The 70,872-nt window shown below is 41.0% G+C and overlaps 5 protein-coding genes across 8 annotated transcripts; 4 read left to right on the plus strand and 1 right to left on the minus strand.

Moving 5' to 3' along the window:
• Nucleotides 1-1,664: 1,664 nt before the first annotated feature.
• LOC307263024 (uncharacterized protein) lies at nt 1,665-8,117 on the minus strand. 2 transcript variants are annotated; one of them, XM_080044043.1, is made up of 6 exons: nt 8,038-8,117; nt 6,928-7,111; nt 6,097-6,200; nt 3,233-5,998; nt 2,250-2,461; nt 1,665-2,149 (listed from the first exon to the last, which is right to left on the minus strand). In XM_080044043.1, the coding sequence occupies exons 2-6, from the start codon at nt 7,109-7,111 to the stop codon at nt 2,062-2,064; spliced, it is 3,354 nt and encodes a 1,117-aa protein (XP_079900169.1). In that variant the 5' UTR covers nt 8,038-8,117; the 3' UTR covers nt 1,665-2,061. The 2 variants fall into 2 exon arrangements, with proteins under 2 accessions (XP_079900169.1, XP_079900170.1); XM_080044044.1 differs by lacking the exon at nt 8,038-8,117 and adding an exon at nt 7,720-7,787.
• Nucleotides 8,118-9,479: 1,362 nt separating this feature from the next.
• Nucleotides 9,480-13,214, plus strand: phb (prohibitin). The gene is made up of 7 exons (XM_080044053.1): nt 9,480-9,538; nt 10,101-10,197; nt 10,624-10,785; nt 11,323-11,465; nt 11,562-11,678; nt 11,772-11,867; nt 12,424-13,214. Exons 2-7 carry the CDS (start codon nt 10,113-10,115, stop codon nt 12,634-12,636), a joined length of 816 nt encoding a protein of 271 aa, XP_079900179.1. The 5' UTR covers nt 9,480-9,538; nt 10,101-10,112; the 3' UTR covers nt 12,637-13,214.
• A 988-nt stretch (nt 13,215-14,202) lies between these two features.
• On the plus strand, nt 14,203-35,202 carry znf652 (zinc finger protein 652). Of its 2 annotated transcripts, none has more exons than XM_080044048.1 (6): nt 14,203-14,293; nt 20,277-21,840; nt 25,527-25,674; nt 25,884-25,999; nt 28,490-28,634; nt 32,260-35,202. In XM_080044048.1, the coding sequence occupies exons 2-6, from the start codon at nt 20,803-20,805 to the stop codon at nt 32,880-32,882; spliced, it is 2,070 nt and encodes a 689-aa protein (XP_079900174.1). In that variant the 5' UTR covers nt 14,203-14,293; nt 20,277-20,802; the 3' UTR covers nt 32,883-35,202. The 2 variants fall into 2 exon arrangements, with proteins under 2 accessions (XP_079900174.1, XP_079900173.1); XM_080044047.1 differs by having other exon boundaries at nt 14,271-14,472.
• A 2,304-nt stretch (nt 35,203-37,506) lies between these two features.
• On the plus strand, nt 37,507-40,189 carry phospho1 (phosphoethanolamine/phosphocholine phosphatase 1). 2 transcript variants are annotated; one of them, XM_080043542.1, is made up of 3 exons: nt 37,507-37,626; nt 37,884-37,975; nt 38,417-40,189. In XM_080043542.1, exon 3 carries the CDS (start codon nt 38,549-38,551, stop codon nt 39,419-39,421), a length of 873 nt encoding a protein of 290 aa, XP_079899668.1. In that variant the 5' UTR covers nt 37,507-37,626; nt 37,884-37,975; nt 38,417-38,548; the 3' UTR covers nt 39,422-40,189. The 2 variants fall into 2 exon arrangements, with proteins under 2 accessions (XP_079899668.1, XP_079899669.1); XM_080043543.1 differs by having other exon boundaries at nt 37,513-37,626; nt 38,598-40,189.
• A 1,365-nt stretch (nt 40,190-41,554) lies between these two features.
• eftud2 (elongation factor Tu GTP binding domain containing 2) lies at nt 41,555-56,327 on the plus strand. The gene is made up of 28 exons (XM_080043125.1): nt 41,555-41,679; nt 42,412-42,527; nt 42,620-42,782; nt 43,268-43,346; nt 43,524-43,599; nt 44,089-44,154; nt 44,250-44,285; nt 44,461-44,551; nt 44,641-44,723; nt 44,887-45,053; nt 45,468-45,592; nt 45,693-45,756; nt 45,881-45,971; nt 46,118-46,253; nt 46,794-46,921; nt 47,262-47,455; nt 47,557-47,668; nt 47,760-47,900; nt 48,087-48,188; nt 48,445-48,527; nt 48,857-48,943; nt 50,044-50,170; nt 51,189-51,276; nt 51,422-51,540; nt 51,869-51,963; nt 52,585-52,738; nt 55,395-55,502; nt 55,736-56,327. The coding sequence occupies exons 2-28, from the start codon at nt 42,423-42,425 to the stop codon at nt 55,829-55,831; spliced, it is 2,916 nt and encodes a 971-aa protein (XP_079899251.1). The 5' UTR covers nt 41,555-41,679; nt 42,412-42,422; the 3' UTR covers nt 55,832-56,327.
• The last annotated feature ends 14,545 nt before the right edge of the window (nt 56,328-70,872 follow it).

Below are 70,872 nucleotides of genomic sequence, written 5' to 3' on the forward strand. Positions count from 1 at the left end.
TCCAGCCTGCCCCAGACACAACATTTCCGCTTTACAGCTGATCTCAGTTCACTCAAGGAATATTAGAGACGTTCCTCTTTTTCCTGTGCTGCATTCGCAAAAGCCAGTTTGGCCAACGCAACAGTCGCAGACTCGCAACAGCCAGCCAAAACGCCTCTCCATATCGCCCCTTCACTCTCTCTCTCTCTCTCCATAAACATTCATGGCAAATAAAACATCTGGAATTTGAAATCGCATGCATTCATCTGCATGTGGAAAACAGATTAGAATCTTTTTTTTCTTTCAACATTTTCCCCTCAGTTCTTTTGAACTTAGTTGCCCTTGAGATGAACTCAATCAGTTAGAAGGGGGGCGGGTGGGGGGTGCAGTCTGAGCACTTCTACTATGGTGAAGCTGCAATGTATGTCATCTTGAAATGGTTTGACAGTCATTCCAGACACTCGCTTATGCAAGAGCACTTAGCAACTCAGAGATGCACAGGAGAAAAAGTAAAACAGTGTCTCAAAGTACAAATAGTCTAGACAAAAAAAAAAAAAATCGCAACATTTGCAGTTTTAGATTTGATATTACTTATTAACACTCGTAGTTGTAGGGTCTGAAAAATGCACAAAGACAACGAGCCAAGTATTTCCAATAGAAAGTCTTCAGTTTGTCCTGTCTTGTAGAGCTGAAGTCCCTCACTGCCACCCACCGTTCAGCTTTTGAGGTGAATTTCTTATGTTTCATATGGTTTCTCAGGTCATTCCAAACAGCCGTTTTCTTCTTGTAAGAAACCACTACATTTTGCATTCACTTACACACATGAGATCATTCTGTTTCACTGCAAAAAAACTTTCACACCCACTTTCCTTCGCACCATCCATGTTTAATGTACGTAAGATTTAGTATTCCGAGTCAAAAAGAGCTAGGCTCTGCTCTGTCTCAGTTCACTCATACACATCCAGAGCCCAAACAACCACATCTGCCTGCAGCTATTGTTTGCTTAGCAGTCTATTTTTTAAGGTTACAGAGATGCTACGAAAGTACAACCTGGCTGGGCTTGTCATGTACAGTACTAGGATGCATGTTACGTCACCCAGAAACTAAGGCATGTCTTTATGTACAGTTCGCCCACTCCTGCCAAGGTAGATTAGTAGTCGTGGAGTGGTGTGAGGGAGGGAGGGAGGAGAGGAAAATTTACCAACTGAAGCCAATCCACTGCCCCCCTGTCCTCACTGTCAGCATGGCCAGCTGATACATTCATGATATTCCCTAACCATCCATTCAGATAACAATAACCACCTCAGTCATCAATACAGGGCATACCCAACAGGTTGATTTTCAAGCCAGTTCTCCTCTACTCTGTCCTTCCTTGTATTGTATTTTTTTTCCCTGGTTTCAGACACTCTTGTCGTCTCGACTTTGTTTTTTAAACCCTTTGAATTGATGCTGCTTCTGTGCTTGAATCTGGGTTTACTGCGTGGTGCCATGATGTCCACATGGCCTCTAGAGCTTGTAATGCTTCAGTGTGTAATGTTACCATATGCCTTACATGTTTTCCAGGACTAATAAAAAAAAAGCATAACAAAAACGTCAAGGGATGTGCCTTTTTTATTTCTGTGCCCATTTTTAAAAGGAATACAGATCTTTAAATTTTTTACACTTTCATTGATAATATTATACCATCTTCCCTTTTTTCCTAAACTGGACGTAACTATTAACTACACTGGAAGGTACAAAATATATATACAGTACTATGCACAATGTACAGAATTAAGCTGGAACAGTGAGAAAATGTTCAGGAATTCTATGTGAAAAAATTTAACACAATGGGTGTTAACATTTAAAATGTGCACACAGTTTGTAAAATGATACCTGGAATCATATACAGTATATCTATCTTTTATAAAAGCAACCGGGAAGCCAGTTATACAATTGAAAATCCGAAATAGCTGCAATGAAAGCTTTGACTCTATTATTTGAACATAAAGATTTCAAGTTTTTGCATTCATCCTACCCCCCTGACACACAACACAAAAAAAACATTTAAAATACAAATTGACATAAAAACTCCTTTGTTCCCTAAGACTTGGCTGGTGACTCCTCGATCCCATGGGAAGTCAAGACCTCAGACAAGCGAGTCAAGTAAGAGGAATCTGGGTAACCGTTCCTGGGAGAGACAAAAAGACGACTGTTCATCGACAGATACATGGACTTGTTTGACCTTTATCTGCTACAGCTGTTAAGACATTCTCACTGGCCTCACTCACCCTGATTTGCCTCCTGTTAGGCTGGTCTTGTGTGGGATGCCGTCCCACATGACCCGGCAGGCCCCTGTGTCTTGGTCCAGCACGGTGAAGGTGAGTCCCTGCCTGAAGGCTTTCTTCAGCCGGGGCAGCAGCCTGCTCGTCTTCTCACAGTCAGGAAGGAACGCTTCGAACAAGCCTCCTTTAAACGGTTTCCCTGGAGATGGGTGACCCTCCTGATAAGACAGGAAGCGAAGATCACAGTTGTTGACAAAGTCTCTAGATATTAGCATACCTCAAGTCTTGTTATTAAAGCTCTGTGATACTGTTGCAAGGGCACACGGTTCCTGAACAGAGTGGATGAAATCACAATAGGCCATTGTGGAGGGTTTTAAGTTAAGCTAAATGCTTGAATACACTAAAATGTGTACCTGTACATGGTGACTGCTGTGTAATAAACGCATTTCACAGAAAAATACAAATGTCTGTGTGTTAATACCAGGTAAAACATTAGAAAAAATTTGATCTTGATATTCAACTGAAACTGGTTTAGCATAATCAATTAAAGGTGGAGTCAGCGATTCTGGAGAATGCTTGTTGTCAAAATCAGTGATTATCTCCTCACAATCCCATACCTGCACGCTGAAAAAAAATCCATTGTTAATACACAGCCTAGGATCTGTAAATGGGCATGTTGCTAGTTACGATGGGCCCCCATTTACAGAGCCTAGGCCGTGTATTAAGAGAAAACAGATTTTTTTTTCCAGCTCACACACAGTACAGACAGGTAGCCGATCGTGATGAGATGTGAGACTGATTTCGAAAAAGTTATTTTGTCAACAAGCGTGCTACAGAATTGCTGACTCCACCTTTAAAAAGAAACAAATTGAGCAGCGATAGTTTTGCCCATATCATTTGTTGTCTCTTTCAGGATGAAAGCACAATAGGCGTGAAAGGCGTCTATCATGTCGTTTTCATAGTGACTATGTTTAAAATTAGGCCCTCACCCCTTGGATACCATCAGGAATGCTGTAAGTGATCTTGATAGCTGAATCTTTGTGTCCTGGTACTTTGATGTGTAGATGAGAGCAGGTAAATTTGCCCTGGATCCCCCGTGGCGTAGGATCTGTCTCGTGGCACACTCTGCAGTGGGCGTGTACAGTGTCCAAACACTTTGAGCACAATGTAGCCCCACACTTAGTTCTCGTCATTCCCTTCTCACTCTCCCCGCACACACAGATCCATCCCTGGCCTCCCTTCCCTGGCATGGCCTCCTCTGGAGGGTCCTGTCTCTGTTGTACACTGTCCGTTTGGGTGGTCGGTGAATGTATGGTTCTCTCTTTCGTCAGGTCTTTATCAGTACGGGTTGTTGTTGACGTGATGCCGTTCACATGACTCGCGCTCCCATCATGTTCTGTTTTAGAGGGGTTGAGGAACATCTCGGCATTCTGTTCAGTTATCTCCACCGTACCTACAATTTTCACTTTCTCCTTAATCACAGGGTCTGTCCTCGCTAACGATGGGCTAATTGGTCCATTTGCAAACTCTGCCTCATGGAAGTCACTTCTGTGGTTGGTTCTTTTTTCTTGAATACCACCAGTCCAATCAGGTCTACCTGTTTGGCTCTCTAGCATCAACTGAGATTGAGAGTGAGAATGCAGGCTAGTACTTTGGTCCTCATTTCTTTGCAAAGACCTGGATGGATTCCTGTTTGAGGTAGAGAGGGGGCTGGATATATCCTGTTGTTCAGGTATTGTAGATGAAAATATCTCCCGCAGTGTAGCACCTACTTGAGAGCACAGCTCTCTCGGGCCGAAAAGATATAAACTCTTCTTTGAAGTGTGGAAGGTAACCTTTTTGAACCGGCTACGCACTTCATCACAACAAGCCTGTAAATTTTCATCTGCTCTGTCAGTAATACCCAGCTCCGACAAGCGCAGCTCCTGCACAGAGAAGTCAATGTTGACCGAATCAACCAACTTCTGTAAAGCTAGCTGGCATGAAGCCACTTTGGTTGAGTTTGCCCCTCTAATGGTAATAGACAGATCTTTACTTTCTGTTATGGAGCTTTCTTTTATCTGAACATCAGAAGTGAGGTCGTCCACCCGGGTGCGATATGCTTCTTTTATGTGTTGCCACATCCAATAGGAAACTATAATCTCTGCTTGATAGACTTCTCGCTTGTCTTTCTCTGCTTGGTTACTGAAGCTAGAGGACCTGACTCGGACTGCGGACCTTCCAGAATCGTCTTGACTCTTCTGAACCATGACTTGGGCCTTCTTCTGAGGCGTTCCTGAGAAGCTACTGGCTCGTCTCAAGGTGGATCCAGATCCAGTAGGTGGAAGTAGTGGAGTACTTCCTAACAAACTGGACTGAGTTGTGCTAACTGGGGACGTTACGCTCTTGGGTCGAGTGTCAAGTAAATGTGGGCTCAAGGAGATTTTATTCTGCAATGAAGCAGTTGAAGGCAAAGCATCTCCACTCTTAAACAAGATGTCCCCTCCAGTGTTTTGGGCTAACGCTCTAGAGACGCCAGCTAAATCTGCTGTTTCCGTCAACACATCACGGCCTAACATTGGCCCACGGCGGGTTGGTCTACTGGGAGACGAGGGCCCCCGTAAGGTGAAGTCAGTTGGTCGATCGCCCAAAGGAGCCAGCCCTGAATCCTTAAACCGGGCGGCTAGCTTATACCTTCTTGCTCCCTCACCTCTCTTCTCGTCCTCCTCTGACCTCAGCAGCTGACCTACGCCATCAGCTAGATAATCTACAGTAGTGAGGGGCACTCTCTGCTCCTCAGTATGTGTTGACGATCCTGCATCATACGAGGGAAAACTAAGTAGACTGGCTACATCCTCTTTTTTACTCCTCACTTCACCGTGGTCAAAGAGAAGGAACTGCTTGGCTTCGGACACGTCACTACTGCTGCCGATAATGTAGATATTTTTTTCGTCTTCGTTCAGAAGAAGCTTGGGAAGTCTGACGCTTAAGTTCTCCATCGCCCTTTGCAGTCCCACCCCGGGCAACAGGATATTTTTAGGGAGCTGGGCTCGACGGATCTTGGTCTCATTCTCTTGGTAAAGCCTACTGATTGCCTCGCTGGCAAATTTCAGGCGCTCCTGATCATGACCAATGACATCCTCCCCCCCTCCTGAAGAAACCTGCAAATACAGGGTAGTTAACCCCTGATTTGTCAAATCCACCACATCCACAGCATACTGACTAAGGATGTGTTGGTATTCTGTCCGGCAGTGTTTCTTCAGATACTGAAACATGTCTGAATCCACAATTAGGGAAAAGTCCTCCTCCGACGTTGCAGGATGCCCAGGAAGCTGCAGAGCTGCCCCCTCTGCCTGACCAGTATCTTCCCAGCCATAGCCACCAGGTGTCAGGTCTCTATATGAACTTGAGTTGTACTCATCAGAAGGCCTGACCACTTGCACGTTCTCTCTTTGTTCTTTTTTCTTATTGGGTTTCCTGCTCAGATCTTCAGACTCCTGAGAATGAGGCCTCGGTGCTATCTGAGCCGGCCTGGAGTCGCTGTGGCCAGATTGACCTGAGTCCTTGTTTTCCCCTGATTGGGGGCCTTCAGGATGGCCAAGTAGTTGTGCCAAGGCAGCCTGGACTATGGAATAAGCACCCTGCAATTCGCACGCTTTCTCAGTAGAATCGTAGTTTATCCGGACATCAGGGTGGCGATTATGAAGGCTTGTCAATGCCATCCTCCCCCCGGGAAGCTGGCTGTAGTTGACAATTGCTGATAAGCTTATAATGACCTATGATGATGGGAAGAAGAGAGAAAACACACAGTCAATGATTTTACCGCATATTCAGTATTTTTTGACGTATTCTTGAAGCCTATAGAGAAATATACCTTATCTGGGTCCAAACTTTCACAATGCTCGGTTACAGTGACTTTATACTTCTTCCCATCCACTTCCAGATTGTGTCGGCTGCGTTGAATAACTCTCTGAGCCACTGTGAAAAAGGGATCAACAAAGGGATTTTCAGTTTGTGAAGCATCCTGACTAAGCTCTCTTACCATTGGCTACTCCTTTGACTTGCATGGCAACCAGTGTTGGGGAGTGGTAGACTATAATGTAATTAAATGAGTACTTTAACTACATTTTGCTGTGAAGGAACTCCCAGGCAAATCATTTGTGAGGCAGACACTGGTAGTACTGCAAGTTGTGATTGATTAACTTATTTTTTTGTTCATGTATGACCCGCAAAGTACAAATAGCCCATTTTTTGTTTAAGCAATAAACTTAGTGGCATTTTTGTTGGCATGTGACTTTTTGAAACATATTTTGTTTGATTGCCTAGTAGTTTGTTAACCAAACTAGATGTCTCCCTATGCTGGCTTTGCTGTACTTCAACTTCATACAGTGTGAAGTAATAGGTTATTTCGCAAACCTATGCTTTCAAAGTAGCTTTCCCAACACTGGTGGCAACATTCCTGTCAGGTGTAAAGCACTGGTGACAGCCCAAATAGTGCAATACTAATTTTCCTAACTGATTTAATAGTCTGTAGTGAAAGTTAATGAAGCATTTGCATTTGTATTGTGAGACCTGAGTGTTAATGTAATTATATATAATAATGTAGCTCGTAGTATTTCCACATCAGCATGTCTCTGTAATAGAATCAATCAAATCCCTTTTCACTTCAGATGCACAGACATGCACACACGCTGACCCCACTGACCTCCACTGTCCTCAAAGGTGATGAGGGCAGACACGGGCGTTTCCTTGACAATGTTGACAGAATCTATTTCCCCTCCTCCATTCCTGGCTCTCAGGAAGTGAATAAATAGCTTGTCTTTCAGCTTTCCTTCCTCAGTGTCGGTGGGCAGACCGCTCACCCTCACAGTCCGGCCCGGCTCTGCCATCTGCTGGGAGGAACACAGTGAAGAAGAACTGAAATGCCATGAATTCTGCAGGATGGGTGAGAGTGGACATCAACAGGGACAACAAAATGAAGCCAAAGCACAACCCCTCTTAATGAAGCTGTTAATGTTATAGTACCAGGCCACCATTCATAGACCCCACCCTTGCAAATAAGAAGAGACACATATTTTATCATATAACGCCACCTATTGGGGGTTACTATGACACTACATCAACATGACTCAAAAAACTTTCATTTCAGGCGCCATCACAAATTAAACTTTTTTGTTGTTGAAATAAGTATTAAGTATCAATTATGTATTAAGGCTTCTTTTCCAGTTAATTTAAGCTGCATGGTTCTTATAAACATTAACAGGCTGACACATTATATTGAATTATCTTGGGTAAAAAATAAATAAATAAACAATTGATATTATTTTTAAAGGCAACCTTTCAGCTCACATCAACAAATATGAACAATATTGTGACAGATTAAGTCAGTTTTTTTCCTCCTTTCAGTTTGCAGCTATAGTGTTTACTGTTGTTTCTTTATTCACTAGACTAAATGTTGTATTCACACACACACACACACACACACACACACACACACCTTAGCCACTAGTAGTCGAGCTACTATAATGAAGTTGAATTCTAAACTCTTCTGGTATCATCTGCAGCTGCACCCTACAAGAAAAGCGGAAAATGTTGAGTGTGTTAAGCTGCAGGATGTCCAAAACGATATTAAGAAGCGAGAGGGGAAAGCCACATTGCAGGGCAGAGTATCAAGGAAGTGAAAGAATCAGACAGAGACAAATCTAAACTGACGATCTTTCTATCGCACTATCGACGGATCCGCTGCTTGCGCCCGACGCAGTTACTATGTCACACCAAATATAATGATTATTTGTGATTCGCATTGATTACTGACCTTACAAACAGTTTCACGACCGTTTTATAGCAATCCTTCAAAGGTCGTCACACTTTTCAAGCCGTTGAAGAAAAGCGAAACTACAAACTACTGTGATTTGTCATGTCCGCGCAAGGGGGCGACCAAGTGCTGTCAATTCCTTTTTATATACTATCTATGGATGCGCCTGCCATCGCATATAAAGAGGATTCCAGCTCATTCCTCTCACAGTTTAGTCCTACACACTGGTTCATACATCTGGAGGTGAACGGTAACTGCAAAAACTATATTCACTCAAGTAGGCAACATTAATATAGGCTAAGTTTGTGGGATAGTTTATTGTACATTATACTTCTACTCTATTACAGTTAAAATATAAATATTGTTATTGTTATTATATTTTTCAGATTAAGAGTTTGGGCAACATAAAATACATATCATTATAAAATGCTATTTATGCTATGTTCTACTTCTTTCCTCCTGCTGTGACCCCTTAAAAAGCAACGTCTCCATGGGGCTCAGCATTTTTTTAAATGTCTTTGAATTGTTAGTATTTACACCAAATACCCTTTTCTCCTCTCAACGTCTGAAATGGTCTGGTCAAAAGTAGAGAAAATATCAAATATTACACAAAAAAGATAATGGCAAATAATTACATTACTTAACTGTAGAAGTACTTTAGACTAGCTCGACATAAACCACCAGCTAAAGCGTATCATGCTATTACACATTGTTGCAGTTGTATAACAAACTAATAATGTCATGTTATAATGTATTAGTCATGGGGGGGGGGGGGGGGGGCATTCTTCTACCTTAATATGTCTGTAATAGGCTATGTGTGTTAATGAAGGACTTTATATTTAATTCAACTTTATTTTTAAAGGTAATCTCAGAAAGAGAGAGTTCTGTTTTATTACTCATAATACAGTAGTTTTATGTAACATAAATCTGCTGCTGACCTTACCTGGCCATAGCAAAGCAAAAGGAACCCACTGATAGTAGTACATTTGACCTATTTTGACCTTATAATGCAGAATATGTATAATATGGCTTTTTATTTTCGTCACACAAACTGCATAGACAACGATGATCTCCAAGGTCACAGACATAATGCCAAACATAATATTGTGAAAATATGGGAAATATGGGACAAAAAAGCTTTATCAAAAAAGTCTGCATCCTCTTATTGTAATCAAAAGGTTTGAATTTGAACGTCACACTATACAAGGTTATGATGTCAGCATATAAAGAATTGACTGGGCAACTGAAAAGTTTACTAATCTATTCAATCAACAAATACATTATTGAATGATTCAAACACCTGAGGTCCACCAAGAATCTAAAGCCAGTAGGTGGCAGTAATACATAAAATGGCAACAACTCAGACAGGAGCCGTAGAAGAAGTATTTTGTCCAATCAGAGACTACCCTGCTGCGTGCATTGCGCATGCGCAGTAGGACAGATATTTCATGTGTTGTACTCGTCCGGTGGTGGAGGTCACAGATATCCTAACAAAACTGCGGTGAGTAATGAAATGCAGTGCGTCAGTGACTGAAAATATTGAACTGCAATGCCAAATGTGCCTATAGCGATAATAACACAGCGAAGTGGGGACGTTTTTTTAATTTGTTATCTATAAATGACGATATATCACAAGTGTTGAGTAAGGCGACCACGAGCAACCACTTTGCATTACCATCAGAGGGGTAACGTGCGCTCAGAAACCCGGCGTGACATAAGGCTCGGCCAACACAGGCTTAATTTTCGTTGTAATGTATCTCAAACTATGCATATATTTTGTTGTATGTCGATAACTCTAAAAAACAGTGTTCGGATTGGTCGCCGTAGGTTGCCTGCTGTCTCTCTCCTCAGCTAGCTGCTCAATAGCTAGTATTAGCTTAAGTTAGCTAACACCCACAGCCTTGGCATCTGTCAGCTCAAGGCCAACTATTACAGAAGGGGCAGGACATTAGACCGACTTTCCCAAAACTGTCGAAGACATTCAAATGTTTTGCACATGTTAATGTCGGTAGATGTTGTGTTCTAAACGTGTGAACCTTATGTCTTATTTTCTGTGAATGTAGATTGCTGTCATCATGGCCAAGCTGTTTGAGTCTATTGGCAAATTGGGGCTGGCCCTCGCCGTTGGTGGAGGTGTTGTGAACTCTGCGCTTTTCAATGGTGGGTGCTGCTTGTCAACTGAATAACTAACATCACTTGAATTGAGAGATAATGATGGTTATTTCCAATCTTGGCCAATTCAACTAGTTTTAACCCAACGAACAAATGATTGACATGTCCTTTTGATGTGAACTCTGCAACCCCCTGCAGAAGTCTGAGCAATAATGTGTGTCAATTGGACTACTCACAAACTTTATTTGTGATTATATTATTACAGTTTTAAGATGTGAAGGTCATTGGGTTGTTGCATCATCATTGTTGCAAGTAAATAAAACAGTGTTTCCATAAATGCTTTAATACCCAAAGTCCAATGCGACGTAGCTAAAGTTTATGGAGGATATTACTGGTGTTTTTAGCAATGTACATATATTTTAGTTTTAAAATTGTGATTTCATAATGCAAATTTTTCTCCCCTCTTTGCTACAGTCGACGCAGGGCACCGAGCTGTGATATTCGACAGATTCAGGGGAGTGCAAGATACAGTTGTTGGTGAAGGAACCCACTTCATTATTCCCTGGGTTCAGAAACCTATCATCTTTGACTGCCGCTCCCGTCCACGCAACGTGCCTGTCATCACAGGCAGCAAAGGTACATTGATTATCTACTGAAGTGCTGTTAGCCTATATATGCATTTTTTGGCATTTGCTGCAGTTTTCGACGCATGTCCTGGTTTATGGCTGTTAAACTAGAAAACTATAAACATGCAACAAGGCTCCTTTTAAAAGAAAAGGTGTCAATTTTGGTGGACAAAACGATGCAAGACAACGATAAGGACATTATTACCGTGAAAAATAAAAGCTTTGACATCAGACATCATGACACTTCTACCACATCGCTGGCTTATTCAGAATATGCTGATTAAAATGTAAAGAGGAATATTCATGTAAACGCTGTGCATGTTAACACCTTATTTAGAATATTGTCTTAACCAGTATGGACCTTAATCAGAATATTAAGGTCCGCATGTAAATTTGGTCAATGATAGATTTGTTAACGCCTGGTCTACAAGCTGTGCAAACTTTACCTGAGAATATAACTTGTACTCCCCGAAAGAGGTTTCAACTAATAAATGTGTTAACTTATTGGCTTAAAGAGAGAGTTACATTTCAACCATTCCCCACACAGATCTGCAGAATGTAAACATCACATTGCGTATCCTCTTCCGGCCGGTGACCGATCAGCTTCCGCGCATCTTCATGAGCATTGGTGAGGACTACGATGAGAGGGTGCTGCCATCCATCACCACAGAGGTCTTGAAGGCTGTAGTGGTGAGTACCAGACAAGAAAAGTAAAAACACATGAACAGGTGATTTTTTTTTATTATGACTGAGCTGAGAAATGGCATGCTTGTCTCTCTTTCACAGGCTCGGTTTGATGCCGGTGAGCTCATCACCCAGAGAGAGCTTGTGTCCCGGCAGGTCAGCGAGGACCTAACGGAAAGAGCAAACACCTTCGGCCTCATTTTGGATGACGTTTCACTGGTATGAAGCTGCTGGCAAAGTTTTTAACAATGTCAATGTTGTCTTTTCAGTTTGTTTTTATTTTGGATAAACAATTGTGTTGTGTTTCTGCAGACACACTTGACCTTTGGCAAGGAATTCACAGAGGCTGTTGAAATGAAGCAGGTGGCCCAGCAGGAAGCTGAGAGGGCTCGATTTGTTGTGGAAAAGGTATTTTGAACACACAGCTCATTCCTTTACCTCGATTACACTTGTGCATTCGGAAACCATGTATGTAGTCTGGGGGGGATTTTTCTTTGGTTTTTGTGTAATTTTCATAATGACATTTTGAATTTTCATTTAGTAGTGACATACAAATTACATTATCTTATTATTTCATTCCACAGGTCTGAGCTTAGTAAAAATAAAAGGGTAAACTATATTAATAAAAATAAAAAGGGTACAAAAATTTTAAAAAGTATGTGAGAACACACGATTGTCATTGGGAAAAAAAAATACCTTTCATGCACTTTGCATATATTACTATTTACAAATATTTCATAACATTGAATGAGTAGGAATGGGCATTAGGATAATTTCATTGATTGCACCACTTCATTTCTGAATTAAGTCCCTAACATCGCTGGGTAAGTGAGTTATCTGTAGAGCCATATATTAATAAAACTGCTCTCATTTCCTTTTTTATTTTAGCGCTGTCCCTTTCCTTGCGATATACTTTGATGTTTGTTTATTAAGGCAGTCCACAACATCTTTTTCTCCTCTCTAGGCAGAGCAACAGAAGCAGGCGGCCATCATCTCCGCAGAGGGAGATTCCCAGGCTGCCTTGCTCATCGCCAACTCCCTGCAGGAGGCCGGTGACGGTTTGGTAGAACTACGTAAACTGGAGGCGGCCGAGGATATTGCCTTCCAGCTCTCCCGCTCCCGCAACATCACCTACCTGCCCGCGGGTCAGGGCACGTTGCTGCAGTTGCCCCAGTGAGAACACCTCATGCCTGCCCCGCTCAGCTGTTAAAAAGGGCCATGGAAAAGGGGGGTATGGAGGATTCAATAAAGGACTTCCAACTTCACACACACATTCCTCCCACTCTTTCTCTAACCAATTCTGGACTTGGCTCTGCTGATAACCTGCAAAGTGGGAGACAAAGTGAGAGGTCTGCAATGAATACATTTATGAAGTCCACCCATGTGTGATGAAGTGGAGGGGTAACATATATATATATCGTACTTTGTTTTGAAAATAATTGACAATGCAGTAAATTCTCTAAAGATGTTGTCTTTGCTGCATTGTAACGGAGTCAAAGCGCCTGCATCTGATGACGGCAACGGTGATTTACCGTAAATATCAAGGGAAAATCGTGTGATTTCTTTTTTTAAAGAAGATGATGAATGCCATTAGTCTGTTATTGTTTTGCAGGAAAGCCTCATCAAATTGTGTAACTACGTATATTCAAATCAGTAACGATATGCTCTCCTTCTGACAACTGACTAGAGAGGGTTTATTAACGGAACAATTCTGTGTATTCTGACTTGTTGGAAGGATTAAATATCTGGAATATGTCTGCTTTCTAGTAAATTATTTCTTCATTAATAGAATTCCACCAATCAATAGCACTGTGCCTGTCGGATAGGAAATGATGATCCTTCATTCTTTATAAAGGCTTTAGTTTGTGAGGAGAAAGTGTAAGCCCCATGTCAGAGAAATCGCTCAATTTAACAATAAATGTGTATTTCTACCTCCCAGTTGTCACTCTTGATGTTCACGGTCTCAGAGGTAAATTTACACTATTTTCTAATAATCATTGTAATCATAAGTCACCACCAGAGCGTGCATCATAATTGATTCCCCTTAATGGAGAATGTAATGAAGTAGTGTAGCAGTCGGTTGCACTGTTCATTGTTTCCCAAACTGTTGCTTCATTATGTTTCAAAAGGGATTATATAGTGTTATCTCTTTGTAGCTTTGATTAAAGAGTGAAGGTGTTGTATTATTATAAACTGTGGCCATATTGGAATAAGTTAAAACCTCTGAAATTAATGAAGGGGTTAATAATTCATATTTATATTGTCTGATATAAAGTGCTAAATTAAATGTTATAGTTTAATGACATTTATCTAAGAAGAAAGCATGGTCGAGAATCAAGATGACTACATTTAAAACTTGTTTAAGTCGATCAATCATTCTCAATAAGCCTACCTTATCTTATAAGATATAAAATATTTATGAAATCTTCTCCATAAAAACGCAAAAATACTTGACTGAGACGCATTTTGCATCCATACAACCAAATGTTAGAGTAACACAACATTATGTGTCTATGCAGTATGCATTAAACTCATGTGTTTAATAATAAAGAGTGGGAGTTCATGGTAAAAATATTATAAATGTAGACTTTTTCCCTTGAGAGGATAAAACGGTCCACAGGGTCTTCTCATTATTATTTAATCAATAACGGGTTTCAGCGCGTGTGCGCGCGCTGTGCCTTGTCTGCTTTGGAGGGGAAACGTAAAGAATCCAGCGCCAGACACTGCCGCGCGCCTGCTCAGACAGCGGCCTGCTGGATGCCTGGGATGAGCGCGGGACGGCGGTGGTACGCGCGAGAGCTTGGCCGGGCCACGTAGCTGGGCTAAAGACACAGGTATCTACGGCATATATTATAATCTTCCACATTTTGCACCAAAAGAGCAGTGGCATTGCCCTCTCTTAATGCACATCCGCAAATGTAGAAGGAGAGCGAGCGAGAGAAGTGCGCGTGCAACCCTGAATCTGTGCAACTCTGATTGCACGAACGCAAGAGGGAGGTCGCTCTCGACGGAGGTAAGCCTGCAAAGCGATAACAAAAAATGTTTTTATAACTTTAATGTTGTGCATTTAAATGTATGACAAGCGCAGCAGCTGCTGGGTAAAGCACACGCAGGTCGCTGGGAGCCGGTGGCCGGAGCTCTCGTGAGAAATGTCCGCGAGCTCGGCTAGCTCTGACTTTGTGACAGAGTCGAGTTGAGTGGGTTTGTCAGTCCAGCAGCAGTCGCGGTTTTGTTAGGAAAGCGGCGCTTTTCATCTTGCAAGACAAGGAAAGACACGTTGATAACAAAGCGTGACATCGGGTCTAGCTTCACGTGGATCCGATAACTGTCACAATTCACCCTTCAAAGTGCACTATCGAAATGAATTGTAACGTAAATGCTAAATATCTGACGTTGATGCTAGCTTTGAGCTAACTAGCCCCAATCTGGGCTGTTTGGGGTTAAAAAAGTGAAAGTCCTGTATTTGTTGTTAGCTAATGCATGTTAGCAGACATTAGCTTTAATATGTCATAGCCTCTGCAGGGGGATGTAATTGTTCTTATGGTTGACTAAATCCTGACTGGAACCAAATATCTAATGGCTGCACCTTGAGCTAATGTAGCCAACTTAGCTTGTCATGTGTGCAGGTTAGTACCTATGGAGTATTGCTAGCTTGCTAAGTAGCCTAAGTTGGCCAGGCCTGCACTGTGTGACTGCTGCTTGCTGTACAATGTTTGCCTTTTTGTTTTTAACCCTTTATTTGCTTTCTTCAAGTGTTGTGGTTGAATAGATTTACCCAATGAACATATGGCTCTTTTAAAAACCATAAAGTAGATGTTGCAGTATGTCGTCATACTTCAACTTTTGTTAAAGATAATGTTGGATTCGCTCTGAAAAATTGTAAGCTTGTTGGACCCATCCATTAGCTTATATTTCCTTCTTTCCTTTCTTTTTACAGTCCGCATTTTTAAACAAAACAGTGACGTTTTCTTTGCATTTTGAAGTAGAGGTGTCCCAGTGTTAATAGATATCTGCAGACTGCTGTCAGGTTTGTCAAGTCAAGTCAACTTAATTGTCAATTCCTGCAATATTTGCCCGACATACAAAGGTATCGAAAATATGTTTCTCTCCAAACCACAGTGCAATAAGTACAAAGGATAAAAAATGTGATATATAGAATAAATACATTTTAAATAGTATAAAAAGTAAGGCAAAACCAGTGTCTTCTCTCTGTCCAGCGATGAGAATAAATAATAGGAGATCTTGGGCCTGAAATGATACTATCCCCCACTTCTCCGTGATAACTCAGATGATTTACACCAGACAGAAAACACAAAGGTACTGCTCCATGACCCGATTATGGGCTTTAGGGCCAAATACCTACAGAGGCACGGCGCACCCCCGCAGCGCGCCACACAGTGAGCTGGTTAAGGTCTTATGAGTTTGGACAGAGTGAGGAATGTGAACCCTCACACGGCCCTCTCCGCAAGCCGCAAAAGGGAAAGCTCATTAAAGTCTAGACTTGAGAAGGACTGGAGCATGGATTTGAGGAATCACTGCTGAGTAATAAGAGGTGAAGGTGACACATTTTGAATGGTTCACAAAGGGCTCATCTTCTTTACTGTCACAAGCCAAACACTTTGCAAAACACTTGCACTGTTTACTGCTGTTGGTAAAATTGTTGTAGTGCCACCACGTTTGCGTAAAGCTCCCATCCTGTGTCATTCAAATCTCAAGCCACAGTTGCATCTATCCGGTATGTGACTGTTTTTGTGGCTTACCCACTACAACAAGTTACAGTTGCTCTTTCTGTCTTTCAAGCCTGAGTATTAGTAATTCCTTGAATTATTCGAATGTACTGATAGAGAAATAAGTATGCATTTTTATTTTTATTTTGCATTTGGGGCAAAGTTCATCGTTTGAAAGCTGCCCAAACTCAAAGCTAAAAACTAAAAGCAGTTAAAAATCATTATTCCAAAAAGGGTGGGACCTCTTGATATGACAAGGTCATAGTCAGGACTGATTACCGGTGATATTGAGAAGTCTTTTGCTATACTCGATTCCCACATCAAAGGACTGCATTTTTTCACACTTGAGTGAAACTCAGAAATGACTCATCAATGATAACGGTACTATGCGGATGAAAGGATTTTACTCAATAACATAACCACACTGTTCGTTTATTCATTTGTTGTGCTGTTTTGACAGTTTTCAGCAATACATTTCACACTCTGTATATCATTTGCCAATCAAATAAATTCTTAGGACTTGCAAGTTAGCTCTTGCAAATCCTTTTAACCCTGTAAACATTTAATTTTAACATGCATGTGCTTAGATTGAAACCTGCATGTGCTTAGAATGAATCCTGCTAATTATATGTTAAATCAGTTTCAAGCAGTGATTTCTCATGTCATTTTTATTCCCCTGTCATCTAGACATAGGATAATCTATCAGGCTTTGTCTATAGACAGCCATGTGAGTTGAGTGTGTCTGTCAGTGCAGAGCTTGCCCTCCCCCTGTGGTCTTAAGAGCTCCAGTCCAATTCTAAGAAAGGATCACAGTCTGCATGCACAGGAAGACAGGTGTATCTGCAACTGCGTGATATTCAAATTCAACATAAATAGCTTTCACTTGTGCTTGCAAAACGCATTGAACATAGATTTGTGCAGGTTTGGCTTTAAAAAAAACTTTTAAGTTTATCTTTTTTCTTGCATGATTTCTTTTTTTCACAGTTTGCGTGCTGAAGTGATAGGTGGAAGAGGAAACTCAGTTGAACGTTCACCAGAAGAGATTATTTTATCATCCATAACTGGTCTGTTTTTTTTCTGGTCATTTTATTCTGATGCCAAAACACTTGAAACTTGAACATTTTAAATGCTGTTTTCTATGGCTAATATTCGTCCATTAAATGTGTGTTGTAATGAGACTACGTTTTTTTATATACACAAAAACAAAATGACAAATAAACTTGAACCTGAGAAAGTAATACATTTGACCAAAACTTCAGTTCAAAATTCCGATAACCGAATAATCGGCGGATGAAATTAATACACAAAATACTAAATATGTTTTATTGTTTTTTTAATTACTTCTTTGAACCCTTAAATATAGATATATAATTACTTTTTAAATTAAAATGTGCAGTAACTTTTTCTTTATTGTGTTTTAAGTGTTACAAATATGTCTAAAGTGAGATGGGGACATTTTTAAACTCGGGACATTAAAGCCACTACGAGTAAAATTGCCCGTTGGCGGCCCCTTTGGACAAAAGCGGTAGTATTTTTACGACGCCAGCTGTCGTGAAGCAAGCAATATAGTGCATGTCCGTGTGTTGAAAGTGTCAGGGGACTCTTTTCGGCTCCGTGAGAGTGGTTAGTGACACAGCATCAACTAATGCCAGTCAGTGCTACATACACACCTGATTGCAATGAGTTGATGCAGTGTCACCTCTCACGGAGCTGAAACATTCCGTGTCCTCACACAAAGCGAATGAACGAGAGACGGCAGTTAGTATGGATCACGATGAGGTAATGTGTTTATGTTGTTGTAAATAATGACTATTTCAGATGAATAATGGTCATCTGATGATGCTGGTGAGGCAAAGTAAACTTTGTTTTAGTAGGCTACCGCTCATTCATTTAGGAGTAAACACTGCAGTCTAGTTCGCTCCCGTGAAATTGTGTATACTTTGCTTGGAAACGCCCTCCCGCCCGCCTATCACTCCCTTTTAGCTTTTCTTGATTGCATTTTATTTTTTTTCTTTGATGGTTCAGCCCCGTTATCAGTCATTATGATGACAAATAACTGTCTCAAACAAGGCTCCCACTCCCCTTCCCTCACCTGGAGGGATAAGCTTCTCAAATCGCGTTAATGCGCCACACTGAAATCTGCGACCAATACGGATATGTGACCATAGAGCATGCACGCGTGAACCGAAAATCGGACTGGGTGTGCGACCAGACCAAACGCAGTAATAAAAACTATATAAAAACGTCTTTCTTTGCACTGATGGTCTCGTTAGCTGTTAAAGGTAATTTATGATTATGAGAGGAAACATGAGGCTGTTTAAAAGATATTTAAATGTTACTCGTAGCCGCTTAAAGCATTTTATGTTACTGCAAGTCATTAACACTCGAGAGATGACCAATGCCTCTGCAATTGGTTGCAGGGGGAACTGTCAATGTAGTGTAAATTAATACAATGTAATACAACACACCTGCTGCTGCTGCTGCTGTAAATAGGCTTTAGCCTTAATGCTATTCAATTAGGCTTCCTCCAGGGCAGCAATGTATTTCACTAAACACGATTTCTTGATTTTAAAAACATTATGACGAAAGACAAATACTGCCCTGGAAAAAGGAGGGGGGAAAACATGCTAGCTAATTGAGATCGCACTTGTCCAACAAAATCAGGCTTATCTTGTTCGCATTCATGTCACACGATCCTCTCCGCTGGCCTCTGCACACTCTGGCAAACCCTTCACGCTAATCATCATGACTTTAGATGAAAGAATAGAACAAAGTAGTCTTCATAGGTCAGGGTGGGGGGGGGGGGGGGTGAATAGGAAATTCCCTCTTGGCCTATTTGCTTTCTTTGTAGACATTGGAGCATCATGTGTTAGACCAGATGAGGCATAAGATATTTACGACACAAAGGAGATGGATGTTTCTAAAAAGGAAATGTGTTTTTATTTTTTTATTTCTTGCTTAGGGAGGTTTAACCGCCCTGGTGCACAGTCATTATGGGAAGGAGGGTGTATGGTTGTTCGAGGTCAACCAACTGTCATACAGGGACACACCGGCGTAGAAGTATGCAAAATCCACAAAGAAAAAATGCCATAAAAGCAAAATAAAAGTAAATTTAATTGTTATTAACAGCCCTTTCGCATCTTGCATACACACTGGAGGATTTTACTGCAGGTGCCAAACTGTGCAGGGCTGACAGGATTCATTGAAACGATGAAATACAGTTTCCTGTGGTTATTTTTTGCAAATACAAGCTTCTGGGCTGTGGTTACACTATGCTAACAGTCAATGGGATGTGTGCGCAAGTTGATGTGTGTAGATTATTTTCTTAAACGGCCAATCTATAGTTCCATCTGTGCTTTGCTGTCGAGAACCGGTGTAGGTTCTTGGTTTTTCAAAGTGCTTATAATAGATGATTAGGTTTGTTTAAAAAAAAAATACTTTTTATTTATTGTACAATATGTCACATATGAGATAAATGTAACCTAACTGATCAAGTGACGTTTTTGACCCAAGAAATTATTAATCGTCCAAAATGAAAGTTTCATATTGTAGGTGATGTACACTTATTGCAATACATATTCAGCTATCAACAAGCCTTTGAATTATGTAATTTATTTTTCTCTAAGCCTGTAAACAGTTTTATCTGATCCTCCATAATGACTACATTTAAAATCTTTTCTTTGCATGATAATAGGTCTGTGTGGAATAAAAGTGTCGTTTTGCATTTCCGTTTTATATGCTCAATGAACACATTGTATTATGGTGTGCTCACAGCACTCTAGAAGCAAACCATCTCAGCATTATTTTTTTCTTGTGAGTGAAGTGTTTCAGTATGGGCCTGGAAATATTTAGTAGCTACACTCAGCCTTTTGAAATTGAAAAGGATTCTCATTCATCTGTGAAGCCTGTGGTTTTGACTCCTACACATAACACTGAAACATTTGTGGGCAAAGGTGCCGCTCAGTGTTGAAAACGTGTCAATATGGCTTTAGTTTCAGTTCAGACTTTATTATGACACAATACAGAGGGAGACTACCTTTTTCTAATCTCATTTTATATTCCTCTCTTTTTATTCTCTCTGATCTCATAGGTGCCGTGCTGTAAATGGCTCTCCAAGCAATACCCAGAAATCCTTGCAGCAGCAGTTCCATGTCTGGCATTCAGCTCGTCTTTGGCTGCTCTGCAGTTTGAAGACGCTGGCACCCGGGCAGGACAGCAGCCTTCAGAAGAAACCTAACCTGGCAGCTGCGTTACTCCTCCCATCCTAACTCTGGAGGGATTTATCTTCAAATGTTGAGCATAGAAGACAGCGAGCCTTTGATTTTGCAGTCTTATTTTTGAAGTACATGGAACAAAACTTGGAAAAGATTGTATGTCTTTCCAACTTCCTTTCTTACCTTGGACATCATGGACGCCCTTGAATCCGGTTGACTTATCTGTCACCTTGTCCCCTCCTTCCTGTCTGTTCGGTAGGAGGAGGGTGGGGGATTAGGTGTGGCGTCCCCTGCCCCTCCTTGTAGAATAGGCTTGTCTACCTACATACGCACCACAGCAGTTACCCACTTTTTTTCATCGCCTTGTGCTACCCACAAACTTCACCCCTCAGTTCCCTGTTCATGAAATCTTGCAAGAGCCTCAAAGAGGAGGTCTTGGGGATGTCCCAGGAGGACGGACGCAGGGCAACAGTGTCCCAGTCGTATTTTCACAACAACCCCAACCCAGATCTGGACCTGACGGGCAAGCTTTACAAGAGGGAGGTCGGTGGCAAGCCTTATTCTGTATTGGTGGACAATAAAATGGCTGCCAAGGCATCCATGGGCGATCAGAACATTGGTCAGCTGCCCTCTCAACATGTGTCTCCTCAGCAGTATTTTAGAGAGGGGGGAGGAGGTGGAGGAGGAGGGCAAGATATGGGGACGGAGTTGTCCCAAGCCGGCAACGATGGCACCTCGGACGACACGGATGATGAAGATGAGGAGGAGGAGGAGGAAGAAGAAGAGGAAGAAGATGGGGAGGAAGAGGAAAATGAGGGCTTTAAACGTGAGCAAATAATCGTCGAGGTCAACCTGAACAACCAGACACTTCACGTTTCCAAGGGCGACAACAAATCTGGAACTACGGCGGAAGACTCGGAGAAAGCCGGCAGCGACGAGGAAGACGACGATGATGATGAGGAGGAGGAGGAGGAAATGGAGGACAGCCCAGAGGAAGAGGAGGAGGAGGAGGAGGAAGAAGAGGAGGAGGAGATTGAGAGTCGAAGAACGAGGTCTAAAAGGGCTCGCCGGGATGTGAGCAGCCCAAAAGCTCCAAGCCAGCCGCGAAGGAAAAGCTTACGGGCAACGCTGAGCTCCAGCACGTCCGGTATGACCACCAGGGGGCGACGGAGACGGTTGGAGCCTCCGAAGAGGAAGCGCAGGCCGGCCAGGTCGGCCCCGTCGTCCACCGCCACCCCCGGAGGCAGAGCGGAGGCCGAGGAGAAGGAGATGCTGACGTGTGAAAAGTGCCCGCGAGTGTTCAACACGCGCTGGTACCTGGAGAAGCACATGAACGTCACGCACAGGAGAATGCAGATCTGCGACAAGTGCGGCAAGAAGTTTGTCCTGGAGAGTGAGCTGGCCTTACATCAGCAGACCGACTGCGAGAAGAACATCCAGGTAAGGAAACCCGCCCTCCGGTCTCATGTCGTGTTTCTGTAATTGTTTGAAGAAATTCCCATTTTTATTTTGAATGGTAAAGAAGTGACATTTCAGGGTTTATTGTTTCATTTGATAATATCTTTATATCATGTATTAACTTCCTTTAGCTTAGATGTTTCTCTGCAAAGCATTTTGCACCCTCACAAAGTTCCTGTGGTGGCCAAAATGATTAGAACACTGAGGTTTGTGGTTGTTTTTGTTGAATTGGCCAATAAAATATCCATAAAACAAATTAAATATCTACAAAGTCCTGATAATGCTCTATAAACCATGAAATAGAGCCATCATAAGGAGATGTAGCTCATTTTCCTTATTTAAAAAAAAGCTAAGCCTATTTCAAACAAGCACTGTTAAGTACACTTTAGACTGCCATGATGCCACCAATTCACACGGAAAGGGGAGATGTAGAAAAAATAAACTTTCAGAAACACAAGTGAAGCATCTCAAAATTCTCAATCTTAAGGACCGAGGAAAGACCTCACGAGAGTGACGAGATCAACACTACAATGACTAATGGTGCATCAGTATCTTCAAGAACTGCGTCGGAAACTGGGAGGAGGACTTGTTGGCAGAATTGCAGCAAAGAAAACATTATTGAAAGAGAAAAATAGAGTGAAACGCCTGAAATTTGCAAAAGAACACAATAAATTGACAGAGGATTGGTATAAGTGTTGTGGACTGATGAGTCCAAGTTGGAAAAGTTTGGCCACAGGCGAAGAGTGTATATTCGACAGAGGGAGGGGGAGGGGTAAAAGAAATTGTCTCTCATGCCAACAGTTAAACATGGAGGGGGTAGTATTATGGTGTGGGCTGCCATTTCAGCCTAAGGAACAGGTGACTTAGTGAAAATTGATATAATTTGTATCATGGATAAGAAAGTTTACCACCACATTCTGGTGAGTACTATCTGGGAGTTGTCTTATTGGGCCTGGATTTATTTTTCAAGATGACAATGACCCTAAACATCCTTCTAACTATTGCCAGAACTACCTTCAACAGAAGAAATCTGCTGGAACATTGAAAATGATGGACTGGCCCCCTCTAAGTCCGGACCTCAACCAATCGAGCTAATGTGGGGCGAGTTGGAAAATAGACTGGACAGATGTATTGTACATTCAAAGGAAAGCCTTTGGCTTAAGTTGCAGAAGGCATGGGATAACATTAGTGTTAAAGTTCTCAGTAAATATGCCATAGAGATTTGCTGCTGTAAATTCTGCAGAAGGTGGATATACCAAATATTAAAGTTATAAGTAGATAAAAACAGTAGGACTTGCTTCATCTGATATTTGTTATGCTCCGAACAACCATCTGCATAGTTCATGAACATTATGAAATTATATTATATTTTGGAGGCAAAAGAAAGGTAAATATTTTCAGATCTGTCAGGTGTTCTAATAATTTTGGCCACCACTGTATATCCAAAATACTTAATTAATATAATTGATTATGTCTTACATGTCTAAATTGCAGGGTTTCCCGCTAATGCATTATACTGTGTGGATTCTCTCGTCATGAAAATTAGGTTCAAAATATTCAAACTGAATAGGGATCATGTAGTCCTAATGAAGCACACTCATTTTGATTGGTAATATTTAATACAAATATTTTATCAGAAAAAGTTTTTCTTCAATAGCTTCCTTGGTATGTGACCCAGTGTCTCCAAATCATTCCAGAAAACAGGCTCACACAGCTTGTAATTTTCCTCTCAAAGTGCACTATGCATTCTAGTTTAAAAGGTGCCACATTTTTTGTTCCCCAGCCCCTCCCCGCCACAGTTCCACACAATTCTGTGGGAAACACATTCTGTGGGAAACACAGAATTGTTGGTAATATTTAAGCTTGGAAACTTAAAATATAATAATAATAATAATAATAATAATAATAATAATAATAATAATAAAAAAAAAAAAAGCGGACTGGAGCATTTCTCACACAGACCTTCACAAACTGCTCAAACCTAGAAAAATCTATATTGTTATCTGCTGTCTTTGATGGTGTCACATGTAGGTTTCATTTGGTTTTACTTCCTCTAAACTAAAAAGGCGGTCCAACATATTAATACCCAGGGGTCATATTGCTGATTTGAGTAGCTTTATTTAGCCCCCATTTTGCTAAACTTAATTTGCATCTTTATTTAGTTTGAAGACAGCGTTTCACCTTCCCCCATCTGGTGACACCTGTTGAAACAATATCAAGTTGTGAAGACACAAGTTCCTTCATAATTAGTTTAACTTAATGGAGTTCAATCCTGTTTTTGCACTTTACCTGTAGAGGAGGCAACACTCAAATGAAATGCTCTTTCCTTTATACAATGTACTGTTTCAGATGTGTATTATTGACAAATGAAAGGGGTATATTTGTCATTCTGTTATAATACTCACTCTAATAATGTCTATTAAGAATACTGGATATATGAATGTACATTTATTTAATTTAACCTTCAAAAGTCTAGTCACTAAATTAAATATTATGTATAATTAATGACACACTTGGTGTCTTGCTAATATTTCATTAATACATGTATCCTTCCATTGGACTCATGTTTTATTAATAACCGTGAATGTGAAGAATTTTACACTAATCAGCAAAAAAAATCAGTGTGAATATAATTTTTTTTAAAGCTTGTATACCATCTTTCACTCTGTAAGTATTAGTTCAGCCACTTTTTATTTTATTTTTAATTTACTGGAGATGACCTGTATTGTATCACCGTGTAAAAACTTAAAAGTTAGGTTCAAAACAACCACCTGACCTGACAGGTCTAATAACTGGTTAGTCAATTGTGTGACTTTATCATAAAAACAAAGGATCACACTATAAAAAAAAATAACCAATTGGATAGCTGGGATTCAAAAATGAATATCACTCATGTGAGGTTATTTTTTACAATAGTGCCACAGTGTAAATCGGTCTTGAACCGGCTGATGTGTGATAAAAGTACGAGTCCTGTGGCAGCTCTGAAGAAGTTTCATGCCTGAGATTGCAGACAGTGTACACACAGCTGTTTCCGCTTCACCAGTTCTGTGGTCGTGGAAAAGAGAAAAAAAGGCTCACATGATGACTTGGCCTAGCATTCGCCCCAAAGGCATGTGGGAGATAGAAAAAAACAAAAGTGGAGGTCTCTTCGATAAGATTAGGGCAAAATAAAGGTCATCATCATATGAAATGCTTTGGTTTTGATGTTGTGGGTATGCCAGGACAATTGGATTTATTTTCCAGCCAGACAACTTCAAACGGAGCCAAAGTTACACAGGAATGGCTTCAAAACAACAATGACAAAGTGAGGTTCAACTTGGATCCAGTAGAGAATTTATGAAGCTTCGAAAATACAAATTAAATACGATTTAGAGGTCACATCAACCAGCTGAATTAGCATCAATCCAAATACATTTCACTTTGTTTTTCTTCTCTAAATAGCATTTGAGCTCTGTTCTGTATTGAAATTGAGCAGAGATGATCTACAGGGGGAATACAGAAATTAGGCCCATTCTGATTTTTCTCCAGCAGAGGGAGCTAGAGTATAACAAAAACATTTGGGCAAATCTCACCCCCTCATGTTCACAAGGTTTTGTTGCCTTTTGATAATTAACAGAAACAGTGACATTAATCCTAATGATTTCTTCCTTTTTGTGTGTCCTTTTCAGTGTGTCTCCTGCAACAAGTCTTTTAAGAAGCTGTGGTCACTGCACGAGCACATAAAGATTGTGCACGGCTACGCAGAGAAGAAGTTCTCATGTGAAATCTGTGAGAAGAAGTTCTACACGATGGCTCACGTCCGTAAGCACATGGTTGGTAAGTGGGGCCCCCTTTTCCTTTCCACAGTTCAAACTTTACACGTATGACTAATATTAACAGTGTCTACAAGCTGGTAATAATAAACCACAGTCTTGTTTAGTATGTTACATGCTGTGAGTTCATAGTCTCTTTGATTCCTATTTGAAATCTTGATGTTACGTGATCAGTTGTGTCATTTTCCTCCATCTTTTCCCTCCCAAACCCAGCTCACACCAAGGACATGCCATTTACCTGTGAGACGTGTGGGAAGTCGTTTAAACGCAGCATGTCTTTAAAAGTTCACTCGCTCCAGCATTCTGGAGAGAAGCCCTTCCGTTGTGAGGTAAGATACACTCATAGTGGCCCTATTCACACATGATGATATCCAAATGGGGTCTGTATGTAGTTGAGAAGATCACATCAGGATCATAATGTGTCACCTGCTAGGGTTGGGAGGCAATATGGCAATAATCCCTGGGTATTTAAATGCGTCACTTGACAGCCTATTCTCAGAAGGGTTAATAATATACGAAAAGATGGGGAATGCAAATTTTTGATGCAGTTTGAAATACTTCAAATAACATGCAGTGGTTTTGTTTGTTTTCTAAGTTTGCGAGTGCTTCCGTGAAAATTTTGTATTTAGCGAAGGTACCTTCATTGTGATTAGTTCAATGTAATCTTGTAAATTGCAGTGTTAGGCGAGAAACTAAAACAAATAAGTTAGAAATAGGTTGTACCTGACAGTAATACCGTGTACCAGGGTAGGAGAAAGTTTAAAGCTATCGAAAATTGGCTACCGCCCACACCTATCACCTGCATCAATTGTCCAGCTACGCAAAGACAATAAAGGTTTCTGCCAAGGACATTCAGCTAGAGAACAGGACCACCTCACCTGTGAAATGTGTGGACAAAAAAAAAGAAAACACTCATCAAAAACAGCTAAAAAGGTTTGTTGTGCTGTATGCAAATTAAATGCAGATTTGTATTCAGAGTCTGCGTCACCGTGTGAATATGACTCATAACTACAGTGGCTTTAAAATTCAAATACAGTAGAATCTCAGTGTTGTACACTGTATTTTTTGTCATCCACTTTTGACTGGGTGCTCTAAAGAGGAGTTTTAGAGCTTGTTTTTCTTATCACCCTTTCACATGGCCCTGCAGTTGAAACATGTGTTCCTATGTGAGAAGGTCATTTGTGTAACATAAAATTACTGAAGGCTTACTGGTTTCAGCATGACAGTTCCTAACAAGTCACTCTTAGCAGCTGAAATTCCACAATTTCAAATAAAGTTTTCCTCCCGGCAGTCTTGCTTTGGACACTGTTGAACAAATATGTCAAAAGAACTTTTATATAATGTTGGCAAACTGAATTGATGGTACGCATAATTATTGTTTGTCACAAGCGCACACACCTAGATATCGTCTTTATTGCCTGTCCTTCTGTTCTGTATTTCTGTGTAGCTGAATTCAGTCCTGAAAGACAAGTTGGCTATTTGACTGAAGGTTACAGTTTGGACCAATTTGCTCTTGAGTGCTTCAAAAAGATTCTCAAGGCCATTTTCACTCCTTAGTTTGAGCAGAGGAGCATCTGTGCCATGTGGTTTCTGACCAAGCCAAAATAGTCAGTTTACTCAGCTGTGGAGGAGAACCATCCTCCTGTATTTCATCCATTCATCATTAGACCGTTGTATCGTCTGAGCTATTTCTAGAAGCAAAATGTCAGACCATGTCAAATATTAGCAAACCACACATACACCGTGTTCACAACCCCTTAACTGGAGCATAATATAAATGGGAAAAATCAAATATGAAGTATTTTAACAGACATCTGTTATGGATGATTTTGGTCGTTGCTTTGTGTAAAGATTTACAAGCTTTCTTTTGCTCAACACGGTTGATTATATTATCTCAACTTAACCGATTGGGTTCCACACAAGGTCTTTTAAACTCACAGCGACTTGGAACGGACACAGGGAACATGTGTGTATGGGTGGATCCGCTCTAATTAAATGTTTGAAGTCATTCTACCAGCGCAACATGCGATTACATGCTTATTAAGGGTTTATGTTACATATAGGCCATTCTCCCTAGTACTTCTGTGCCATATGGAAACATGTTGGTGGGGAAAAAAAACGTTTCCCTCAGAGATTTATTTAGCCAGGTGTGGTGCCATGCAGAACATAAATATCTTCACTGTAGGAAAAAGACCTGCCCAAGAAAGCCTCATAATGCAAACAGCCTGTGTGGTTACTTGCAGACAAATAACTGGGTTATTGTTGGCTTCCTGTAATAGCCACATTTCTTAAACATTGTTTAATATAAATAAGAAACTTGCTTCCTTTTTCAGGTAAGGATAAATATTGTGACACAATCTAGTTTATTTTTACGTATACAAATATTGTGGTCTGGGTTCCCTCGCGTCCAAAATAATCAAATTCAAGCTTGAAGTTTGTCTAAAATGCATGTTAAGGTGTTCCTCACTTATAACTGCCTAATTTGTTACCTGGTATCTTTTGTGTTGTGTAAAAACTGAAAGTAGTCAATGTGCAGTAGTAACATTTGAGCAGGGTAACTGTAAAATCCCAAACCTTGTACATATGTACTTTTTCTTTTCTTTTTTTTATGCTCAAAATAAAAGTGAATAAAAATAATTTTAAAATCAATGCGTTACCCTTCATGACTCTTTTAAAATGTATTCAAGATTTTTTTTTATATAAAAACCTTTTTCAAAAGAGCATGTGACATGTCTTTCATATTCTGTGTCTTGTGTATTTCATGTATACACGTGATGTGTGCTTTGTTATCTGAAAGCCTCTGTTGTCTCTCTCTGTAGAACTGTGACGAGCGGTTCCAATACAAGTACCAGCTGCGCTCCCACATGAGCATTCACATTGGACACAAGCAGTTCATGTGCCAATGGTGCGGCAAAGACTTCAACATGAAACAGTATTTTGATGAGCACATGAAAACACACACAGGTGAGACACTCAGTTTGGCTTTCTAAGTTGTTTTGTGCAGAAAAAACACTTTGTACAAAACTATATTAACTTAACGCATACAAATAAACCTAGGTTTCAATTTATTCCCTCAATTCAGGCCATTGTTTCTGCCCACCAAAAGGTTCCAGTAGATTGGGATTGTACAATTATACATAGAAATTGTTTCAGCACAAAAAGGGACAGGGCAGCAGAGTTAAATTCATACTTCAACAAGAATATCAGTTCCTAATTTGTCAAACACAAGCCAAAAACTGATACAACTTGAATACAGAAAACAAGCCAGATCTGGTCGTCACCAGTTAGTTATGTATGTGTACCGTGACTTCTTCCCCATTTTTCGACCCTGTTATTACACAGCACAGTATATGTTCTGTAGCTACTGGGGATGGGCGTTAGTAATCGAGTACTCGAGTACTCCTCGTTTCAAATGAACTCGATTGGTGGATGAGGAAAATATATATTTTTTTTTAGTGTCTGTAGCCTTTAGGCTGGCGGGCCGCCCCTATTTTAAAATGTTATACGTGTACAAAACGGCACAAAACGGATAATAATCATAAAGTTTAACAAAATTAAATATTTTGATGCAAGTGCAATAAACTGAGCGTTGTGTCAAACATCAACTGCAAATAACTGCCACCTCCGTGCCACCGGAGCGCACGCAGCCTGTGTTCTCCACAGCACCGTGGAGCTGAACACGGGCTCTCTTTTCTTCTCCAGAACATTTTCAGGAATATAACTGTCCAATTATTTCAAAGCAGATGATAAAGTTACGTTTATAAAAAGGGGAGATGACACCTGTTACTCTCAGTTAGTAATGAGTAGACTCCAGGTGAGCATGCAAGGTGCTCTCCGCTTGGAAAGTAAAGAAGAAGCAAGGCTTACTTCAGGCACATTCGCTCCGAGCCAACAGCAGTTAAGAAGCCTTCAATAGGGAATATGGGGATAAGATTCAAAAACCGACCGGTGTAACGTTTTCCGTTAATGAGGAATTAGTCGTGGTAATTATTCACGGACACGGAGTGAGCATTACGCGGTTGGATATAGGCCTACAACTATCTGCTTTGGTGAGTTATTTATATGTATTTAAATTGTAGGACAATCATTTTATATTATTTGCTGCCCTTCTTATTTTAAATGGTGACTTAGGCTATTTTTTGTTACAACTACAGCCCATGCTTTTTTTCTCTTTTTTTTCTCCCCATCGCAGACCTACTCGATCGGTTTAAATTGTGGCCCGTTTATTTAATTACTTTCAGTGAGGAAAATGTTTTTTAAACTTGTGGAAAAAAATCCTTAATATTATATGGCAACTGTGACTGTTTGACATAAGCATTGAGCGCTTTATTGCGGTCAACCGTTGTTCTGTAGACAGATGCGTTGCGTTCTAAAAATAGAAAAAAAGTTTAACGAGGAATCGATTGATCCTCGAGGAATGCAAGCGATCACACGAGTAGCGAAAACACTCGTGCCCATCCCTAGTAGCTACTATTGCACTTATGGTAACACTTACGTACGTTATGCAAATATGCAACTTGTTTGTTGAAATGTTAATAAATGGGAGCTTCCTCAAGCAGCCATCTCTTTCCCGACAATCCCCTGTGTGCACAAACTCTTACATATGGTAATTAAACATTATAACACCTGCGGCTTATAGTCCAGTGCGGCTTATAGTGCGGAAAATACGGTATATCATAAATAGATATCAGTGTTTCCCACTAATGTATCATTCCGTGGCGGGCCGCAACACTTTCATTTTGCCCCGCCACACTTTCATTTTTTTTTTTTTTTTTTTTTTTTTTTTTTGATATATGTTATTTGAGTACTAGTAATTCAACAATCTAATAAAACAAAAGGGCGCTTGTGTTCACTCTTTTGAACCACAGGTAACCACCACCTTTGCTTCATTTTTTTGATGGCTCAAATGTGTATCATAGAAAATTATTTATTCATTAACCATTGATAAGTGTGTTAAACTCCATCTTAATCACCATTTATATAGGAATAGTGTTCCTCAAAGTACACCAGATTGATGCATTTAACATTTAAAAGGTACAACATTTTCTTCCGGGGGAGCATACCCCCGGACCCCCCTAGGGGGGTCCCCCCCCCCCCCCCCCCACACTTTCAAAAAAATCTGTGGGAAACACTGAGATATAGCACATTTAATTGAATGTTGCCAACAGTAAATCACAAAGAACAAGAGGGTTTAGCTGTTGAGGTTATCAAGTTGATTGTTGACATTTTATCCATAAAGGTCATGCAAGTTTTTTGAAGTTTGTAAAGACATCTTATGTTTCTATTCTGCTGTAAAATTCTGAAATATTTTTAGATGAAAACTTTGCCAAACATCAGTGTTCTTGGGCTCAAACAAGCAGCCAGCCAGTCCCCAATGCACTGCCGAAAATAGGAAAGTCATGGGGATGTTTGCAAGGAGAACATTATAGTGGTGAGCACAGGGAGACTTCGCCCAGCATTTGTAATGAGAGGGACGTTCTACATCAGAAGAGCCTTGCATACATTGCGGCTTATAATGACTACCCACCCAGACGCATGTTGTATTACATCCCTCTGATTTTCTCTCCCTGCTGCATTGCTATTTCTAAGACCAAACTGAGCACTGTCGTCTGTACGTCCTTCACAGTTTTTTTTTTCTTTTCCCAGCCATGCCTGGCGTGGGTGGACACACACTCTCCGCTGGCCCTTTTCTATTTGTAATGTGTAATTACACTACCCTCTCCTCTCTCCGGCTGGCGCTAGCAACCAATTTAACCTCCTGCATAAGGGAGACACACCCAGTCGTTCCCTGTAATAGGCGGTACAAATGTTAAACTCAAAACTCCCAAGGTTGGGTTCAATGCACACACCGGTTCTTAAAAGCATTAATAAAGCATTGTGTTGTCCTCAACATAAGGCCCTTTAAAGTATATACTTTCCTGAATATACACACTTTACAAAGCTATTGTTGTTACATGAATGTGAGTTTATGTTTTTTTTTAATTTTATTAAAAGTACAATAAAATGCTTAGAGATTTTCCATTCTATCCCTCCTACGGGGGGGGGTACGCTGCGCACAGATTCTTCAGGAATTATTTGAGAGTGTAATGTAACCGTTACCGAATACAAGCACATTAGTTGTCACCTTTTGGTATTCAGTTTGTTGGAGGAGCTTCACACAGCGCATGCCTAAAGGGCCCTTCAGCAGCCTGTTAATAGATGGCTGCGTGGGTGGTAGCAGGCACATTCAGTGGCTCCCATGGAGAGAGGTTAATGACAGCGCCGTTCCAACGCAGCTTCTGTTGTTCACTTTCACATTTCCTCTCCTCCAAAGTGTGAATTGTAAATGCTTCCTGTGGAGTGGGTGGGTTGATGGCAAAGACCCACTATTCAAGATGGCAACTTATTAGCATTTTTAAAGGAACTACTGCTGTTTGTGGAGAGAAATTGTTAAAGGGGAGGGAAAGTTAACTTTGAGTCAGTCTTTGATCAGTTAGTTTATTTAAACATTTGTAACCATCACATGTGACAACGTGATTCTAATGGATCACATTATTTACTCTGTCTCTTCCTGTCTGTGTCTGTCTTTAATTGTTCTGAATCTGTGCAGGAGAGAAGCCTTTCATCTGTGAGATCTGCGGGAAGAGCTTCACCAGCCGGCCCAACATGAAGCGTCATCGCCGTACGCACACCGGGGAGAAGCCGTACCCCTGCGAGGTGTGCGGCCAGCGCTTCCGCTTCTCCAACATGCTCAAAGCGCACAAGGAGAAGTGTTTCCGGGTCACCAGCCCCGTGGTGCTGCAGACCAGCGGCCCGCCCGTGCCTGTCCGCATCTTTGCCAACGCTTTCTCCACCTCTCCCTCTCCCTCCAGCCCCGGCCCTTCTGTCGTTACCACCCCGGCCACCACCACCTCAGCACCCCTGGGTCTGGGAGCCACGGCAGGGCCCACCATGGGACACTCGTTCTCCCACGTACAGCTCCACTCGGCCCCCTCTCACCACCATCCCCAACAACAACACCTCTCCAACACGCCCCAACACGCCACACCTCACCCCCACACCCACCACCACCACCACCTGGCCGTGCCCCCTGTCGCCCACCTTCCCCCGCCCCCGGCCCTGTTCAAGAGCGAGCCCTTAAACCACTGTGGGCACGAAGACAGCAGCAGCTACCTGCACCACATGGCTGCTCCCCCGGACCCCAAGGGCCCCGGAGCCCCACAGCACCACTGAGCTGTGCCCCAAGCTGTAGGCCCAACACACCAAACCGCGCCTTGTTCCTCCCCTCTACTCATATAGTCCTGCCTCAGTCTCCGTTTTGTTCAGGCTCCCGGATGAAAACTGATTTACGTCAAGCTAAACATGCACACCTCACCTGTGTATGTGTTTCATACTGATAATACACTCAGTGGACACAACATTTTAAGTAAGACCATTACTTAAGTTCTCTGGTCACCTGACAAAGATTTCACAACCTCCTAGAATCTTTGTTAACATTTTCCTTGAAATGATCTCTCCGTGTTCCGAGTTCATCGACGGGGTGTAAAGTATCTCATTCTCATCAAAAGCTGCTGATTGGAGTCGGCCTATGTATTAACCTGGGACTCGCGGACCATCAAAGATCAGTCTAAATGAACTTTCGTCTTTTTGTCAAGTCAAATTTAAGGTTGCACATTGGTCCGCACTTTTGCTTTTTGTGCAGGTCCTCCCCATAGCAATACTCAAACTGTCCTCCCAGTCATACTGCAGAACCTTTGAGCCCCACAGGCACCGTTAATGAATGTTTGTAACTGGTTCAACCTGGGCATTTCTCTGTCCAGAGGGCAAGGCTGAGGCTCTCTGTGAGAGGAGCAGCAGCAGCAGAAGTGCAGGATGCAGTGCCATAGGTTACAGTGAGAATGGGGGGAGGATTTTTTCAGTGGAGGACAATGGACAAGGTTTTGTAAATGGTTGCTTGAATCTAGACAAATTCTAGATTCACACCATGGTTCAATGGTGCTCTCCATTCCAGTACATACAATATTTCTTAATTTTGCTTTTCCATTTGATTTCAGAACTGTAATATTACAAAATAACAAAGTATAGTGTATCATGCCAACCTGACTTTTCTACAAATGGATTTTAGGTTTGACTAAATATTTTGTGACGGAAAAAATTCCAAGTTATGCAGGACATGCGTAGGCTCAGACACACCCTCACACTTAATCAAGCACACACAGCAAAGACCATTTGGTCACTGGTTTACTTACTGTGATCAGTGCAACCTCTGCTTTCAGATCTGTTGGTCAACAGATGCTTTCAGATAACAGAAGACTGTCAAATACTGCCACTGTGAGGGGCCAGACACATGGCCCCATCAGGATTTACCCCACCTCCCCTCGCTGCTGTCTAAATGATACGGGTTACCATGTTAAAGGTCATTTGACACACACACACACCTGGGACCTCTTTCATCACAGTTCTTAACAGGCAATTAAGCATTTTCCTCTCCGCCTATATTCCACGGTTTGGTGTGGGGGGGTTGTTGTTGTAAAGGTGTTTTTTTTTTTTTTTTTTTTAAACATACATACATTTTTCCGACATACTTTGATCCACACAGGCAAATGTGTGTCTCAACCTGTTGAATGTTGCCTACGCAGAAAGATGACTGATTAGTCATTTGGTTTTTTTAACGTTCTCTCTTAATTTGCTCAGTTTTAAGCTAATGAATGGTTCTGCAGTGTAGATATACTGTTAGCACATGGGAATAGGACATGTCAGGATTCAAGGCAGTGGTCAAACAACTTCTAGAATTTGGAATACTAGTATAGATTAGCATAAATGTGATCAGGTCAGCGCAAGAAATTACATTTGTTAATGTAACAGCCGATGGTGTGAATGTTTTTTGTTCAAAAGAAGCATACATTGTTGACAACTCTTAGGCATGGATTTGGATTGCCTTGTAAGCCCTTAACCTAGTCTGACGGCTATCACGTGTGTTTAGGAGAAATGTTGAGCGTGTGTATGTGTGAGATCATATGTGTGCTTGAATTAGTCTCTACTGGTCTGTCTGTCTGGTGGTCCCTGTGCTCTTTTACCAAAAGCTGCTTTGATACAGTGTGCCCCAATAGGCATGAAATTGGGGATACCTGAGATGGCAGTAAATTTAACACAATCTTCTTTCTAACGCTCAAATGGAAATTAGACTGAAGTGGTTGAGTTCAGTAGTTGAAGATGACCCCTTTTTATTTTATTTTATTTGTTATTGTTATTTGGGACCTGCAATTATCCTGCCATTTCTGTGGGTCTTAATACAGCTGCATTATTTGCTTAGCTTCCTGTCCCCTTTGGTTCACTGCTATGCTTCAGCATTTTTGCAGTATGAATCTTTGTCTTGTATTTTATAAAAAGCCTTTTCATTTGTGTGTATTCTCTGCACTTTACTGCTGCGTGGGTGAGGCGCAGGGAAGGGAGGGATTGACAATGTATTGTGGAAGAGTGCAGTTACACTGTAGCTGCATGGAACGGTTGGAGGTGATATGAGTGGATGTTTTTAGGCAAGGAAAGGAGGAGAAACCCCAGGTGGGGGGGGGTGGGGTAGTGTGGAAGGGGCCATAGCCAGTATAGGACATTGATTTTAGTATGTGCTTAAAACTTGTTATTTTATTTTTATTTTCAAAATAAAATAAAATATTCTTTTGCTCTAATGTGGACCTCCCCACACAGTGAAAGCGATGTTCATCCTGCTTTGGCGACTTAACACTAGCCCCTCCGAGCTGTCTGACTTCATTGTTATTTTTGTTCATGGAGTTTCTTCTCTGTCATTTTGTCTCTTCAGTTTGCCGAATGATTCTCCTCCTCCTTTCTTTGTTATATAGAATGCACTTTCAACTAAAATTCTCGGCTAGTTAAGAAAAAAATAACATTGTATGTTCTTTAAAGATGTTTTAAAAAATCAATATACTTTTTCCCCTTTGTATTTTTAACCACTTAATGTAGCATTGCGTATTTTATTGTATCTGGTACAAAATGTGCAGCTTTATAATGTCCTGGTTTGTCCTTTTTTTTGTATGTTATCTGGAGTTTGGGGAGAAGTGAAAAAGTTGGGCCTTTTTTGATAATGTACATTTAACTGACTGCTAACTTTGAAAGTAAAAACAAGTAGCCATGATTATAAAATATGTGTGCGCTTTTTCTTATGTTGAAATGCTGTTGGCTTGTAAAAATTGAACCAAACAAGGACCCCTAATTAAACACGAAATTTAGAACAATACGGATTGTTCCTGATAATAGGTTTAGTTTCAGGAAACGTTGAAACTTAAGATTTGCTTATCAGCTTTAATTCCTACTGACTATTGCAACTGCCCAGATTTGATTTTCTTGATTGCATTTATTTAACCCTTTAAGGGTCACTGGGTTCGCCTGCTATTCCAACAATGTCAGCAGCTGACTTCATTTTTTTTGCTTTCCAAAGCAAAGTTTTAGGTCATTGTTCTTGTGTCCACTTCCTGTTTTTTCAATAAGAAAACATTTCTTGTCAGCAAGTTAATTTATATGGGTTTGATGTTTCATTGTGTTCATAGGCAGTGACTGTTTGGGACCTCTGTCAGGGATCCTCCTGTTGGTCAATGTATAGCTCAAGTCTTCTAACCTAATCCCATGTCATACCTTTTTATTTAAATGAGCAATTGCATATGGAGAAGTGACATTTACTCCTCATACCAATTCAATATCCATCTCCAGAGTGAAGAATGTCTTCACTATGTTGAAATCCTTCCCTGGATATCATGTTTCTCCAACGTATCCAACTTTATTCATCCATTAACAAAGTTTGCCCCCTCACCAGGCACATTAAGACATTTATTGTTGCTAGAATAACTGCTTTAAAATGCTACGTTCCCTCGATCAGCATAGGGGGGGTTTTAATAGGCACACAAATGAGTCACATGTAATACTGTAAGGTATCTGAGCGTGCTGATGGGTGGAGAGAAGTGAGAGTGACTCACTAATGGTGAGTGGGTGGTCAGGTAGCGAGGCTCACTTCACCAAGCAGAGGAGATAATAACACCGTCTGTACATCATTTGGGTTGAAAATAGTCTGCCTCCCCAGCTGTTAGCCATTACGCCTTGCGGTGTGTAAAGGGAGGATGCTGCGTCTCTGAGCAGGCAGATAAGCAAGGAGGAGGGGGGGGGGGGGCATGTCTTTAGATGAGTGTTCGTTTGGGTCATTAATCACAGTGTGTTTGTAAGGTGTCATGTAGAACATTGTGTTGTGGAAGAAACGAACATCCAACATAATCACCCTCGCTGCCATGTGTATGTTCAACTGTAGTTGATGGATAGAAACACATGTTTCAGATGTAAAATTATGTATTATACTTTTCATATCCTAATAGATTTGAATGTTTTTTCAATCAGCCTTTCAGATTTGGTGCAGGTTAGTGGAAATATTTTGCATCATGCAGGCCAAATGAACAGGATCCTATTAGTTGAGATTAGTCAAATATTTTTCCTGTGACTGGCTCAAGTTTCCTGCCATGCACTGTGTTTTCCCAGACAGAACCCAGGCTCCAACACAAAATCTGCCAATGTTACCTTGTGGCCTGCTCCAACCACTGATGTTTATTTTCGAAACCTGCCATGAGACACAGGCAATAACAAATAGCCTACTGACAAATAAACTGGACAGACATGCACATAGCTCCATTGTCTATAGGCATAGGAAACAGAAAATGTAGCTACTGCTTTTGGTTCGTTTTTTTTTCTTCTCCAATTCCCTCTCCCCTTCCTCTCATCAAAGTGTCGTGAACGCGCTCAGCAGGCTGCTATTAAATGGGCGGACTTGTAGGCGCGGTCACGTCTAAAGCGGCTCCGGTGGTTTTGACTGTCACATAAAAGTGTGCGTCTCACCCGCCGACGGGCGGAACCAGTTACTGTGTGAGACCGGATCGGACCTGAGCGACAGGACCCAGGGATCGGAACCAGAGCCGGGGAAACGGTAGGTTTATACTAGTATTAAATCAATCTGACAGTTCAAGTTTGGACTGTCTCCTTCTGTTGTTATCATTGTTGTGTAATGTGTGCAGGCTCACAAATTCATTGTTCGAACACACAAATGTGTATCGATCAATACATTATATACTATAGGCCTATAAAGTTAGGCAGATGTGTAGGCTATTAGTCTTTCAGCTTACTTGCCGGCTGCATCTTACTGTCACAGACAGTTTTCAGAACGCTTTCTCTTCCTCTGTACAGATCAAAACAACTGCACAGCTTGAAGGCGCCCGGCAGCAATCGGGAAACACATGAGCTCAGCGGACATCCACTGCTGACACCGGCAGTCAAAGGTAGGCTAGATGCAGCCAGCAACTTGTGCAACTGTCTTGCTTGTTCATTTACTCTTTTGTCTGCTTGCAGGATTTGCATGCAGCCCAGATGGCGCTTGTCTTTTAAGCAGGTCTGAATATAATCATATTATTTAACAACTTAATTTGTGAAAATAATCACATTTATCTTGTAATTTCCCATCTGCTGCAGGATTACCCCACCTCCCTTTAATCCCCTTCGCCCTCTCTAGAAAGTCCTTCACATAAGAGCCATGCGTTGGTGGATACTGCATCTTCTTGAGAAGGCTGCTGGCTGCTTTGCTCTGAAGCTTAGCTCTTTTTCATTTAGAAAATATTCAGATTATCATGTCAACTTCTTATATATCTATATTCGAATCTGTTTACCTTTAGGCTACACCGGCCCCGTTTTTTTCATCTATTTTATGTATTGATGTTTCCTAGCAATCCTCATAGCTTCAACGTTACTGTGGCCTGCCTTGCGTGGGATGCTGCTGGAGAGTGGGAGTGCGGCAGGAGTGGAGATTTGAAGCCACTTGTAACAACAGTTAAAGAGGTGGCATATGTAAATCAATCATGGGGGATTCAATCTTCAACTGCTGTTATGTCCCACCCCATCCCCCAGGCGAGGGGGAACAACATCCAACAAGATCCAGACGCACGGAGAAGACGACCATGGCCTCCAATAATTCAACCCACATCTCCTCTGACAAACGCTTCATCATCTTCTTCGACTTCGACTTGACCATCGTGGATGAGACCAGTGACGATGTGGTGGTTCAGGCCGCCCCGGGGCAGCACCTCCCGGGCTGGCTGAAGGACACCTACCAGCCTGGCCGCTACAACGAGTACATGCAGCGCGTGCTCGGATACCTCGCCGAGCAGGGGGTCACGGAGAGCCAAATACGCGCCACCATGGAGAAGATCCCGGCCAGCCCTGGCATGCTCATGCTCTTCCAGTTCCTGCGCACGCGCCCCCAGACGGACTTCGAGGTGGTGCTCGTGTCCGACGCCAACACCTTCTTCATAGAGTCCTGGCTGAGACGCGCCGGGGCCCGCCAGCTCTTCCACCGGATCTTCACCAACCCGTCCACCTTCAACAAGGACGGCCGTCTGGTGATGCGCCCCTTCCACTCCCACGAATGCCAGCGTTGCCCCGACAACATGTGCAAGCAGGTGCTCGTCAGGGAGTACGTGACGCGCAGGACGCAGGAGAGGGGAGGCCGTCCGTACCAGAGAGTCTTCTACGTAGGGGACGGAGCCAACGACTTCTGCCCGGCGCTCTCCCTCGGACCCCGGGACGTGGTTTTCCCGCGGAGGGATTTCCCCATGCACCGGCTAATCAACGAGACCCACGAAGCCATGCCCGGGGAGTTCAAGGCAGTCACGGTGCCCTGGGTCACCGCGGAGGACGTGGTGCAGCGGCTGAGGAAGCTGGTGGCAGAGTAGCCTTGTAGAGGAGTCGCACACGGAGACAGACAGGCAGGGGAGGCCAATTGACACGTTTGAGTGATACTTTCAGGGAAATAGTTCTATAAATGAATGGTCATCATGGCAATAAAATCATTTGTACTGTCATTCAAAGTAAATTGTGTTAATCTGACGTCAAGCATGCGCCCTACAAGCCTCAGTCAAGCTTCTCAAATTCACAGGTCACACAGCATAGTGGCCCAGTTTAACATCAGCCGGTTAATGATTATTTGAGAGCTGCTACTGTCTGTCAACCAGGGAAATCATTGACATATCCAATGCTATGATTTCAAAAATGATTTTGGAATAAGGATATTGAACTATAAAGGTTTGGGGTATTTGCATTATAAATATTATTTAATGGGATCTATGTTGCTTTCGAGTGTTATGGGTCAATTTGGAACTCTGCGTAAAAGAAATATTGAAGTGGTATGGACAATTATGTCAACCAAGTGAATGGTTGCTCATGAAAAGCAATTGAAAGTATAATTTCTTACAAACTGGATATTTTGAGTATGAAATATTAAATTATAGTCTCACTAAATCAATGAGTATACATAGGCAGCAATGGAATATCATGTTCAAACAATAATTTTCCCAACATGATTCTCAGAGAAGGCCTATGTCATATTTAAACGTGTGTGTTCTTTTGTTTGTGTGTTTGTTTGTTTAAGTTCTTTATCAGTCTATTGTCTATTTACTGTAGCCTACAGCCTACAGTAGAAAAATGTAACACCAGCAGGAATAAAGCCATCAACTGAAATACGGCCTGTGTCTGAATTCTTCATCAAACCTCATCAACATCCATGTTGAATAATTAAAACACTCAACCTGCTAACATTTATAACTCAGTGCCAATAAAAAGGAAATATTTTATAATGGAAGATTAATTCCTTTTAGGCACATTCTTTATTTAGTAGCCTACACCGATCAAATACCAAATCTATAAGCCCTTATCAACTTTGCACAAGTCACCAATGGTTTGAAGTAGCCTAATCTGAAAGACAATAATATGCATTTGAAATCAAAGTGAACTAATAAGCTAAAAAGCCATGAGGTTTTTGTTTTTATCACATTGGATGTTCTTACATTAGATTCGCCAATTCATTATTTACCATAAATTATAACTTTACTAAAATTATTATGGTAAAAGTAGATTAGTAGGCCAATTTAAATATTTGCACTTCTCCTCATTAATTTTGCGTAGTTTTATTTTAGAAAGTTTTTCTGGTTCATCCAATCGAACTGGCTTAAATGTCAGAAATTCCAGTTATGAAACCATTATAATAAAGCTATAAATACAGTAGACGCTGTTTAATGTATAAGCTTTATTGTTCTTTAACCATAAACTCGAATAGAGTTGATAGATGTTATGAATAGATTATAAACGTTTAGCCTGTATACTATCTGTGGTTTTAAACAGTCACAAGTGAATGTTCACCGCCACCCAGTGGCCACAATACGCAACTACAGTAAAACTTTTTTTAAATTGCAGCGACTACATTCGAAGTAGATGTAGACTATCTATAGTTTTGTGGTGTAGAGGAGAGGAAGGAAGTTATTAATGTGCATTGAAAATTATTTTGAATTAATAACACATTAAACACAATGCCACTCAAAACGTAGGCCTAAACATAGGCTTACATTACATAGGCCTATTATAGCCTACTACAATACAAACGTTGTAAAACATATTTTAATAAACATTTTTTAATCAGTCGGCACGGAAAATAAACCGATAAAAAACATGAATAAGAGCAAATATTCCAAAGGTAAGGGACATACATAAATAAGCAACATGGAACGAGAAATATGACCAAAATAATATATTTCTAATTTGCTGGAGTAGTCCTACATTTTTTTAAATTATAAGAAAAATTACCAATCGGGGATGATAACATTATTCATGTGTAAGATAAAGATCAGATTGAATTAGGCTATTCATATAGAAAAAAAAAATACATACACTTTATATCTCGCAAAAATGGATTTAGGGCATGGAAATAACTCATCCTAATTTTTAACATGCTTTTAGCGTCTCAAACAAAGGGGGCGATAGTGCGTAGGCTATCCAATAAGCTCTCGCTCTGTTCCAGGTCATAGAAGAAGAAAGCCGGAAGTAGTATCTCGTGCGCATGGCGCTATTTGGAAATTTATTTTTCTTCTGAAGAGACATTACCCAACATTGATCTTGTTTTGAAAAAAACATTAGCGTTTTGCATTGTAACATCATACAGGTGAGTGGATAATGTAGCCTGTAGGTTCTTTATTGTGCCGTAAGTTATCGGTGGCTAAATCTCCAAACAACAACGTAACTGAAACGTCCTACCCATTCATTTATTTGCTCGTTAGCTTGCTAGCATGCTAGTTTTTGGCTCCCTTATGAAAGTGCCATCAGAAGAAAAAATAATAGATTGTACACATTGAAAGATACATTTAGTTCCGATTCTCTGTTAGCTCAGTGAACTGATGGTGCATGTTGTGCTACATGTGATCTTGCATTGGCTTTAGTGTTAATTTACGGTGACGTTAGCATCACACATAATTCAAGCAGATCCGTAAAAGGTCCTGAATGCATTGATCTAAAAAGCAGGTCTCATTGCTTTGAAACCTAATCAAACGTATCAAATACATCAACAACAAAAAAAAACTTTTGAAGTAGATCTTACTTTTTCAGGAGACACGAAAATAATTATTAAGTTAGTCATCAAAAACTGAATATCCGGAATAAAAATAAAATTTCACAGATTTACTACAACAAATATCTATAAAATAAAATCCGTGCAGAGTACAGTTTGTGCAGAATGTTGACAAGGAAATAACATACATGTGACATGTACAAAGAACAATAGTCAGAAATATGTTTGTTTATGTAATGCATTGAGATTAATGTGGAGACTGTGTACACATACATGATGAAGCCATAGCATATGAAATATAATCATTAACACATATAATCCCTCTTTCAGTTCTCTACAAGATGGAGGCTGATCTGTATGACGAGTTTGGAAACTACATCGGTCCAGAGCTGGACTCTGACGATGATGAAGATGATGTGGATGCAGAGGACAGAGATGTTGACGAGGTACTGCTCAAAATCATTCAATAGTAGTAAACTTGTATTACCCGGCAGCTAGTGCTTTTGAGCGTCATGCTGATAACTGTCTCCTTGTGCAGGGTGATGATGACGAAGATGACGAGCCCGCTGATGCCGACGAAGATGTCCCGGGGATGGAGGTGGTCCTGCATGAAGACAAGAAGTACTATCCCACAGCAGAGGAGGTGTATGGGCCTGAAGTGGAAACTCTGGTCCAAGAGGAAGACGCACAACCTCTCACAGGTTAGATATACAAAGACCTGTGTTGCCTGTGTTTTGGAGATTTCTATTAAATGTGCACTGTGTGGGTGTGTCAGAGAAGTTAACATTTTTCTAAGGGTGTTTATTCTCATAACTGACTAAACAAACTTTCCTGACATCCCTGGAACCCTGTTTGAAGTTAGAAAGCTACTTGAAACATTACTGTTTTACTATTGTTAACATCAGCAGGGCCCACAGTTTTGTTGACAAACATATTGTAGCATGTAAACATGTTGTCTTATGTTTGGTTCCAGAGCCTCAAAATAATTTTGTTTTGATATGGAATTATTCAATACTAAGAATTACATTGAGTGTACATATGTTTTGTTAACTAACTGCAGGCGCTGCAAATGTAAACAAATCCCCCTCTGTTGAAACTGTAAATTGCACATTTGTGATGTTGCTCATGAGTCATATATCAGTCACAAGGTAAACATACAAACACTAGTGCTTTTTCTCCGATCCAGAGCCAATCATCAAGCCTGTGAAGAACAAGCGCTTCACCCTGATGGAGCAGGAGTTACCCGCCACTGTTTATGATATGGAGTAAGTCAACTGCATGAATATGAACATCATGTCCTGTATTATTGTCTGAAGATTAAAACTTTGTTCCGTATTTGTGGTACAACAGCACTTTACTCGGATCTTGTGTTTTTCCAAGTACACATCTGTAATTTGCTATGTGTCTTATTAAGCTGTGACACCCCTCGTCTCTCTTGGCAGGTTCCTTGCAGATCTGATGGATGGTCCTGAGCTCATCCGTAACGTCACCCTGTGTGGTCACCTTCACCACGGCAAGGTCAGAGCCTCACAGCTGCCTCCGGCTCAGTTTGAATCTTTTACAGGAGTTTATAAAGCATTAAAAAAAGCATTGGATTTAATATTCTCAAAATAAGGCCTTAAAAGTTTTGAACTTCCTTTACAAATTTCTGAAATGTTTTGTTTGCCCTATCAATTACACTTTTTGATTAAGTTATGACGAGTATACACATTCTACAGAAAGCTATTGTTATAGTATATTAATGTGAGTTTGCAAGTTTATTTATTGAAAATACCTTAAAATGCACACTATGGACTGACGTTGCCATTACATTTAATTTTAAGTTGCATTAAAAACATTCTAAAAAGTTTTTAAATTTAACCCTGTTTTAGCTGCTTGTAGAAACTTTTAGGAGGAGGAAAATGTTTCGGAGCATATGCTTATTACATTGCACTTGGGCACTGTTTAGACTCATCTGTGTCTCGTGGAGTTCTAATGATTTTTTTTTTTGTTGTGTGTTCCCTTTAGACCTGTTTTGTGGACTGCATGATTGAACAGACCCACCCAGAAATCAGGAAGAGAGATGATGTGGATGTGAGTGGTGACTGTAATAATGAACACATCTTTGCAGTTCATTGGACTTTTATTCTGTGTTTGCAGAAACTAACATGACTTTTGGCCTTTTTCAGCTCCGCTACACAGACATCCTCTTCACAGAACAAGAGGTGAGTGGTTTAGCATAATGACTATGGACTGTGGCATCATGATAACACTTCATTGCATCCTTAAAAATACCCCTCTTAGAATGGAAAGGAAATGAAAGCATATACATTTGTCACCAGAAACAATATATGTAAGAAAGGTTGTGAGAGAATTATGTGTCTGTTCTGTTTTCCGTAGAGAGGAGTTGGTATCAAGAGCACGCCTGTCACAATGGTCTTGCCAGACTCCAGAGGAAAATCCTACCTTTTCAACATCATGGATACACCAGGTATTGTGTATGGTCCAGAATGTATGTTAGGGGTTTTGGTGTGTCATAGCAAGAAAGTCTTTTTAAAACCTTGTGTCTCCCCTTTGAAGGGCACGTTAACTTCTCTGACGAGGTCACGTCCAGCATGCGCATCTCAGACGGTATAGTCCTCTTCATAGACGCAGCAGAAGGAGTGAGTCACTTGTATATATTTTTTCTTCTTCATTTTCTCCCACACCTACACACACACACACACTCTCTCTCTCTCTCTCTCTCTAGCTCTCTCTCTCTCTCTCTCTCTCTCTCTCTCCACACATATGTTGCTTGTTCCTCCAATGTGTTTGTGTGTCTCCTAGGTGATGCTGAACACAGAGCGTCTGATCAAACATGCGGTGCAGGAGCGGATGGCCATCACCATCTGCATCAACAAGGTGGACCGGCTCATTGTGGAGCTCAAATTGCCTCCCACAGACGCTTACTATAAACTCCGCCACATTGTGGATGAAGTCAATGGTTTGCTCAGGTAATTCTACAAACCCAAACACGGATATTTTGTCATAATGGCCAATGTGACCAATTTTTCAACTGAGGATTGTTCTCCTAAAAGGTGGATCGTAAAGAGATATTCACTGATTTAGTAAAAAAATATTTTGTAAGAATCTTTGAATATCTTCACGCCCTGCTGTACTGTATGTGCGCTGAAGAAAATCCAGTATTAATACACAGCCTAAGGGCATGTTGCTATTTACGTTGGGCCCAATTTTGTTTACATACAAGTTAACAGAACCTAGGCTGTGTATTGACACTTGGCACACACAATATGGAGAGGTTGTGAAGACATATTCAGTGATCTTGACAAAGTGAATTTGACAATCATTCCAGAGAATTGCCCTTAAGTCCCCACATTGACTTTTTGCCATTATCTTTTCCTTCTCAGCACTTACTCCACGGATGAGAATTTGGTGGTGTCTCCCCTCCTTGGAAACGTGTGCTTTGCCAGCTCTCAGTACCACATCTGTTTCACCCTTGGGTCCTTTGCAAAGATCTACTCAGACACCTACGGTAAAAACCTTTCACACACTCTCAAACAATAGACCTTTACTCATCTCCTGCCTTCATGCAGTTGAATTAGGCATTACATAACTCTACTTTATGTTCGCAGGTGACATCAACTATAATGAGTTTGCCAAGAGGCTTTGGGGAGACATTTATTTCAACCCCAAAACGTGAGTAGCTCATTTTGGATTTCAACGTAATGTAAATATTTAATGCTGAGTTACTCTCCCCATCCACTTCTTAAATGTATTCTCATCGTGTCTGTCTTTTTTTCTTTTTTTTTCTTCTGTTCAGTCGCAAGTTCACAAAGAAAGCTCCCAGCAGTAATTCTCAGCGCAGCTTTGTGGAATTTGTCCTGGAGCCTCTCTACAAGATCCTCTCACAGGTCAGACAAGTTTTGTTTTATTAATTTACAAATATAAAAAAATTCAAATGTGTAACTAAGCAACACGGCAAGCTCAACACACCTCCAGGCTCTATCAGTTGCAGACATCCGTGTGTAATCCTCTTCCAAACCCTCTGTGTGTTCAGGTGGTGGGGGATTGTGACACGTCTCTGCCCCGAGTTCTGGACGAGCTGGGGATCCACCTGTCCAAAGAGGAGCTGAAGCTGAACATCAGACCCTTGCTGAGACTGGTCTGCAACCGATTCTTTGGAGAGTTCACTGGTATGGCGTCATTTTCTTTTTATCTGTCCTTTTTCAATGTTGTTTGTGTTACAGTTTTATTATTTGTATAATTTGTCATTTCCTATTAGGCAACTTTTTCTTCTAAGTCCTGTATGGATAAATGTGTGATTCTGGAGTACTTTGTAGTCAAAATCTGGACTACCTGTCCGTAAATGTGTGTGCTGAGAAACAAAAATCCAGTGTTATTTCACAGCCGAGGTCCTGTAAACTGGCTTGTTGCTAGCAAGTAGCTACGGTGGGTCAGTCCGAGCCCCTTTGTTTACATATACCAGTTTACAGTGCCTAGGCTTTGTATATAATTTGTTCAGCGCACACAGAGTACAGACTTTGCATTATTATTGAGTTATTCATTGATTTTTGATAATAAGTGACTTTGACAACCAGCGTTCTCCACAAGGGCTGACTCCACCTTTTTAAAGTGATAATAACGATGCTATGGAGACACTCAGACTCACTGTATTCTTGATGGTCTTTCTGTGGTAAACATGTTAAAAACAAGCATGAATCTCTTCACTTCAGGCTTCGTGGACATGTGTGTGCATCACATCCCCTCTCCACAGGAGGGCGCTAAGAACAAGATAGAGCACACGTACACAGGAGGCCTGGACTCAGACCTGGGGGAGGCCATGGTAGAGTGTGACCCTGATGTGAGTATAATGAAGGCAGACCAAGAGGGTGTTTTCCTGTTTTATTGGCTGGTGAGAGGCAGATAAGTAATTAGCTGCAGTCTTTTTTCTTTGTGGAAGTCAATAGTGGTGTATCAGCTGTGCTTACAAATGAAGCCTCCAGATTGTTTTTAATTGGATGGAGATGAACAAGCTGTTGAATAAGACAAGGCTGGACATTGATCACAGTTTTTCCAAGTTCCGTTATAAAAGTATTCTCTTTAGGGAACTGTTACATGCCAGTAGTAAGACTTTCTTGCCCTATTTTCTGTCTCTTGCTCTCTTGCCTCTTCCCTGCTCACCTTATGTCTCTCGCCCTCAGGGTCCTTTGATGTGCCACACCACTAAGATGTACAGCACAGAGGACGGGGTTCAGTTCCATGCGTTTGGCAGAGTGCTGAGCGGCACCATTCAGGCAGGCCAGCCCGTCAAGGTTTTAGGAGAAAACTACACCCTGGAAGATGAGGAGGACTCGCAGGTCTGCACGGTGGGCCGCCTCTGGATCTCAGTTGCCAGGTACACAGCAGATGTTTGGTTTAAAGTTCAAGGTTTTAAAGGTTAATTATCGATGATTGTTGATTTTGAAATATCACTTTTCTATCCACATTTTTTTTTAGATACCAAATTGAAGTGAACAGAGTGCCTGCAGGCAACTGGGTTCTTATTGAAGGTTGTGACCAGCCAATCGTCAAGACCGCCACCATCACAGAGCCCAGAGGGAATGAGGAGGTGAGACATAAGAGAAATGCCATTTGAAATCTTTAAAAAAACTATAAAAGAAAAAAAAATGTTAACATCTTTTTTTACTTTCTCTTGACAGGCTCAGATTTTCCGGCCGCTGAAGTTCAACACAGCATCAGTTATAAAGATTGCAGTGGAGCCGGTCAACCCATCAGAGCTCCCCAAGATGTTGGACGGACTGAGGAAGGTCAACAAGAGCTATCCGTCTCTCACCACAAAGGTATGTCATCACTTGAGTACAGTAGTGTGTCTAGTAGCTGACTAAAATGCTATTCTGGAAAAAAACCAAAAAAAAAACATGGATTCTTAAGGGGATGAAACATATGCTAAATAAATCTCAACTATAACCAGGTAGTCACTAAATAGCTTCAATTATAATTGACCATGTGTGTATTGATCTTTTCAGGTGGAGGAGTCTGGAGAACATGTCATCTTGGGAACAGGAGAGCTCTACCTGGACTGTGTCATGCATGACCTGCGCAAGATGTACTCCGAGATCGACATTAAAGTAAAAATACATTTCACGGCAGTACCATTATATGAGTTTATCATGAAAATCCAATTCCGCTAAAAGTCCATAAATATTATTAGATGATTGCCCACTGTAGTAAAAGGTGGATAACACTATATTGATATTTTTTGTTTTTTTGTTTTATATATTTACCAACTTATTTCGTTCTACAAAACAAAAACAGCCATAAACTCAAATTTACTACACAGGATTTTTTTGTGTGTGTAATTAATATGCTCTTTATTTTCTGCAGGTTGCCGACCCTGTTGTGACATTCTGTGAAACAGTGGTGGAGACATCATCACTCAAGTGTTTCGCTGAAACGCCAAACAAAAAGTATGTATCAAACATACTATTTTTATATCTTATCTGTGACTTAAAGGCATACTAAGCGATCTCCAGCGAAACGAGTGCGCACACACGACGGACAGGTAGCGGCATGTTGAGTAGATATTAGCTTATTATGACAAAAAAGTGTTCTGGATTACAATCGCTTAGTATTGCCTTTTCTTTGTGTATTTACAAGAAAGCGTACTTTGCTACATGAATATATGCTGTTGTCATAAATGTGTGTACTGTTTGGAGTCAGAGTTAGTTCTTCCCTCTGGCCGAGTGTCTCCCCAGTCCAGAATGAGTGAGTGACGGCTGTGTGATGTGTTTGACAGGAATAAGATCACCATGATTGCCGAGCCCTTGGAGAAGGGTCTGGCTGAGGACATCGAGAACCAAGTGGTGCAGATCACGTGGAACAGGTAATGACGTTGAATATTTTACCGTCACACTCGCACATATAGAACTGTAAGTGATCTCTTAATTAATAGGAATGTTATAACGTGCCCCTCAGGTTTAGACCTAGCTGTAGATTTACCCCCATTTCAGTCTGATATGGTAGTAACCCAATTAATTTCCCCATTAGGTGCCACTCTGGCTGATCATTCATTCTCATTATGCCCTTGGTTTGCGGGGCTAAATGAGCCGGCATGCAAGAATGATGATTGGTTCTTTAATTAAATGCCGTCATTGAAGGAGGTAGAGATATAGAAATGCCCAAGTGAAAATCTTGTCCTTTTTATAAAGTGTAGTCATTTGATTAAAGGGTATTATTTCTCTTAAATCCATTGGCATGTTACCCAATTTAGGTGGACATAGACGTTTGCACTACCTACCTATGCACGCCTACAATCAATTTAAATTGTTTAGTTTGACATGGACGTGACAGCGCTTTAAATCAGTCAGGTGTCTTTTCTTATTTATTTGAATTTTTTAATTACATGAAGGCTTCCTTTTTAATTTTTAGAAAACTGTCAAAAAACAATCTAAAAAATATTTTGAAATAGTATAATAAAATGCACAGAATAACATCTCTGTGATTGAATACCTCAGCAAAGTATAGGAAAGGTATTTTGTACATAGTGACATGTATGTGGTTATTAAATCCCTTCCGCTGTATATTGATCAGTTCACTCACAGTAATTGAATCATGCACTAAAAGCATGCATGAATTTTCCCGTCCGTGTGTCACGACAAGAGTACGTGTGTGTGTGTGTGTGTGTGCGTGCGTGTGCGTGTGCGTGTGTGTGTGTGTGTGTGTGTGGGGCTTGAAAATGGCTTCCTGTCAGTGTTGGCTCATCTAGTGAGACCATCTGGACACAGCGGTGCCAGTGTGGACAGGAGCAAATGCCATAGAAGTGACATACTTCACACGCCATTAAACTAAACCTTCGCTCCACTCCTCCTCTCCCATTAACCCCCACCTCTTTCCCTCGATCAACCAATCTCCTTAATGTTCCATCTGACATAATGTGCAGACATCATTTCTAACATGGCGGCTCTTGTTTTACTCTCATGGCAGGAAGAAGCTGGGAGAGTTCTTCCAGACAAAGTACGACTGGGATCTTCTGGCTGCCAGGTCCATCTGGGCCTTCGGACCGGACACCACGGGACCCAACATCCTAGTAGATGACACGCTGCCTTCTGAGGTGAGTTGTGTACCATCCCTTATCCCTAAAAGTGGATCGCAGCTTAAATAGGCCTGTTTGATTGTCTGGAGAAAAGTGTAGTGGTGAATTGGAGTCTTCCACAAGTAGACCAAGACACAAGGGGTTCAAGGGGAGAATCACGGCTTCATTCAAACAAAGAAAACCGGGGGACATATTCCCACCGATTACAACAAATTGTATATTTAGTTTCAAGTGTCCTTATATAATCTTCAAACAATGTTACACTCCGACACACCACCATTAACTACTCTCTGTTCATTGGTCAGTACATTGTTGTCAGTCTGGGCTTTTAGCTTGGCTATTTGGGGTCCAAAAGTTTGTTTACCTATAGTTTCTATTTACTTTTCATCTAACTGCTAGCTCTTTATCTAACGGCAGCCTGCTCTCGAAGTTTGACTTCTCTATGGACAGAATATGACAGAATTAATATCATAAGTTAATATGAGGGTATTTTCAACTCTAAACTAGTTTAACCACTACAAAAGGTTATTGCTAAAATGTTATATTGTAAAAAGAAAAGGACTATGTGATCTGTCTTTGAGCAGATTTCTGAGCTTAGAATAAAACGCTAACTGTGACAGTGAGTTGGTTTACTCCCAACAGCACTGGAACACTGACCAACCATTTGAAATATGAACACAGTGATAGTGACGTCCATTGACGTTTAGCAATTTGGTCAGTTTTGCACACCACTAATGTAAACGCAGAAATAGTTGAGTGTTATCCTGTCAAACCATGTGCATATAAAACTATAAAACATTTGCGTCGGTTATGCTAAAAATGACAAACCAAATTCGGAGCACATGTGAGTCAGTGTTTTACACTTGGGGGCAAAATGACTGCGTCTCAACATCTGTGTTAATTTGGGACAAAGATCACATCAGGATACTGAAGTCTATGAGGTTTTGTCAGAGAATGACAAAGCATTTTGTAGACAAACCCATGTTTCTTTATAGCTAACTATCGATGCATTCCCCCCCCCCCCCCCCCCCTGTAGGTGGACAAGGCGCTGCTTGGCTCAGTCAAAGACAGCATCGTTCAGGGCTTCCAGTGGGGAACAAGGGAGGGGCCACTGTGTGATGAGCGTAAGTTTTTTTTTTTCAAACGGTTTTAAACCCTTTTGTTCTCTGCACTGCCTCAGGGTGCTGGAATTTATCCTTGCATTGTACACAAGGATATTGTATTTGTTTCCCTCATTAACATAACTCTTGTCTTTGTGTCATCCCTCAGCTATCAGGAATGTCAAGTTTAAGATCCTTGACGCGGTCATTGCTCAGGAGCCTCTGCACAGAGGAGGAGGCCAGGTCATCCCCACAGCCAGGAGAGTGGTGTACTCTGCTTTCCTCATGGTGAGATCAGCCCCTCTTCCCCCCTTAATCCCATCCATCCCCTCATCTTCCATTAGCTCCTCAAGACCTTTTTTTTTTTCATCCTCACTTTCTTTAATGTTACCATTACCATGATTAGGGTTTGAGATTTTTTTGCTGACGTACGTTCTTTTTAATTGTAATGCCATAAGAAAAAACCTCTTCCACAGTTCTGGCTTCTTTCCTCTTTTGTTTCCTTCACTGTTCTTGTAATAAATGCATGAGGTCACCGGTACATTGGTACGGCCATTCTTTTATCTCCAGGCTTTCTTTCCTCTCCTTTAATGTTTGTTCTCCTTTTGTCCCATAGGCCACTCCCAGGTTGATGGAGCCCTATTACTTTGTGGAGGTTCAGGCTCCAGCTGATTGTGTATCTGCTGTCTACACAGTGCTGGCCCGAAGAAGGTTGGTATAGTGTCCTCCTACTATCCTAATATATATATATAGTATCAATATTTAATATCAACCCAGGCAGAATTTACACTGCCAATATTCCTATCTTTTATTACTTTAGCCTAGGGCTTTAAAACGATAAAAGAATATATTTATCTTAACCGTGATTTAATCAAATATGTTATCATTTTCAATATTTAGCATTTCCACTAAAGTTTTCAAGTAACAATTTAAGTAAATTCTTACCATTGTATCTTAATTTGGAATCAAATGAATGCAAAGAAAGTTACATCGCAAACTTGACTTTTAGATTTATTTAAAGGAGTGTAAAGAGTCCGAGTTAACACAATGTCTACCTCAAAAATGCCTTTCCTTGAATAGAAAATAAATTCTCAGGGTTAAAATCCATCTGATTAGCGGCTTAGCTGCTTATGCTTAGTTTGTAGGTGGTATTTAAAATTTGCTTTACGCAAGGTGCATATTACGTTTGACTTGGACTCTTGTTTTTGTGTTTTTAAGTAAAACGAGCCATTAATTAGCATATTGTTGTCCTCCTTCTCCATGACATGCCCTTGTCTTTAAAATATATCAATTTAAGTTTAAAAATGTGTTTGTGTGTTTGCCTCTTAACAGGGGTCACGTGACCCAGGATGCTCCTATTCCGGGGTCTCCTCTCTACACCATCAAGGCTTTCATCCCGGCCATCGACTCCTTCGGCTTTGAGACAGACCTTCGCACACACACGCAGGGACAGGCCTTTGCTCTGTCTGTCTTCCACCACTGGCAGGTATGCAAACCAGCTCTCCTTCTTACATTAGCCTGCTTTACATCCAAATGTTGATGCATAATATTTGAAAAACACAAATAGTGGAAAACAATGTAGAAAACAATCTATGTTTGTTTCGTTTATTCATACGAGAAAGGCTACAGGCTCCCTATCGTTCACTGTTGATGTTTTTGCCTGTTTAGTTTTAAGTTGAAAATATAATTATTATTAAAAATGCCTGTGAAGTACAATAATATCCTCATCCGATGCAAAAAAGCATTTTGATTTCAACTGACGCTTATATTAGGGGTTAAATGGTCAAGACAAAGCAAGTGGATATTTTTCTAGTGCAAATTCTGTCTTTGCTTTAGTCCTTTGCAGCTCAGCTGTAACCTGGTCTGGGTAACATATTTGCCTCGAATGAACATAACCTTGAAATGCAAGGTCCAAGGACAATCTATCCTTTAAAAGGCTCAGTTCATTCTTTCAAGTGGGTTTCAAGGATAGAAATGTTTCTATAATGCCCCCTTTTTTTTAGAAAGAAATCCGGTTTGGTCATTTGTGAACAGCATGGTGCATATTGCGTTGAAAAAAATAAAGAGCTTGGTCAATTTGGCATCCCTCTGTCACGCAGCTTGTGCAGCACAGCTACCAACTTTGTGCACACATCTGCCACTCTTGATAAACTGCTTTTTGATGTGGAGGAGAGCAGAGCAGAGTGTTGACTCATTAAGTTTCAAATATTGTGTGTCTGTCTTTGTCACCGCCTGCCATGTCTGACGTGTGTTAGTGTCTGCACTCTGCAGAGCTGTGTCATCGGAAATGATCTCCACTCGGGGAGGATAATACTTTATAGCACAGCCATTCATTCGTCTCTAAGATGAAAAGGGTTTCCTCACTGCAAATATTTAAATTTGAATATTTTACCCTCCAGACTTATGTTTTGTCGCCTTAAGGTGAAAATGCAAGTGTTTGGACAATAAACAAGACATGAATTATTTAGTTACACGCCTGTCTTAACACTGGGAAAAAAGATGTACTGCAGCTACAGGGAAGTCCCTTGGGCACACGCAGAATAAATGAAAACTATTGTTTACATTTGTTTTGATTTTGCATAACCACAGATTAATCCAGCTTGTATTTACCCCTTTTTTATTTTTTTATTACATTGTTTTTATACGGTAATGTTGGAACTTTTTTCCAACATTTTTTTTAATCATTTATAGTGTGTCATTGTAATTGTGCATAGGACTTTCTTTGGGATTTTCTCTTTAAAGCTCAAATCATGACACACACATTGTTTTATTCACTTAACATTTAGCAAAGGGCTAAATGGTAAGAAAAGCCATCAATAAATCAGATTATGGTATGGTGTGCTGATTTATTCCCATATCACTTATTAGGGACTTTAAGCAACGACAGTTGAGAGGACGGCTACGGCGGTCGAGTATAATTTTTAGCATTCGAGAACTTATGTCATCACCTCCTATCGCTGTAGTCAGTGCAAGTCAGAGCCGTAGTCCGTCTGTTTACAACGGCAGAACAGGGTTTTGACGTTGTGAGCGCTACACCAACTGCAGCAAGTAGCCGTTCTAAGAGTTGCTAGGTGATAGTGGAAGCCGTTGGAATCTTTCCCCGACACCGTAGCCGTCGCTAAAACACCACTGCTTAAAGTCCCTATTGCTCTTTCAGTCCTGCATGTGAATATGCACCTTTTCCCCTCAGGAAAGCACTGGGGTCCAATACTATTAACCTGTCACCATCTCTCCACAAATCACTCTTATAAATGGCAGCTACAGAATTTCTACCCGATACAATCAACACTCTTGACTCTTCTCCTCTGCTCTGGGCTCTTTGACTGCAATGATTCCTGTTTACACTTATCGATTCAACTGCCTTAGCAAAATAAGAATAACCTTTGAGTCTCTGAACTGTGTTGTTTGTCCCATTAACCTCAAGAGGCTTTATTGTCCCCCCTCATTACGTTCATTATGTGCTGCCGGTATTGGCAAGCTAACTGCACAGTGTTGAGTTACTGTTAGCAGCTCTCTCCTCCATCTGTTGATTGGACTACAACCATTTCATTGATTGGTTTTTCCATTCCACTCTTGTTTAAATCTCTCCCAGAGGCTTGGGAATGTCTTATTCAATTGACACAACCCTATTTATACCTCTCTTCTCGTCTCGTCGCGTTCAGGGTGACTATATACTGTATATCCGTGACAATGACTTTGTGAAGGTCACCCTATCTGCTCCTTGAGATAATGGCTTTAGTGAATCATTTTAAAAGCCTGTGAACACTTCCTACTTCGAATCAAAGCTGCTAACGTTTGCATTGATGCTGCGTTGGTCCCAAAGTGAAGGAGTGACAGTGGCGCTTGTTTTTTTTTCCCCCATCATGTTGATGGACGCGACTCCTGACTCTGTAACAATGGGGACAGACCTGCAACCCAATCACATATGTAGTGGAAAGGTCTGAGCCACTATAAGAAGTGTCCACTCAGTTTGTGAAAGCTGAGATTTGATGTGTGTGTTTCATCATGTTGTTAGAAGATTTTGCAGATTGTATTTTGGTTGTATCAAATAAAGAGAAATGTGTTGTTGACCAGTTATAGCGGCCATTTGCTTTTTTTTTTTTTACTCCAGGTTAATTTTCAATCTTTTTTTCCCCTTTCAGATCGTCCCTGGCGACCCCCTGGACAAGAGTATTGTGATCCGGCCTCTGGAGCCTCAGCCTGCCCCCCACCTGGCCAGAGAGTTCATGATCAAGACCCGAAGGCGCAAGGTGAGATTTTTGTCTACCTGTGTGCGCCTTCGGGTTGTATCTATTCATTTTTATTATTTTTTATTTTAAATGCAATATCTTTTAAAAAAAAATCATTTGTCTGCCTGTTTTCACTCACTTGCATTGTGTGTCTGAATTGTGCTATATAGATAAACTTGCCTTGTCTGTATTTAGTTCATTTAATTTCCCTTCTTTTCATACTATTAATATCTTTTGTATTTGCTTTCCTGCAGGGTCTGAGCGAGGATGTGAGCATCAGCAAGTTCTTCGACGACCCTATGTTGTTGGAGCTGGCCAAACAGGACGTGGTGCTGAACTACCCCATGTGAGAGCGCAACACTGATCGCAAACCACAACTGCATCCACAGCAAAAACCCTCCACTGGTCAATCAACAGCAAACCCTACTTTCTTTTAAATGATATTTTGGGCGTAGTCTGACCACAGAATCCATAACCAGATTCAGGTTCCACTGTACTGTGGATCTCCAAATGCCATTTCTTAATGGAAATTCACCAGCCAACAGTTTTCAAAGATCACCCAGAGATCAATCATTGGATTGATGGAAACCCTGATAAATACACAGCCCCTTGCTGTCACAGGAGAGTTGTTGCCCTTTTAGATTCATAAAGCAGCTGGATCCGTCTATCATTGCAGAAGTTTGTCGTGTCACATCCTCCTTCTTGTCGTTTTGTTTTTTTTATATGTACAAATGATCATTGTTTTTTTTGTAGAATAAGATAATTGAATTGAAAGCCTTTTTTTATGAGAAGAAATTGGAAGTCATTGATCCTGGTGTAAGTCTCAATAAAAGAAGTGTTTTGTAATTCAAAGAGAGATTGTGTCATTGTTCCCCATACTTTCTCAGACCATGAGAGAAACCTCATTCCCACACTGATGCTACTTTTAGCTGCTGTAGTTGAGATATAGATTGAATAAGCATGTTTATTTTATTCACGTATACAGGCAAGTCATTAACAACTTTGTATTTACAATGGCGGCCTGACAAGCGCCTGAAGCCACTTAAAAGAGATAAAAATAACTTAGACTTAAAAAATTTAATTTGCATTAAGAACCTAGACAGCTATCAATAAGTATAACATGAGAAGTGTGCAGGTAATTGTCAGTCAGGAAGCTTTGGTGTAGTATAATGGACTCCGTAGTTCTGCTGTGCTAGGTCAGAACTGTGCTGCTGATGTTGTGAGTGATTGCTGTGTGTTTTGTTTGGGAGGCCGAGTGCACAGTGACTGATGGACAGGCTGTGGGATGGTCTCAGGCAGGCGGAGATGAAGCAAAGGTTGCGGTCACATGACAAGAGTATTAGGATAGAGAAGGAATGATGCAGCATGTCAAAAGTGACACATGTCATCAAAGCAACAAGACGTCTATAAATCTACTTGGCACCTTAAATTGCCTCACAACTGTACCCCAGAGGGCTCTTTCCACAAGATTGAGGCATTTAGCATAATAGCCAAGAAATGATATCCACAAGGAAACACACATGAAACATTTTGATGGTTATAACTAACAAACTATCAAAGACAATAGTAACAACAACCTTGAGTCAGCAGCAGTAACATTGAATATTCTCTGATTGAGATTTTTGAAACTAGTTAGCTTGTAAAGAGAGAAGCCAAGATGCAAGGTTTAACGTTTGTGATGATACTCATTCCACCATAAAAATAAATACATGATATTACATCCTCCTCCTTCCTGATGATGAATATCCAAGTGAATTTAAACTCCAAGGAACATAGCATGATTGATAGCGATGACCCTAAAACCCTAAAACCTAAAGGAAAATGTTAGTATGAGTAGGGAAACTGAATATGACTAACTTTAAAAATAAATATATGGTAAACACAAGCATGCAAAACAAATGTATTTTCATATTTATTCTAGTTTTATCCACTTTTGTTTGAATGAAAGTATCCAAGTGACACAATCTATGCAAAAGCCAACATGTCTCTAATGGCTTTGATATTATAAAATTTAGTGTCACTTTCTTGGTTAAACACATTTTGTTTGGTTAATAGTTTGCCTTCAGTTGTTTTGGTCTAAATGAAATTGAGGTGTAAAAAAAGGAAAGCATGAAGGAACTTGCAAACTTTCAGAATTGACCAATGGGTCTTAAGTGTTTACTACATCCAAAATAGACAGAGGACAGGTGGATTACTCTGCAGGAGTGGTTTGAAAGTTGATGACATGATTTCAAATGTACCACAGCAGCCACTGTGCTATCGGTGAAAGATGAAAGTGCCAACCTGTCAAACCCACGCATACAGTATACTGAGAGGATACTCGCTTTTAAAGAGCAGCAGCAGCGGTTAACTTCACTTCTTCTTAAAGACATGATGTGCGAGGCCTTGTCACACCTTCAGAAGACTTTGGTGTCTGAAAAGCTCAGCTCCTCATCAGTCATCACTGACAATCAATCCCTCCTAACACTCCTAGAGGTGGTGGAGATGAGGAAAGTAAAATATATATATATATATATATATAAATAAATAACAGGGGCCGGAAGAGTCAGAAATGGCTTGAGCTGCTTTGACATTTGGACTGAATGTCAGTCCTCTCCAGCGGGACGGGATTTAAATAAATAAATAAAAATGTATTCCATCATACGTGGGTAGATGGTACTGTGCCCTTTTCATGTGCTTAGGGCAAGGAGAAATGAAGAGAGAAGGAGGACTTGCTGTGAACATGAACGCACCATTAAGAAGATCTAAGTGGAAGTGATGACACCCCGCTCATCAGGGTATCTACATGTACGTACATGCAGATTGCACCCAGGGTTTGTACTCTCTCACCTCTGCGTCATAGGCATGGATCCGTGTTATTGAGTCTTTACATGTTCTAACAGGGGACGCAAAGTGTTAGTTAGCGTTAAAGAAGCATTGAGTTTGATATTCTCAAAATAAGGCCTTTAAAGTATTGAATTCCCTTACAAAGGCAAAACAAAATGTTTTTTATATTACAAGTACCTTAAAATGGATTTCCATTATATAATTTCGTTCTGTTGGTAATATGGCCACAGTGTTGGAATTCAATTTAATTTTAAGTGGCTTTAAAAAGGTATTAAAATGAGAGATCCTCGGGGGTACGCTGGCTAAGTAGACATGGCGCACCCAGACGGAATAGTCCCATCACCCTTCCCTTTGCGCTGACGTGACCCGGGATCGTGCATGGCCCTGGGGTGCTACGGACGGATGGCAGCTAGCAGTTCTTGTTGGTCTGAACACAAGGGCCCCGGAGCATTCTATACAATCTGTTGGTCCCTATGCTAAATATAGACCTGAGCAAAGAATCTGTCTCGGTGTAAGGGGCAGACTAGGGACACCCCCTTCTTTTCCTGCAAAGTCCGGCATTTTTCTTATCCTCACCAGTCAGTCACCTTTTCGTGCAATGAATGCGAGCCTCAGCTTTTTACCTCTCCCCCATCTTGTCTTGTCCACTCTGTACCTACACACCTCTCCGGCCCCGTCATGTGTCTGTGACTCAATCACACTTGTCTCTTCCTGCTAACATCACAGCTAGACATTTCCCCTCCACAACTATCTAGCCCAAAGTAAGGAAGCTACGGGCATCATGGGAAGTCCTGGTCAGGGAATTTTCAATTGACAGTCAGCTTGTAGCATTGCTGTGACCAGTTCTACAAAGATCTACAGGCTTGAATGAAGATGGTCAAGGTTGAGTCAGCCTCCCAACTATGGAATGACTCCAAAAAGTGTTTGTAGGTTAGGAATGACTTGAGGTAAAGAAAAGGAATATGTCGCTCAACTACCACAGTCAAAAGGCGATAGGTCGTTGGCTGGTTAGTGGGCATGCAAAACATAACAACATGCATAAAAAGGCGTAAGGTCATTAAAAAGAATTGTGGAATGACCACAATGAGATCCAAAACAAACAACAAAGAGACACAAATTACCACAAACGATGCATCTGCCTCAGAATGGGTGTCTTGCGCCTCTTTTAGGAGTGGTGGGGGGCCTTTCACACGTCTATGCCCAGGGGCCTGTTATCTCATAATCCATCCATGGCTGTAAAATATGTGCAGTTACAATTAGCAGCAGTTTGTTGATCTTGTTTCATTATCATCATCATTAGAATATTCATAGTTGGCATTCATTTATGACTCTAAATAAATAAATAATGGAACTATAAAAAATTAATGTGAGGATTTAAAGGTGCAATAAACAGTTTAAGGTTAGGGGGATTTGCAGAGCCAGTTAGTTTACAAACACATTTACTCAACATGTAATGCCAAGTATTTAATAACTATATCTTCATAAATCAAAACTAAATTATTTTGAGGAACCTGGAATCAAACGTAAGACTAGTCATATGTTTGTAAACAACACTTTGGGCCCTGCTGATGTTAACAACAACAGTGAATGTTCAGGTAGCTTTCTAACTAAGGGATCCAATTTTCCTGTGAGAAAAGTTTGTTTATTCCGGTATGAGAATATACCTTAGAAATGTTTAATTTCTATCACACATCCAAAGTTACATATTGCACCTTTAAATTTGTGCAATATGTACAGTATATGGTGTGACATTTCCCTCTTTATTGTCAAATGCTGCCTGTCTTTGAGAAACACAGGGGGGCGCCATCACTGCCCAGCACGTCAGTGGCAATTTCGACAAGGTCAGAGCAGAGAGCAGACTCCTAAAAAACACAAACCCAGCCACATGACTGTGACTCCTGCACCCTAGGGCTCCTGAAGGACCAACGATACTGAATCATTCTCTATAATCACAGATCAGAGGACCTGGAGGTCAGTGCAGCTCACAGACTGACTGAGGCTGCACATGCACAGGGGTTAAGGAATATTTATGTACCATCCCTCTTAGAACAATTGAGCTAAGAAACCTAAAGAAAATTACTCTTTTTCGATTTGCCAAATTATCCATATGTGGGCCCTTGCTTGAGGCCTTCCACAAAAGTGGATTGAGAGGAGGCGCGGGCCCCCACTCACTGAGCGTAAACGGTAAAGGACATTGAAATTATCAGAATCATTTCCACTCATTTCTGCACAGGAAGCCGTTTTGTCTGTATGGAATTACAGACATCATCCATTGTGGGATCCTATGGGCTTATTTCAATTCTTCTGAATATGGTTTAGTGGGAAACATTGTGACGTAGGTGTCAGGGGTCATCAAATTGTGCCACTTCGTTTTTTCCATCGAAAAGGCTAAACTCATTAAATCTGTACTTGAACCAAGATTAGTGAGCTCGCCAAGTGAAAACTAATGTCCCAGTACTTCATCTTTGGAGGCGCTACAGTCCAAACCAGAGTCAATCCTGTTCAGAAAAGGGAACGTTTGTTCTAGCTCTCCATTCACTGACACTTGATGCTTTTTTTCATTTGTCATTTAATTTTTTTGTACACTTTCTGTAGAAACTGTTTATAACTTAAAAGCTACAATAAAAATAAAATTGCCCAAACTTAGTATAAAAAAGCATCTTGACTGTTTTGTCATGAACATTTTTACTTTGTGGCGTGAAACAGCTCAACTATATTTTCATTAAGAAGCATTAGTCGCCTCAGACACATACAACAATAGTCCTACATTTTAAGCTATTCTATAGAAGTATAAAATATACACGATTATGCTACTCAGAAAATCATATTAAGTATTACAGGCCTATTCATTCCATGATTTACTATAGGCCTATTCTCACAAGCAGCAGGAACATAATGATAATTCCCGAGAGGCTGCCACTGTAAAAGCTACAAACACAAAGCGAAGGTTTTGTCTAAAATTAGCTTGATTGCCCTTTCTCTCGGACAGATGTTTGTGGACCCGAGATGTGTGACCTGCCGGGCGCGCGCACTGTCAATGACGAGTACGCGCAACATCCTTTTTTTTCTCTCCCGGTATACCGCTCCGCTGCAAAGACGGGTCGCCGAGCTTTCAGTCACACAATCCAGCTGTCACTCACTCAACCAGCAACACACCGCGGAAAGTCCCGGTCCAGATAAATACGAAGCGACGACACCACCGCTGTATGGAGGTGGACCTCCGGTGATTCAACAGATCAACAGAACAACTCCCGCTGTCCACTCCTCCTGCGAACAAGGAAAAAGATGAAGGAGCCGACACACGATACCGGAGACAACTGGCACATGTGAGCGACAGACATATTTGTTATCAGGTTCTCGAGATGTGAATAAACTAGCCCCTCAAGATTTTTGCCTTTGCCTCAGCCGACGCAAGTGTTTCTTGGCAGCGGGGTAGGTTCAGTTCCGTGCCAAAATGACCAGACTATTCTCTAGCATCGCTGTAACGGAATGGGCCCGCAGGAATTTTGGCACGGGTTTTACGCAGCAGACCACATAGTTTAATCGACGTCGCTCTCGAACCGACGACAGAATAGGCTAACGTGAACGACGAATGCTCACACATCTCAACGTGAAGCTATGAGATAAAAAAAAAAAAAAAAAAAAAAAGCACATCAGTGAAACACCTCGCTGGTGACCCCCCCTTAAGAAGTGGAGCAGATATTCAACGGTGGAATTCAAGTTTGGACCTCACCAAGTCCAAAACGGCATTCCCCACCTAAACAAAAGGATCATCTTATATCTTAAGGCATCTTCACAGGCTCGCATAGCGGTAAGAAACTGTCTGTTAATTCTCAAAATCATAATGTGATCTATTTCCATTTATGCTCTTCATTTATGTGGCTAATTTCGAACCCAATGGAAGCCCTGCTGAGAGGGAATGTCGGCGCTCATGGACGCGCCATTTGGCACCGTAACGCACAAACAATGGTTGCATCTTAGTGGTTCATTTCTGTTTTTATTTAGCATTGGATTTGAAATGTATTTATATAGGCCCACTATTTATTTATTCAAATGTGTAACACGTTGGTCAAGGCCAAGCTGTGATCAACAAGAGAGCGTATTCTCTCTACAAACGTGCTTTTGGGAAGCTGCTGCGACCTGCGCTTCTAATTGACATATTAAGCCGCTCATTTGGAGTCAATATATGCCTGTGTCCATCAGTTTCAAAGGGGAAACACAATTTAAGCCTTAGAAAATCAGCCATGATAATCAATTTCTGAGCCACGGTAGCTCCTCGTCTTTTGTCCTCAAACAATTTCAGCAGAAACGTGGTGTGTAGATGGATGGGCGGTGCAGGGGATTCTCCTCGGGATTTGGTGAAATCCTGCAGGAGCTGTGGAATCACTGTGCAGACTTTCTAACGACTTATCGGTAAAAACTCTCGAGATTAATCAATTATGAATATCTCCCAAGAAAGCCTCGCCTAGAGGATATTTTTTGGTTTAAGGGCTTTTCTAGTGATTTGTATGGAACAATGCTATGATTGGCTGCTATGCGCAGGTTCACATTAACAAAGGCTAGAGCTCAGCTCAATTATGTAAAATAGGATAACAAATGGGATAATTGCAGCAGTAGTGCTATTAGAATAATTTTGCTTGATGCATTGTCTTAAACTTAAAGAACATAAAAAATGCGCCACAGTTCAAAACAATTTTCACTCCAGGTATACATAATTGCTCCTTCAAATCATTCTTAATACGGCCCCATGTTATTGTGCAAATATGCATTTTAAAAACGCTCATTTATTCATCTGTGATAATGCTGGAACCCATGGTGTTCCTCCGGCTCTAAAATCCTTTACCCTTTTATACAACAGATTGTAGTGTTTTGACAGCCCCTCCCATAGGCGACACACACACTCTCTGATTCAGTGATTATCTCATCATTTCTGAAGTCAATACATCAAAAGAAGCACTCGCCACCACTCAGAGCGGTTAACCTGGGGAGCACCTAGCACCGGGCATTATTCACCGGGATGAGAAGCCCCCTTACATTGTGCTGGATGCCTTTTGAAATATGCCACATTGGTTTGCTGCGCGGAGCATTTGTCAACGCCAAATATGAGCCCCCCCATAATGAGTTTCTCCCCTGTGCCTCAGAAAATCTCGCCATATGTAAAGTCATTGTGATGGATTGGGGATATTGCCGACTGACGGAGCTTAGTGCCGGTGAATGATGCTTGCTTTCTACACAACATATGGATGATGCTATGTATTTATTCAGACTTTATTCTTTGGTGAGCTGCCAGGAGAAGCATATCTATACCTCCTTCCTCCACCCACAGCCTTGCATACTATAGATTCAGCAAACACTTGCTGCATTTGAAATTATTTCTGTGAGGCAGTCCATCTCTGTCGCCCGACACCCCTCCCACCTTATTACCCTGCACCCGACCCAAAGACCATTATTTTACTGCTTGTGGATTGGATGGAGGAACTTGTCCCCATATGGGAGGAGGGGAAGTCGACCCCTGTGCACTCTTGCACTGAGAAAGAGAGATGAGGTGCATATTCTGTGTGGCAGCAAGGATATGCCCCAATCACTTGAGTCAGTACCATCACCAATGTGCTCCTGTCCTCGTTTTATTTAAAATATACAGCATTTTCTGTTGTATTGCACTGACGGAGAGACTGCTGCCAAGAAAAAACTGCCAAAAAACTCATGACTTGGCAGATGTAAGGGATAAATCCTGCATAGATGTTTATTAAATGATCAGAAAGTGTCCCAGAAAATAAAGGTTATAGCGTCTTGGCTGGCTGGCAAATTGATTGAATGCATATACAATTGTATAGATAAAAACTGAACAGTTTGCAGCAGTTTCCTCTGTCATCCAAGAAACGTCCTTACAAAAAAGGTTGCACCCAAACCGACTCTTTAATAAGTCGAGAATAACAACACTGACAAAGCTGGCTATCGACTGCCGTGCAGATAAGTAGGCTTGGCTTACAAATTGCATGATGAAAGGATGAAATTTAGTGCACATACTCAAGAATTTTGTCTTCTAAAGAGATGCCTCAGAAGTGAGAAAAACACCAGAGGTGGAGGAAATATTTATATTCTTAAGTAAAAGTAGCTATACAGCAATTAAAATAACATACATTTGACTATTATTAATGCATTTACATGTAACTACCATTTGGAGTTGGTCAAAAAAGAGATCATTTGAACTGTTTCATATGGTTGAACTCTTAGTTCATCACATTTGATGAATTCATCATGTTTTGTTTGTAAAGACGTGACCTGAAAAGTAACCAGAGAATATCAAAGGAAGTAGCTGAGTTAAAAGTATTCCCTCAAGTATGTGTGTTTAAGTACAGAACTTGAATAGATTTACCTATACTGTAAAGGACTTTTTTTTTTAAATCCAAAACATTTTGTTATTCGTCTAAATGTTTTCATGTTGTAAAGAATCGGGTTCCTTTGTTAATATATAGATATTTTCATCGGTCCAGGCCTGATGCATACCTCCATACAGAGCATGTGACTAAATGGCTTCAATACCTACTATTGAATTCATAATGACTAATCATAAAAGTCTAAATCAATATTGCAATATTGTACAATGTATTGCATCATTTATTATACTGTTCCTCTTTTAATTTATGGTACAGAGCTAGAGTAATACTGCAGGGGTTTTAAATCAATAATGGTTTATTGTAATACAAGTGCAGTAGATTTGCTTGATTCTTGACAAAAGCAAAATTCAAAGAGGATCAGATTTTCATCTTACATTTAAGACCTACATATAAAAAGAAAAAGGCTCGGGGTTCGTTTCTCTAAAGCCAAATTGCTGCAAAATTACATTTATAAAGTTTTCACCAGCACCAGCCATCGATGATAGTTTTGAATTCTAAATTGCTTCATTTCCACCATTGAAAAAACTAATTTATTATCTAAATATCCCCAGGAAATTATCTGTATCCAATTCTCTACTTTTATTATTTTATTTAAATTTTGTTTTTTATGTTAATGACTTGCAATCAAACCAGGCCTTTTGCAATTATCCTAATTGTCAAGTGAAATGTCTGCGGAATGTGTGAGTGTCAATTACTTGCTTTATAGGGGGCATATTTTGAATAATTGCAGTAATTCACTTCCTGTTTTTCCCAATTCTTGCCTTCAGAGTGTGTGAAGTGGAGCCAGTGCATTAAGAGGTAAAAATTATGCTTTTAGCCACTGCATCCAAAAACATATCAATTCCCATATGAGCAGCAGGTGTTTTTTTGCAGCACAAAAAGTCAACTTGTTAAGCTTGTGGAATCTCAAAGAAAATAAAGCAATGTGTGAGTGAGTGATTGGTGACTTCAGTGTTGTGGATGAGTTGAGGAATTTGCACCAGATGATGGAAGATCCATCAACCGCTGCAGCCTTCCCTAACTGTCTTTGTGCAAACATGAAATATCAAGGTATTATTTCTATATCTTGTTTAGCAGATACAAGCACACTGCAAGCCTTAATCCAGCACACAGAGAGAAAAAAACAGTCTCTTCACGCTTGCCAACTATAGTCTGGATTCTCTCTTCTTGACACTGTGTACTCTCCTCCTCTGGTTTCCAGTTCCTGTAAACGACATGAGAGTGAGAGCAAAGCGCTCTCTCTTGTAATTACTAGGTGATTTGTATTGTTAGAGGGGGCCATTAAATGCAAATGCACACACGTTTTTGCTCCCTGTGTGCACATTTCGCCCCCTATTTAAAGTAGGAACTTTGGGGGAGCCATTCCAAAGTATGGATGTCTTTTATGGATGTCGTTTATGGGTTTGGATGATGTGACGGAGCTATTTCTGGAGTGAGCAAATGGCAATTTTATGGGAGAATAGTTTCATCCATGAGACTGAATGAATATAGTTCAATTTGTTCCGTAACGCTGTTATGAAAATAATTGGCGGGCCTACTGGAATGTGTCCGCGTGTCTTTAGATAATTGTGAAGATAAAATAGTGGATTATAATTAAATTGTCATTAAGTGAAGAATTGAAGATCTTCACAGTGTTCACTGAGTTTGACCTTCAATTCTGTTTCTTCGTTCATTGTATTTCTCTGATTTAGTCAGTTGGTAAATTGGGATATTGATGAATTTGTTGTGATTGATTGTAGTCTCAAGGCGGCATTTTGTGAAGCACATCTGAGCATGCTCCGTGGCCCGAAAAAAGCCTGATATTTTTAAGGGAGAATCCAAATATATTACCAAGTGCCATAGGGCTGTTGTGTCGTGCTTTGTGTGAGTCAGGAGAACTCCTCAGGAAAACGAACCCCGCAGTCGGCCCTGACCCTTTCACAAACAGACATGTTTCCACTTGTGGCGGTGCACGTGTTGCCGTGACGATCTCTGTGTCTTTTCAATCGTGAACAGAGGAAGTGAGTTGTTTGATATTATACTGATAAAAGGGGGAATCCTTCATGTCAACCGTGAATAGTATTGTTAGAGCATGTGAATCATGGTACAGCAGTGAGTGTCCACTTTGCAAAAATAAGCACAATACAGCAGAGGTGTGTACCTCAAGTCCATATTGATATATATGCACACATTAAGGTACACACATATAGGAGTACACACTCCAATTGCATTCATTTACAACTCATCGATTTGTCTGTCAGCTAGAAAATTAATGGCAAACTATTTTGATGACGGATTAATCATTTTAGTTCATTTATTAATGCAAAAACACCAAACATTTGCCAGTTTCAGCTTTCCAAATGTAAAAACTAGGCTGAATTGGTCTGTGCTATATCAGTATAACACTTTTGGGGCCTTTGGACTGCTGGTCAAACAAATCACGCTATTTCAACTTGACACTTTGGTTGCTGAAAAATGTATTATACAATTTTTTGAGATTTTAGAGACTAAACAACATCGAAATTATTTACAAATGAACTGATAATGAAAACAATTGTGTAAGTTGCAGTTGAAATTTGACTTCTGAATTCAAAGGCTCACCTTGATAAACTAAACCTTTCTGAATATTTTCATAACAGAGTGATCGTTTCTCATTAAAGTTTTACCCAAGTGATAAATTATTTAAATTCTTGTCAGACAAAATGACAAGTATAAATCATTTATGATGATACGAAACTGAGACAGGCGGAAAATCCCCTGGAGAAGGTGAAAGCAGCAGGGACACAGTGAATAGTAAGAGTAAAAAGGCAGAGACAGACAGCGAGAGAGAACCCCGCTGAGAGGGGATGAAATCAGATGTCACTTTGCCACGGCCTGAGATACGGTCAGTCTGGCAAATGAAAACAGTCGTCAGTCTCCTTCCCACCGGGAATGTCACTATAACATACAAGGATCAGCTCACACACACACACACACACACACACACACACACACACACACACACACACACACACACATACACACTGCTAGCAACTCCTCAGGCTCAGGCTTGTGATGACACTCATTGACATAATGCATTCCAGCCCCCTACCCTTATCTTAACTATCAGAACCCCTCTGTCTAACCTTAACCCTCACACTAAGACTAACCCTAACCTAAAACTAATTCATACCTGAACCTTAAAACCACATCTTAACCCTCAAACAGGCCTTTGAATAAGTGGGGTCTGGGCATAATGTCCTCACTTTCCATAAATGTCTTCACTCCCAAGGTCAAAAGCTGAAATTGGTCCCCACAATGATGCCTGTAAAAGTACACACACACACACACACACACACACACGCACACGCACACGCACACGCACACGCACACGCACACGCACACGCACGCACGCACGCACACACACACACACACACACACACACACACACACACACACACACACACACACACACACACACACACACACACACACACACACACACAGATGTACTGAGCCCATGTACGTACACAGAGATGTTTACGCTCCTGTCAGTGGTGAACATGCATATTCAAACTGATATGTGAGACTCATGAGTCTGCTTGTGCTGACACATTTCCATATGAGCCTGGCTGTCGCGGGCTAGGGCTGTGATGCGGGGTGACAGGTCTTATGCCACTTCCCTCGGGTCAGCGGTAGGGGGCGGAGCCAAAACGTGATGGTAACAAAGGCAGAGAGATACATGCCTTTCATTCAAACTGTCACTCTCCAATGACACAACCTTTCCCTGTATTTGAGTCACATTCCTGCACCCAGAAGTGATGAGGTAACATTCGGGCTTCTGCTCAGCTGACTGTGCACTCGTGTGACTCATACCTGTTGTTTCACTTTTCATCAGTGGTTGCCCTGCTTCAACCTCATATTGTCAGTGTAGGTTAAGAGCATTCATAACTGGGATTTATTCAAAATATCTGTTCGGCAGGGCTGCTTCAGTCATTAGGTTTTCTGAATTACATTCACATATATCATAAATATTGATGTTTCTGCTTCTCTACTAATCCTTATTGACTGCACTGCAATGGACAATTGTTTTAATCATCAATTAGCCGGCTGATTATTTTCTCCATTGTTGATTGATCATGTTGTCCTTGGAATGAAATATTGGAAAATGCCCGTTATAAATTCACAGAAGCCAAGATTCCAGGATTAAAATATGTTTTTTTTTCATTTGTATGAAATATGCCTTAAACGCCTGTGTATACTGTAACTTTGAACAATAGCAGCACCCTGGAAAGAAGGACCAAAAAGTGCAGCTGAGGTTTATTGCACTTTCAATGACTTTATTGAACTGAGAAGTTCTGTGTTAAAAAAAAGTAAAAGAACTTCAGCAAAGAAGAAGTGGAAGAAGTATGCAATTCAGTCAATTGTGTAAGAGTTGCAATACACAGCAATAAAAGCAGAACTCCTGCAGTGAAAGTCATTATGCAGCTGGATGTGAGTGATATATTATCACATATTATATTACTGGATTAATATTACAGACGCATTATAAGCTATTTTTCAATGAAACTGATCAAGAACATATCTGCAAACTACTTTTTTATAGCTATCAAATTAATGTAGGAGAGAAAAGAAAAACACTACAGTATTTGCCTCGTAAAATGGAAATACTGGAGTGAAATAAAAATATCTGTAAATTGTGCTTTGGTACTGTAGTTATGTACAAGTTACATGCCACCAATCTATGCCAATTAAAAAAAAATCTATATGGGGTATTACGATTGTGTTACAGGTGTTATTGATTCAAGTCATTTCAGTTTACAAGCTTATTTAACAGCAGAGAGCTAGGGGTTGCACCTGCAGTGGGTCAACCGGCGAGACCTGCTAGCCCCTTCAAAGCTGTATTAGTTTAATAAAAGTCATAAAGGTTTAATTGGAGGTGAAACACAACATCCTCAGGAAAGCACTCATAAAATAGAGTGTGTGTTATTTCCGATATTTTATTACAGAAAAACAATAAAATACAGCATCAGGCCAGAAATACAGTTACTGCTTTCAACTTTCAGTGACCCATAGCTGTCAAAGTTTGAAGTGTTGACAACCCTACACAATCCATGTAATCCTTTCAAATACTATCGACATAGGTGAAGTGAAGGAGGGTGCAGATATTTCATTAAATACACAGAGACACCTTCATTATTTGAACAATACACACACACACACACACACACACACACACACACACACACACACACACACACACACCGCTCAACACTGTGGAGACCATATTAGAATCCATAAGGGGATCTGTGCCACAGCGCTGCACACAGCGGATGGCACGCGTTGAGCCGTCCACGAGGCGCTCACGCCTGATTGGCCCAGCTGGGGCAAGCAGCGGTCGTGCCACGTCCCCCACACTCTCTGTCACGGACCGAGCTGAATGGAACAGCCAGGTTCACTGAGCGCGCGCACACACACACACACACACACACACACACGCACGCACCCACGCACGCACGCACACACACACACACACACACACACACACACACACACACACACACACACACACACACAGAGGCAGGAACTCACATGTGTACACACAATTGTAAGGAGCAAGAGCAGAGAGAAGCCCAAAGCCAGTGAAGACACTGGGGAAGGATCGCGTGAAGCCTGTAGGCCTTATGCAATTCTGGAGAGGGGACATTTTTGGCCCTTTTTTTTGTTCTTGTCCTGATTCACTGTAACAATAACCAAATGCTCATATTACTCCCATTTCATCAGTGCTGTGTCAGCTATAGCAGACCCCAACACTCTCCTCCCTCCCACCCTGCCACTGCAAAAGGTCACAACCCTAGGTCATAGAGCCAATTATTCAGCTCATGATGAATGCACACCAATATGAGCATTCTTTGTTGGTTTCAGGACACCCGTTTGGGGAATCAAGCTGCACAACAATACAAATATTAAGTCACGTCAGCATGTGTAGACCAAAGCAGCTGTGTCTCTGTGTTTGGAAGCTGTTTATGCTTCTTCTCATGTGAACCAGCAGAGTGGTGTCCCCTGTCTTAGAGCACAATTCTACTCAATTGAGCAAATACAAGGATTGACACTAATAAAAAACAGGGTGGAAATGCTAGAAGGGGACAATCTAGCACTGGGTTATTTTTAGCCGCTGTTCCATATACAACATGTTCCTCCAGACACTA

The sequence above is a fragment of the Ammodytes marinus genome (genome assembly GCF_949987685.1).
Source record: "Ammodytes marinus genome assembly, chromosome: 16".
NCBI lineage: Eukaryota > Metazoa > Chordata > Actinopteri > Uranoscopiformes > Ammodytidae > Ammodytes > Ammodytes marinus.

Excerpts from the sequence above, each read along its gene's own strand:
- LOC307263024 (XM_080044043.1), bottom strand. The coding sequence starts at position 7,111 with ATGGCAGAGCCGGGCCGGACTGTGAGGGTGAGCGGTCTGCCCACCGAC. Across the intron at positions 6,201-6,927 it reads CACCTTTGAGGACAGTGGAG|TGGCTCAGAGAGTTATTCAA; the intron begins GTCAGTGGGGTC and ends CCTTTTTCACAG. Across the intron at positions 2,150-2,249 it reads CTAACAGGAGGCAAATCAGG|GAACGGTTACCCAGATTCCT; the intron begins GTGAGTGAGGCC and ends TGTCTCTCCCAG.
- phb (XM_080044053.1), top strand. The coding sequence starts at position 10,113 with ATGGCCAAGCTGTTTGAGTCTATTGGCAAATTGGGGCTGGCCCTCGCC. Across the intron at positions 11,466-11,561 it reads AGGTCTTGAAGGCTGTAGTG|GCTCGGTTTGATGCCGGTGA; the intron begins GTGAGTACCAGA and ends TCTCTTTCACAG. Across the intron at positions 11,868-12,423 it reads CTCGATTTGTTGTGGAAAAG|GCAGAGCAACAGAAGCAGGC; the intron begins GTATTTTGAACA and ends TCTCCTCTCTAG.
- znf652 (XM_080044048.1), top strand. The coding sequence starts at position 20,803 with ATGAAATCTTGCAAGAGCCTCAAAGAGGAGGTCTTGGGGATGTCCCAG. Across the intron at positions 21,841-25,526 it reads ACTGCGAGAAGAACATCCAG|TGTGTCTCCTGCAACAAGTC; the intron begins GTAAGGAAACCC and ends TGTCCTTTTCAG. Across the intron at positions 25,675-25,883 it reads CGTCCGTAAGCACATGGTTG|CTCACACCAAGGACATGCCA; the intron begins GTAAGTGGGGCC and ends TCCCAAACCCAG.
- phospho1 (XM_080043542.1), top strand. The coding sequence starts at position 38,549 with ATGGGGGATTCAATCTTCAACTGCTGTTATGTCCCACCCCATCCCCCA.
- eftud2 (XM_080043125.1), top strand. The coding sequence starts at position 42,423 with ATGGAGGCTGATCTGTATGACGAGTTTGGAAACTACATCGGTCCAGAG. Across the intron at positions 45,054-45,467 it reads GAAGTCAATGGTTTGCTCAG|CACTTACTCCACGGATGAGA; the intron begins GTAATTCTACAA and ends TTTCCTTCTCAG. Across the intron at positions 48,944-50,043 it reads GTGCAGATCACGTGGAACAG|GAAGAAGCTGGGAGAGTTCT; the intron begins GTAATGACGTTG and ends CTCTCATGGCAG.